Genomic DNA, 67536 nt, shown 5'->3' with positions numbered 1-67536 from the left:
ATCTGTGGCCCCCAGAAACAAGGACATTTGGTGCTTTAGTCAATGTTAATGGATGTTGATGGTGGTGTAAAAAGTATGGCTTACAATTCAACTCACTCTTCAAACCCAAATGTGCTTTCACAGATTCTAGACTGCACCCGCTAAAGAAATCTACATTTAAATGAATTACTCTTAATAAGCTTTTTAGTGGGGTGCACAGAATTAGCACAAGTGAAATTGATTCATTTTTACAGGTACATTTTAGACCATTAAAAAATCCAAAAGACATTTCTAAAGATCTCCTGTGTACAGTACAGTGCTGAAATATGCACATGCGCAAACATGCACAAAAATGTATAATTTTTCCCCTCTTTAAATGTATACTTTTTTGCCCTCTATGCCACTTGTCACATTCTGTTTACCCATAGTACATTTGCAGTCATTTTCAAACATATATTTTTGCTTTCAAAAATTCAATACAATAGTATTATTAGGAGTTTGTGCTCCAGTTGGTGCTAAGTATTCAATATGATTCAATTTATTTAAATACTGAGGCCCCTTGTGGAAGATAAGTTGCTTTTATTATTTTAGCCCTACTGTTAATGGGGATCTGTAAGGTCTGTCTTTTTAATTTATTTCATTTATTTTAAAAATCATTAAATCCACCTTCCACAGACTATCGATCATTAAATGCAAAAGAAATGGGAATGCCACATGGCAAGAAGCCAGAAATAAATAGTTTAATACCAAGAGCAATGCCACTCACACCTTACCCCCTACCCCAGTGTGGAAAGAACGCACATAAACGCCAACAGTCCCCCTGGACACCATATGCGACACATAAATGTAATATGGTTAATCGGTTAATACACATTATCAGTGGAATACAGTTATTAAAGTATTAATTTAACACAGAGGTAAACAAACATCAGCAAACTTTAAAGTACTTGCAACACTTACTGTACCATACTTTTATGTTTGCTCTGGCAACGACAGAAGCACCAACGTCAATTATATGCGCTCCTTTGATTTTGTTAATCTGCAGTGGCGAGGACGTGGAATTAGCACGCACTGGGCTGTGATTATGACATATGCGCACTAAATTGAGCCCTCGGCATTAAATTGCTTGCTTGTGTGGATCATGTGATCTTTTATACTATCATTGAATCCGGTTTCTTCTACTCTTGACAAGCAGGGTGTAACATTGGGTTTGCTTGCCCCTTAATATAAATGTGCAAAAATGAAATTGATTTTATGCATCCAATAACATATACCAAGATACAACCGTTTAGATCCAAAATAGGATACATACCTCAACTCAATGTATTTTATGCTTTTGCATTGTTTTACTTCATATCCCAACCTTACACAACAAGGTATTGTCTCATAGGGCTTTGCTTTGTCCATAGTCACATGTTCTACTTGGTGGAGGTATACTCAATATTTGTAGATATAACCAACAAGCTGGTAGATCTGAAGCCTGCACCTGTCTAGAAAACCAAACAAAGTAATCTAGAGCCAATGTAACTGATCCATCTCTTCTGATCTCAAAATGTCCTCATCCCACCAGCTGTATTGGTGGAAATGTTCTAGTATTCTTTGAGTAAATGTCTGACATAAAACAAACTCTTTTTAAGCCCCCAACATGCTTCCTTAATCAGGGGTCATCGGGAAATGTTATATCCTCAACTATGTTGCACTTAGAAAAACTCTTCAATGTCTATTCTAGGAGCTGTTGGGGTTGGTTCACTGAAGACCAAGCTCAACCAACAAATTAAAGTGCACCTTCATTTAAAAAAATAAACGCATGGCACCTAGTAAAGTAAAATATTTAAACCAATGCTGGGCAAGTAAGTGTGGGCTCAAGCCAGGCTCAAGTTCAAAGATTGACTCATCCTTGCTTGTGCTAACTCCCTTCCTCAACTTCAATCTACTGGTCAATCCAATAGTCCCTGGTTCTATTAATTATCTTACATTTATGCATTTCAGGAAAAAAATAAACCTCCTCCATACATTTCTGTGCTAATTCTGACATATGGCTTCTGAACCAAATCACTCTCATAGGATCCTAGCTGCGGAAATATGGCTGTACCAACTATATCTGATATGGAAAAACAGAGCTCATAACTACGGAACTAGATAGAACATATCATTTCATTACTCATGTCTAAGACAGGTGCAGTGTTCGAAAATAGGGGAAAATAGTGGAATTGAATAAAAGCAACATTACTAACGCTCTACTCAAAACCAGGATTGCTCGGGATCTATTTACAATACAAAAGTGGCAACTCTTATTGCTAAAAATATAATTGTTTAAAAATGTAATGTCCCGTTTTAACATTTTTTCTTTAGATTTATACAATGCAGAATAAAAATGAACATCAAATATAATTAAATATATGTATTTGACATAACTTAATTAGTGTATAACAATTTCTTACAGCTTGTGCTTTTTGTTTGTCCACCAGAGATATGAAGATATTAAATATAAAAATAAGGGGCAATTTTACCCCAGGAAGCTGAGATCTGTTGCCAGAGTGGCTGGGTTTTCTCCCCTAAAGTTCTCTTCTTTCTCCTTACACACCTTTACAAAGGAGCAGCAATTGAACAACAAGTCCAAGATAATATAGTGGGGAGGAATAATCATGTAGATTTAGAGAACAGGAAGTTAAAATGACTGCTCCTGTGGTATAACGGTATCAGGTGAATTTTAATCTGTATGCAATGCTTGGTTTAATTGCTAAGAAAGACGCATCACCTATGTTTACTTAATGTACAGAACTATTAACTATATACTATATCTAAAGGCATTTATAGAATCACTATTGCCAAAAGTGACTGAATATTACATAATAAATCACAAAATGTTTTAAGTTGTCCAGGTCCCAGACCAAATCAAAGAAAAAGTAGCCGAGCAGATGTGCAGCCCCCCAAGCTATGAGAAATGAAGAAAATACCTAATAACACCAATGCTTCCATTAAAAGCACAAAATGATTATAATCTATGATTAAGCCCCAATGGGCGAAACATGTAAGACGCTGATATATTGTATATACATAGCTTTAATGATTATTTTTTTTCACTTTTTTCAAAAGCAAAAAAAATATAAAATGTACAATTCCTGTTTGGTTCAATGTGAGGTAAAATTGTAAAACAAAATAATAGTTGGTATATGTTAACAGATTTCTTTACTATTTAGCTCCAGTTTTATTAGCCAAATACTTTGACTGACCATGAGCTTTCAACAAGCTACGTATTATGTTGGTATTTAGTGGGCAAGTTAGGAGACAAAGTCTCAGATACTATTAAATAAACCGTGTTTTGTTCTGAGCATGGTCTGGTCAAACAGGTCTCCGTTGTTTACACTGAACACTTCCTTTCCATTGTAAATAAGTTCCTTCAGGTCCTAAAATGAAGTATATTGTTGCAGCCAGGGAAAGGCAAACTCTGATACTCCATCTGCTTTGGGCTGTGACTTATGATGCCCAGACAATGGGAACTCACACTCAAAAGAAATGTGTGAGCCTTAGACAACCATATAGTCCTGCTGTACACCACTTATCTACCGCCTAATCTGTGAAGCAAATCTTCCTTCTATTACGTCTCAGCTTCCAACCCTCTAGTTTCAGGCTATGATTTGTTATGCAACTCCGGTGCAAGTAATAAATGCAGATCAGGCCTGGACTGGCCATCTGGCACAACGGGCAAATACCAGGTGGGCCACTTGCTGACATCACTCCATACTCACCCACTCCACCGGCTGCATGCTATGTGAAAATAAAAATGTGCAGCCTCTTATATCAGCTGTTGGCTACACTTATGTCATTTGGTGGCAGCCTTGTCATCCCCAGTTTGGCCCTGAAGTAGACCAATCAGTATGACAGCTTTGCTTTGGTATTTGCTTCTACCATTTTGCAGCAAACAATTGTCTTTATACATAATCCCTATAATCAAAAACACTGATGATACCTTACACATAATGGGGTGACCAATCAGTGTTGATCGAGTGATCAACCATTGTTAAAGTGACACTCCACAAGTTTAACCATACTCATCTCATAATGTAAGCACACGTTTGGAGCAAATTAATCTTCAAAAGGAGACATTTGAGCCTTTACTCTTGACTAGGTGGACTGGCAGGCACTCAACCACTACTGCAGTCCAGCTCAAGCCAACACCTCTTTGCGTAGATATACAGGATCTCACAAAAGTGAGTAACCCCTCACATTTTTGTAAATATTTTATTATATCTTTTCATGTGACAACACTGAAGAAATTACTCTGCTACAATATAAAGAAGTGAGTGTACAGCCTGTATAACAGTGTAAATTTGCTGTTCCCTTAAAAATAACTCAACACAGCCATTAATGTCTAAACCTTGGCAACAACAAAAGTGAGTACACTCCTAAGTGGAAATGTCCAAATCGGGCCCAAAGTGTCAATATTTTGTGTGGCCACCATTATTTTCCAGCACTGCCTTAAGCCTCTTGGGCATAGAGTTCACCAGAGCTTCACAGGCTGCCACTGGAGTCCTCTTTTACTCCTCCATGACGACATCACGGAGCTGGTGGATTTTAGAGACCTTGCACTCCCCCACCTTCTGTTTGAGGATGTCCCACAGATGCTCAATAGGGTTTAAGTATGGAGACATGCTTGGCCAGTCCATCACATTAACCATCAGCTTCTTTAGCAAGGCAGTGGTGGTCTTGGAGGTGTGTTTGGGGTCGTTATCATGTTGGAATACTGCCTTGCGGCCCAGTCTACGAAGGGTGGGAACCATGCCCTGCTTCAGTATGTCACAGTACATGTTGGCATTCATGGTTCCCCCAATGAACTGTAGCTCCCCAGTGCCGGCAGCACTCATGGAGGCCCACTTTATCTTGGTCTCATCGGACCACAGGACATGGTTCCAGTAATCCATGTCCTTAGTCTGCTTGTCTTAAGCAAACTGTTTGCAGGATTTCTTGAGCATCATCTTTAGAAGAGGTTTCCTTCTGGGACGATAGCCATGCAGACCAATTTGATGCAGTGTGCTGCGTATGGTCTGAGCACTGACAGGCTGCCCCCCCACCCCTTCAACCTCTGCAGCACTCCCTACGTCTATTTCCCATAGACAACCTCTGGATATGACACTGAGCATGTGCACTCAACTTCTTTGGTTGACCATGGCGATGCCTGTTCTGAGTGGAACCTGTCTGTGAAACCGCTCTATGGTCTTGCCCACTGTGCTGCAGCTCAGTTTCAGGGTCTTGGCAATCTTCTTATAGCCTAGGCCATCTTTATGTAGAGCAACAATTCTTTTATTTAGGTCCGCAGAGAGTTCTTTGCCATGAGGTGCCATGTTGAACTTCCAGTGACCAGTTTGGAAGAGTGTGAGGTTTAACACACCTGCTCCCCATTCACACCTGAGACCTTGTAACACTAATGAGTCACATGACACCGGGGAGGGGAAATGGCTAATTGGGCCCAATTCAGACATTTCTACTCAGGGGTGTACTCACTTTTGTTGCCATGGTTTAGACATTAATGGCTGTGCGTTGAGTTGTATTTGAAGGGACAGCAAATTTACACTGTTATACATTGTAGCAGAGTGTCATTTCTTCAGTGTTGTCACATGAAAAGATATAATAAAATATTTACAAAATGTGAGGGGTGTACTCACTTTTGTGAGATACTGTAGTAATACCTGCCTTCGTCTCTCTTCCATTATGGATTATATTGGCCTTTCAATTATCACAGTTTTACTTCCATTACCTTCATAGATAATACTCCTACTTCTTTATGATCTCTCTAGTTACTGTTAATCATACTTAAAGAAAATGGTGTCATATGTCCCTTTTTCTTATATTGGGTTCCAAGGGTAAGTTAGGCAATTGTAAGCTTCACAACTACAAGGTAATCATGTGTTTACCATTAATTAGTAGACTAGAGGTTGGCAGTTTCAGACATATTCTTCTATTATTTTTTTTTTATGGGTGCTGTCATACAGCATCGTACATTGGAATACAGGTAGCCAGAATATTTCACATGCAGATGTCTAAAATAAAATGTAGCCTGACTGGATTTGTTTAAGAACAGTAAACACTGAAAAGCAATAAAATAAAAGTCAGGATGCTAAGGGGTGTTTACATACGGCATAGTAAACATTACTTCCTAGTGGGGCATGAACAAAAATCTCCCATTATGCCCCAGTTGGGTACACAGACAAAATGAAATTGTTGTAGAATGGGGAACAAGAATGACATTCTAACCTAAAAGCTAAAAGCACTGCTAACAGTCTGTTACACGTTTTGAATACTATATATTTATGTGCTATATAAATAAGTAGCATGTTACAATGCCATGTGATCAATTGATCACTACTAAAAAATTCCTTTTTATAAAATATTGCTAAAATCAGCTAAATAAAATGAAAGAGTATTATCAAAAGCACTGCTTTATTTCACCCAGGCTTTGGTATCTTATAATGAACACTCTGTTGCTAGTTAGGTCATCATATTACACGAGCTATGCAATGGGTAAACAGGACATAGCAAGTAGTACATAATAGAACAATTTTGATTTATGGAAACAAAAGGTGAGGATCATCCTGTTCAAAGAGATTACAATCTAGAATCAAAATAAATGAAAATGTCTGTATATATATATATATATATATATATATATATATATATATAGTTATTGCACCTTCCCTTTTATTTTACTTAAAACTGTAAAATAAATATATTGGCTTTAACAAAATTGTGAGCTTTGGAGCAGGGCCCTCTTTACTTAAAGCATCAGTTTGTCTTAGTCTGTTTATTCTAGTCTGGCCATTCCCCTTGAATATATATATTGTAAGAAGCACTGCATAACATGCTGGTGCTATAAAAATCAAAGATAAGCTAATAATAATAATAATAATAAACTGTTGTCATCAGACACTGTGCTTAACTGGTTAATTTCCATTTAAAACCCCCTTTGAATATTAATACACTATGTGAGGTTTTTTACTTTTAAATGTTATTTTAACAGATCTAACTGCTGTTGTTACATTAATCTTTTGGAAGGCAATCCATATGTTTCTTTTTCACCTATAAATAGTGTAAATTCAGATACCGTGTTTACCCAGAAGAAATTACAGGGGAAAAACACAGATTAAATGAAAATATTCTTTCCATGGTACTTTTTAAATACATTTGTGAAATGTGGAATGAGTACAAAGTGTTCAAATAACTGAGTGCCATGGAAGCATATTCAGTCTTCCAATTCTGTCCAAAAAATGTTTCATTAGAACATTAAATGTTTGATTTGTAGAATATTTGGGTTTTAGTTTAAAAAAAATGGTTCACATAGTGTGTGTCATTAACCAGGCAATTAGAATTACTTTTTGAAAGCAAATAGATCATAGAAGCTGTAGACAAACACACCTTTGATTTATTACAGCAAACCATTCACAAGGAAGAAAATATTGCTTCCTAATTATAATTTAGCCGTTTCTGCTATTTTTTTTTCTATATCGTGTTTTGTATAATGTTGTTGCTGTTTTGCTCTTGTTTCCCTGGATCATAGAATAGTTTACATTTCATTTAGATACTCTTTATATTAGTTGCTACAAGAGATTCTCCAATTTAACCCAAAAGACACTACAATGGTTAGGGTACATTTCCCATTTTCAGTCCTTGCAATGGCCTATGGAGAGACCAAATCCTAAAATGCTCCTGTATATTGAGTATTATCTGCCTGTCAAGAAAGTGATTTGACTTTTTAAAGTCAACAGACCAGATTTTAAGAAGGCACCTACTTTATGTCATGTGAGTGAATGTCTCATTTGTACTGAAAAGATCTTTGTGTAAAATAGTATAAATTGGGGGTGGGGGGGTTGCTCAGAAAGTTCTTAAGCTATATTGTAAAATATTAAACCGCTAGGAGTGAAGTTAGTGACAAACCTGAATTTCCTAATTGGATGCCATTGTGAAAAATCAATACCATTAGGAAATTCGTTGAAGTCTGATTTATGAGTTGTGTGGCTAATAGAATGCATATTGTATATATTAGTGTCTGCCATTTAATAAAGGGAACCCTAAGTTAACAACATTTTGCTCAGTTCACTGTGGAAACAGAAATGGGTAAAAGCAGGACCCAGCTGGATCTATAAATGTAAAATATGCAAGGATCTGGCTATATAAATGTGAAATAAGCATAGATCCAACAGTCTGAATGTGATCCTGATATATATATATATATATATATATATATATATATATATATATATATATATGTAAAATATGCAAAGTTAGGGCTATACTGATTGGAACAATGTATGGATCCATCTATTTAGAAAAAAAAATTTATAGGTGTGTAAAATATGCAAAGATCCCGTATATTTATAAGAGAAAATGTTTGGATCAGATGGCAGATCTCCCTTTTACTCAGGAAGCCATTAAGTACAGAAATGACAATGCATAGAGCTCATGCTGCAATACAAGTATATGGCATTTAGCTGGTTAACGCATATTACAGGGTTCCTCTAATGACAATATAAGACTCAATTTAGCACCAACAATGTATAAATATATATATATACCGTATATATATTTATATATATATAATCAGTTTTATTAACCAAAAATAGGCAAATTATCTATGCACACTAGATAATGTACATGGGGTGTGGGGCAGGATTGGGATTCTGTATATACACAGCATCCAAAGCTTTCAAATAATGGGGTGACCTGTAAAACATGCCGATCATGTCTTACTCCAAACCTGCTATTGGATAATAATATTAGGTGCCACTGATGGGACCTTCTTGTGCAGTAAGTTCCCCTGGCTGGTTTTCTTGTATGGTGGTTTGGGCTGTTAGTCTATTGACTTGTTGAGCTCTTTGAACCCACGATTGAAGGTTAAAGTGCAGTGGTTTGTAGTGGAAGGAGGAAGCTCTTAGACAATAAAGGCTTGAGTATTTCTCTCTGATCAGGTCGCTGCCCTCTCCTTATCTCTCTTTACATGCAAATAGTGCTGGGGGGGAATCTCTCTCCCCCATCTGACGTCACCTACCATTGGTGTGCCATTACTAATAGAGGCTTGTAAACAATGGTTAATCATGTAAGTGCTGGCCAATGGAGACACATCTTTAGGAGTCAGGGAAATTTCTTTGATTAGCAAACAAGCTGGAAGAAGCACTGCACTGGAGGCTTCGCGAAGAAGAATCTGTGCTACAGGCAAGGGATGACTGTATTATGAAGCTAGCTGGCAACCATCTGCCATCATGTACGTGAGTTACCTTCTGGAAAAGGACGTTGGCATGTACCCGGGACATATGCGTAGCCATCATGGGCTACAAAACTACCCCGCTGGCCCTCAGTATACAGATTACGGGGGTTATCATGGACTGAGTTTAGAATCTGCTGCGCCTTCTTCAGGATCCTCTCCATGGATCAGTCCCTATGGAGCTCCAAGGGAAGACTGGAGTCATTCAGCCTATTCTTCGGGGCACACTCCCATAAATCCTTCTCCAGGAGGGAGTTTGGGGTACAGTCCTGTTCCTGACTACCCACCTGGGCAGGTGCAAGGACCTCCTTGTGTTGGGCTGCTGCCCGGTGGACATCAACCTCAGCTCTCTCCAGGGTCTTCAGAGGGCCACAGGAGACATCATTATGAGTGGATGAGAAAGCCAACACCTCAAGGGAGCTCTGGTAAGTTACCCGTAATATCAGGAGGGCTACCAGCCATTCTACATAGATCTGTGAATTGTATGGGTGATGTCACTGTTCACAATCAATATCACTTTAATTAAGTCGAATTAGAGAATGCAAACTATAAATGTTCTTTAAAAATCTACACCTCAGACAATATTAAGTATACCAAAAGTGGTGAATAGGAGTCACACTAGATGTATCAGAACACAACTTTTTCATTCGATCAGTGAAAGCGAAAAATACCTTTTTTAGATTACGTATTAACTTGAATTAAATCATAATCATAAAATACAACAATACTTAGCACAGGAAGCGCTGAGATTTAAATTAGCTTTATTTAATAAAATATAAAAGTAGAATTTTTAGTGGAAAATATTAAACAGGAGTGGCAGCAAAACTCAGCAGTCATGTTTCTGTACAAATATATTCATTATAATGCAGATTAATCTGAGAATGGTTTCCAAATAAAGTGTGTTTTAATGAGGTCATTACATATTTGACTGCAAGAGATATGATTCAAAACCAAACCCGAATTCTGATTTAGTAAGCAGGTCTAATGGTCAAAGTTTAAGAAAATGATTGATTGATGTTTTACCGAATATGTGCAGCAAGACCGATATATTTTATTTAAATATATTGAGAAATCGAGTTCAAAAATTAATTTAATTCAATATATTAGACAAACAAATTTTATTTTTAAAAATGTATAAGTTAAATGTTATTACATATCATTTAATATTTTATTTTTGGATCAGCCGTCTGGATTTTTGTTTCATTCATTATTCTTCTGCTGAAATCACCTGCCTCCCAGTTAACACTTGAGAAATGTCTTGTCACCAGTTACTGACACTTAAAGATTTTATAACCAATTACAATCATATAAATCCTCAACTGGGTCGTTTACATTAGTTTCTGACCCATTAAACAGATATCTCTCAACCAATAAAGTAGATTAGGTAAATACATTTACACAGCGCTGGGATTCAAATATGAGAATGCCCTTTACGCTTATATGGATTTGGTATCATAAATGCATATTGAATAATATCCTGCTATATGTGAAATATATATTAGAATATATATATATATCACGAGGGTTTGATTTATTGACTCTTATATCACATTATTATTTCATGCAACTATAGAGATCACATTGATTCTTATCTGGTGGGTCTAAAAGCCTAAATTCGCTTCACCATTTTTGTATCCAAGTTTATCTGAGCTAAATTATCGTTAGTTATTTAATTATTTATTATAAACTGTGATATATTTTTAAACAAAATACCCAGATAAGGAACGTAGTTTTTTTTATAATTTTTTAAATGTTTTTTAATGGTTTTTTATTTTAGGTAAATCAGAGTATTGGCAGATGAAATAGTTAAGGTGAATGTGGGTGTGGAGGCCACTTTTGTGTTGAGGAGAGAAAGTTGAGGAGTTTGTGTGATTTATAAGTAGGGTCTTCTGATGTCTTAAGAGTAAGGCGAGAAAGTTCGGCGCTTGGCCACTTGTCATGTTAATGTCCCCTTTGACCTGCAGACTGATCTTGTCTAATTCTGCCCTCACCAATCTGTCATCTGCCCCTTCTCTTTGATATACACCTTGTAAGTCATTGTTTCTCATGGTGACCGGAAAGAATAGGACACATAGCAGTAAATAAAGATTTTTAGCATTCTCTGAACAATCTGACCTCCTGTCACAACTTGTTTCCCAAGTGAAGTCTTTAAGCTCCTTTGCCACCCCCTGGCATTTTTGGGCATTAATGTAAAAAAAAGTGTATCAATATATTTCATCCTTTATATTCTCCCTCGTCTAGCAAGAGTTATATGCCAGATCACAAATAGTTGAAATATTGTATTTATTTTATTTGAAACATTAAAAAAATAAACAATAATCTGAAATGTTGATGGGTTGTATTTTTACTAGGAGTAACATAACATAAGGACCATATGATGACCTTCTTGGTGGGTCTACATATTTGAATTTGGGGGGGTCTGCATAAGAGGCTGTGTCTCCCACTGAAATTCTGCTGGTGTGATGGGTGTTTATGTTAATAGAAATCGCTTTGAGATGAAAGCATAGACCGACATTTGCTCAGTAGTAGCAATTCAAACAGAAGAACAAGTTACAAAGGCTTTTCTTTGATAAGATCTCTTGTAGCTCATTGTTTGAGGCTGTGTACTCCATTCATGTTGCTCAGCCCATCTCTGATCAGACTTGTATCTTTGCTGGGGGGGCTTTGTTGTCGATTGGAAGCTTTACCTGAACAAAGTGAGCTTGGCAGCCATTAAACACCTTGTAGATCAGATATGCCTCATACAAGCAGCCTTGCTGCATAACTATGTGACAATCACCACGAACCACTCACACAATTAAATAAGGCTATTGCAAAATATTACATATAAAATAACTGTACCATACACTCATATCCCATATATCTTGGCTATATGTACGTTAGTGAAAGCTAAAAGTTCCTTTTATATATATATATAAATATATATATATATATATATATATATATATATATATATATATATATATGGGTAGTACTTATGTAATTATATAGATAGAGAGAGAGAGAGAGAGAGAGAGAGAATGGTGAGTTAGTAGCTCGAGGGATAATTGGTTTCAGTGTGAGAAAAGGGTATATTGTTTGTAAAAACATGCTGTTTATGGAAAAGTTGTAGATACCCGATGCATGATCTCGGCAGATGCGGTAAAGGGGCTATAAATCGAGCAATAATTTCCTGGGGTTTGCAAAGTAATAATAATAAAATGAATAAAATGCATATGTTTATAGGTTGGCTTGTACCACCACGAACCCTACTTTCCATGAGTAATAGTTGAGTTGTAAGTGAATCAGACAAAATGAGCTGCCTGTAAATTAGAGGTTATGAGATGAATCGAGCGCTAATTGTCCCTTTTACTGCACCTATCATATTAAACATGATTAGTGGCAGTATGAGTGCTATTTAAATAACCTACTGAAAAGCAGACATTGCAGCAAATCAAAACAGAAATGGAGATTTACAATTTCAGCAGTATGCTTTAAATATGTAAGAACTATATGAAATTAAAAATGGCATATATATATATATATATATATATATATATATATACACACACACACATATATATATATATATATACACACACACACATATATATATATATATATATATATATATACACACACACACACACATATATATATACATATATATTACAAGTAGAGTGGACAAATCAAATTAAATTTATGACCACAAAGGCCGATGCTATATATTTTTTATTTTTTTTTACATTTGCTCAAATAAGAGACTATTGAAACCTCGAAAATGACACATATTAATAATTAGATAATTTAAAATATGTTTTTTGCATAATTATTTAATAGGTAGATTAAATGGACATATCGCAGTTTAATATTGCGCTAAAATACTGCTTATTTTAATAATATTCTGCAATTACAATTTTGTTACTTCGCTGCACCTTTCGCTCGTACAGAAAGCAGGCGATAAGTCGCTCTCGATTTTAGACAGATTTTAGTTGTTAATTATCCGTTTAATTTGTAAAATCTGTAGCTCACAACTTGGCACAGATTTCGGTTTTTAGGATTTAAGGAAAAATTATTCTAGTGTTAAATTTGTCCATTTATTATTACACCACTATAAGAAGTAAATAAGAAGAATTATATTTAATAAACATTTGAAGTCAAATTGCATAGATATTGATCACCTGTAACGTATGTTATATCGCCTGACCCAAAATATAACGAAATATACCGAATTTATATATTTAACGTTCTTATTTATTTTTTCAGCAACTAAAACCAGGACGAAAGATAAATATCGCGTCGTATACACCGACCACCAGCGGCTGGAGTTGGAGAAGGAGTTCCATTACAGTCGATATATCACGATAAGGCGTAAAGCAGAGCTGGCTCTGAGCCTGGGCCTCTCAGAGCGGCAGGTAGGACCGGGATGGAATGTGCGGCGTTCCCTCATGTATCGCTCGCGTTTCTCGGCACAGTTGCCCATGACCTTTTCATAAGGGCCACGAGCTGTCTGTAAAGGGGAATCAAAACGGCATCAATCAGGAGGCCCTTACAAGGGCAGATCGAAGGCAGAGCAAGATATTCTTTACCTAATTTAACCATTTCTGGACCTTCTTCGGCAATACTATATATACCGGTATATATGTAATATATTAAAAATTAAATGTTATATATATATATATATATATATATATATATATATATATATATATATATATATACATATAACGTTTAATATATATGGTATTTAATTTTAAATATTTATATATATATATATATATATATATAATTACTATATAATTAATTTGTAATACATCTATCTCATCTTGGAATAAAATGTAGATTCAAATACTTTGGGTTAAGGGTAATGGGTTACTGTATACTGTGTTATTATGATATTATTCTATGTAAGAAAAGCATTTCCAGCAGGTGTTTTTTATAGTATAATATAGGAAAATATTAACTGTACCACTAGATTTTATATGGATTTTGTTCAGCTCTTTTGGTAATTAGCAATGTTACTAAGACTAAAAGCTGGACACATAGATTTGGATGAAACTTTGCTCTTTCTTCTCTTAAATCTTTAAATTTATATTTTATGTAGCAGCAACAAGTATGGAAAGGTATAATAAAGCACAGCCATTATTCAGACATACTGAAGCTGGTGCAAAATAATAAAGTCCTTATGTGACTATAAACTAGTATTTAATGTGGTATTTGTCTTGTTCAAGATAGTATTTTAAGTCAGAGGTCAAAGGATAGCCCTGGCTATCTATCCCCAAGCATAGATAGTTAAGATCGCATGGCCTTGGCATGTACAAAAAAGACTTAAGCCTTCTGGAGGGCTAAAGCACCATTTTCCTCTGAAAATAAAATATATTTTTATTAAGAAAAAAGTGGATGAAGTCAGGCTTTAAAAAGTTCTATAAACCGTTTATAATGTTTGCTATTTGTGAAAGGAAATTTAAATTTTATGACGTCTCCTATATTATATATATTATTATATCCCTTTGCCATTATGATAACAATATGAGGCTGTCACTGACTTGTTCACTTACTATCTACAGGTGAAGATCTGGTTCCAAAATAGGAGAGCAAAGGAGAGGAAAATTAACAAGAAGAGGATTCAGCAGACTCAGCCTGGTCAACCTGGACCTGAGGGACTCAGCCCAGTGTCTTCTGTTAGTCATATGATACCCTTACCTGGCAGCAGTGTGGGTTCCTTGCCAAATACTGTCACACAATGATGTTACCACCAGTGATTATATAGTAGGGAATCATATTGACTGACAATGGAGGCCATTGGATTCCTTGACAAGGTGGAGATGGAAAAGTTGTGGAACAATCCATGTTTTTGGTGACTAAGTGACCAGAGAAGATACTCTGGACATTGTCTGCTGGAATACACCCCTGGAAGATGCTTGGGCTAGCACTTTATGCAAACCATGGAGACATCTTCAGACCTTGAAACAATAATATATTTGGAAAAAAAACATTTTTTTTCAAGAAATTACCCTGGAGACAGAGCTGGTCTGGGGCAAAAGCTTCAAACAAGATCATTTTAATATATTTGTAAATAGAATCGAAAGGGATATTTGATGTTGTATTCCTCAGGGATTTAATTACTTTAAAATAACTCAATTTAATGCAATAATGCAAATGTTTACTGTATTTGATAGGGGATGAGTATTTTTGTAGGGTGTGTCTGAACCTGAATGGAAGGAATGTCCAATGTAACCCTTAGATTACTGGCCCCAGTGAGGGCAGTGTACTTTTCAAAATTTCTGATACAATACCCTCCTTCTACATTGTTTTCTTTATTAGTATTTGGGAAATCCACAGTAATTGGTCCTGGCTATCAGCCTCAATGTAGTTTTTTAATTTAAATTATTTTTATGTATTTCAAGAAAAGTACAGAAATAAACCATTTTCTGATCATGCAATGTAGACAAAGTGGTATCTTATGTTGCTGTATTGGAGATTCTTACTGCATGAACTCAAGGTGCATGAAAATGATAACCTTGAGACCCAAGTGGTTAAATGGACATTTTATAATTCCTCTTATTAACAATTACTGCCTGATATCCAAAAAGTGGTTACTTATTTACAAACTATGTCTCATCCGGGTCTAATGATCATGTTTTTGCCTTCTGCAGCCCAAACAGTAACCAACAAATGTAACTCTATTACAGTCAGGATCTGTAGCATTATCTTAATATCCATTCTTCATCCACATTGCAGGGGGGAAATAGTACAATTATAAAGTTAAAAATATCCAAACGAATATGTCAGCATTCGAAATAGGTGATATAAATCTATTATAATACAAGATTTTCCCTGAGATTATTCAGTTCCACAAATATTTTAGTACAAAAATTATTTTTCTTTACTAAGTGGAATTAGCTGGGGGGAAAAAATCATAGTTAAGAAGTGGGAATTAAAGCAATACATCAATGGTAGTAGCAGATGTGGATATAAAAAGACTTGTTTCTGCACTCCACTTGGGCAAAATGCAAGTTTCATAACACCAAATTTTTTTTAAAAAATCTACATATCTAATTAATTTATTAATAGTGAACCAAACCTTCAGGTGGCAAGCTGGCATCTTTTAAATGGCAGTAACCAGAGTAAAAGGGTGGCTAGATGGTTAAATGCATCCAATGATGTTAAAGCTTTATAAGAAATGGCTGCAGTGTTTTAAATATTTTGTGAAATATAAGGTAAAAATCAATGCTGCTGAACAGAAATAGTCTAAATACCATTAATTACATTAAACCTACATTACCAAAACAGTGAGGTGAAGAAATGGTTTGTACCTTACACACTTAGATTCAAAAATATTTCCAAATAAAACACACATCTGGTTGGATCTGAATTTACTTTTTATTGTTTTCACAATTAATAAGTCCTGTAAAATATCTGCAGCTACAAATAAAAAATCCAGTCATGGATAATAATATTACCGTAATCAGGCTTTACATTAGCTATTATAACCAGTTTATTAATGAAAATATAATCTTATTTATAAAATGCATTAGGCTTCCAAATCAGGTTCAGTTCTCTGAGATAGTCTGTCCTGGTCTGGCTTTAATGTTTTGAACCTTATTCACAGAGCCCGCACAATCTGGCTACTAATTATATGAGTGATTACATTTAGAACAAATACATGAGCTTTATCACTAGATAGTCTATTATTTTACTATATTTAATAATAAACAACCGCTATTGCGTTCTCATGAATAATTCTATATGCAATTAAATAGCTTGTATAATACTTTTAACCCACACGATTTTCTTAATTTATATAAAGCAGCAGTCGGCTAGTTTAAAAGCGAATTGGAAATGTAATAAAAATGCTATTTTTTATTATAGAATATTTTATACCGAGTTGCTAATTTGAAAATTCCTGCTGTGGGGGTTAGATTTCCCCATTACTCTACACATGCTCGGACGAGCAATACACTCAAAGCACAGAAGTCACGTGCTAAGAAACACATAGGCGAGGTGAAGTAGAAATCAGGGACACTAAAATATTCGTTCAATATCTCACAGCATAAAATTAATCTGCCATCAGCTATTTTTGAAGTCAATTATTAATTCATATTTTGGTATCAAATTAGATTTTAATTGATTTATCCACATATTTTACTTTGAAAAGCAGAAGCTGAGTATTTTTCTGTCAATAACAAGCTTTCTAGGGGTAGTAACATTTGATCCTATGAATTAAAAATATTTGACAGTGTCTGGGTGTGTATGTACCAATGCAAACGCAAACAGTTTATTTAGAAAAAAAAAAGCTATAGAACATTATTTTTATAAAATAGGAGACAATGCTGTAAATGAACCCAAATCAAGGTGCATTAAGGTATTATTTGCATATTAAATTATATATATATATATATATATATATATATATATATATATATATACTAAATGTCAAGGAAGACAGACTTTGTTCGAAATGATATATACATTAGAGTGCTTTAAGGTAAGTAATGAATATGTCATCAAAGGCAATGAATTATCTAATTTTAAAACAAATTAATGAAATGTTATCCCTAACCAGTGTGGCAATTACTCGTCCCTGGAGCACAGTTAGTTGTTTGCTCTGTCTGTGTTTACTGGGATGGGGGTTTAGAGACAGATATCTGCCCTGTCTAGAAAACAGAAAGCAGACCTGGGGATATAGGTGACATAAATCTGATTGCATTTTATTTAGGAAAAGTCGTTTTTTTTAATTAGATTTGTATTATCATTATAAAAACATTATTTCAATGTATAAACCTAAAAAATTAAATTACATCACCTCTACCACTTCTGCTGAGAGGCTTTTCCACTTATCTACTAACCATGCTAAAACGCTAAATTGTTAGAAGCAAAATAACCTTATCGCTGAAACTAAACTGATGAAATGATACATTTTAATGGCTGCAGAGTGTAAATCAACCCCTGGGCAGCAATTCCAACCCATAACTGTTTCTATCAATAGCAACAATAATACAATGAATAGTAAAAAAAAAAAAATGTTTTAGAATATATATCTATTGATCACAATGCTATTTTAACACGTTGAGTCAATATAGGTTCCAAGGGAACAAGGCCATCTCATGAAAACTGTCGCTGAGCACTAGGGGGCAGTATTAGCTATGTGAGGGTAATAGGTGTTATGTCCTGACCCCTTTCTTGGATCTCCTTCTTGCTAGCTGTTGCTAGGCATGGCTCACTATCCAGTGACTGTCAATAAACCAGTTTCATGGCAGACTGGAGCAGAGGGTTTGTTTGCACAGTGGTTGGAGGTTCAAAAGTCAGCATTGTCCTGCAGCATGTCCAGCCACAAAAATGGAGAGCCTGTGACTTCATGTGATAAAATCACTATTTTCTGCTTCATGTGAGTTGGGGATTTCTGGGATGAAGTGGTTGTTACATGGCATTACCAGCCGGTATAATGAGCGAGACTGCTGGAGGAAAGTTGTCTATGGCACGGACCTCTTCTCATTGTGAAGTGACCTTAGCAGGGAGATTAGCGAGCTCCCCAACAGCCCTGCTCTATGCAGGCACCTGGCGGTGGCATCCCCTTCTGCTTGGTGCCCTAGACTTTTGCCTAGTTTGCCTAAATGGTGGGGCTGCTGGTGAGTATATGTGTGACCTGAAAAAAGTGCCCTTACACAAATCCCAACCTGTGTGAGTTAACCAAAACTATTGCTTAAGGGCTGTCTCAGATATCTTATAACAGCAAAGGAGGATGGGTGCTAACAGCTTGAGCTTTACAAGAACTAAGGCTAAAGGTTACCTGCTACTGGCCCTACCTAAGAATTTTGGTTAATAAATAGCACAAATCCCAGTAAGTGAAAATTATAAGTGAGCAAAAGAATCTTGGGAGGGATGTGGGTGAAATATTTATATTTTCCCGCATATATAGAATTAGGATTACAGATTAATCCACATAGTAGTAAATTGGCTTGGATTCCACAGGTTCCGTTAACTTGGCCAGAAGTGGATTAAACTACGGTAGTTAAATTTAAATAGTACAGTTTAAAGCGTTCTATGATGTATTTTCCCATTAAGACCAATGAGTCAGTAGCATTGGCGCAGAGTTATTTGGCCCTGGAGTCCTAGAGGGGCCGGCAGCTCTATAATTTGCACCCATCATCTTGATTATTAAACATAAAGGAGCAGTGAATTCTGTCAGAACCATCACAGAATATACCAGGAAGACCAGGGTTTAAGCACTACTCTCACCACTTCCCTCTACCAGTATAGAACCAGTAATAGAGGTAAAAGGTAAGCGTACAAAAAATCCCTGAGGATATTAAACCATTTATCAGTCTGCTTCTTGGTTTTGGTGCTGCATGGTGGCTCAACTTAATTGGAACATGACCAAAAGCTTTGCAGCTCAAGATGCCATTCTAGCTTCCCCGGACCCTTCAGTTCATCTCAAACTGAACATTACATTAGACCTTGTCTGCAAAGATACTTCATAAATGAGTGAGAATTACAGCGCTCTATCTCATGCTGTTTTATCTTCCGAAGTAAAGCAATAAAATTCCAGACGCCGCACCTCTGTGCACCTTGCATGGCAGAGTCAATGATTCATATGTATATACAACATTCACTATGTGAAGGTGAAGTGGAATGCTAAGTATTCCCTTTGTGAACTGTATTTTATTCTTTCTCAAGTCCTTCTGTGTGAAAATACATTTATGAGCTACGTGCATATTTTGACCTGTTGTTTCCCCTTAATCAGCAGGTTACATTGAAGTATAGACATGAAAAGTTGCTCGCTTTCCTTTTTTAGGGTCAAAGCTGTTCTTGCAATTTTTCCTTTTTCATGGTCACCCTTTCCACATGATTGTCACGTATTTAACATGATGCAGTTTAATTAGAAAAATACAGAACTTTGCCCTGCAAATGTACAAGGAATGGTTTCCAAAGTCTTGTGCAATTTTAGAAGTAGAAGCCAAAAATGATTGCATTAGAATCTGAAGGTTATATATATATTTATATGTATAATTTATCACTATATTTATCACTATATATATATATATATATATATATATATTTATTTATATATATACTGAATATTTACCATATACCTTAGTTGCCACCCTAGGCCTAACCTAAGTCGTCTCTGCCTCTATGGTCAGATCTCTTGTACACTATATGGCGCTTTTAAGAAATGGAGCGTTGGGATATGACACCGTTCCTTAAACTGGCCTAGCGCCTTTTAATGAAGTCTATGAAAGCTGTGCTGAGCCAACACAGCCTCCATAGCGAACCCCAATGTTGGTTGGGGAGATCAATGATCTCCTTTGTAACCAGCCTATTTTTTAGCAGGACGCTGAGGGGGGCTTCATTGCCCGAGAGCGAGATCTACCCCTCTATTTTATTACTAGAGAGACTGCCCAGTCAGCCTAGGCCGGGATACGTCACTGACTGGAGCAGTCATAGGAAGAGGATTTTCTTAAAATGAGTGTCCTGGTTAAATTCACATGAAGCAGAATATATAGTGATATTGCTTTATTGTATGATCCAAAGCCTTCGAAGCACAAGCCCCAGAACAGAGCAGCGTATCCGTCGTCATCTTCACCCTGGAGTAAGCATGTCTATACACTCCCTTCTTTTGACCAATTCCCACTCACTTTCCTTCCATGTCTCATCAAACCATGGCTATTTTATGCCTATTGCCTAGTATAGGGGTCACTATACTATAATGGGGACCCTGGAACGTAAACCCAATCCATTCTACTTGCTCCATTCTATATTACCCTAAAATAAAATAGAGTCTTTATTCCACAAATATGTTTCTAAGTTTCATGGGGAAGATTGGCAAAGTTTATATTTTATCATGAAACCATCTAAAAAGAATTGCAGCTATTGGCTTGGCTATTTCACAGACGGACGTCCTATGTCAACGAAGCCCACCATTCTTTCCAGGAACTTTATATGAAACCTCAATGATTGGAAACACACGGGTCCTAAACTGTTGTATCTGTAAGTGTATCTTTGTTATGTATATGTTAACCATCCCATATTTATATTTTACAGCACTGTTAACTGTTAGCAAGTAATAAATAATAATAATAACGATCTATGATAATATATTTTGATAAATATTATAAATGATTGCATAAGAATGTTTAAAATGTATATTTCCAGATTTTAGCGGTAGATGGCAGCATTTAGCCATGTCAGAAAACAGCATTTGGCCGCGTGTTCCTCCGGTAAACAACCATTTGGAATTTATTAGCCCTGCACTGAAAGTAACACAGCAATGTCATTTCCTAGTATAAGGTATCATTGATATGCTACTAAATTCAAAGGGAAGCTATGTGGGAAAAGCGCTGTTATGATATGGGCACTAAAAAGGACAAAGGTCCACAGGGAAACCTCCTGGGGATATCATCTGTTCTCTTTTCAAATCCGCTGGCTCCTTCAGACGCGTGAGTCTGGCATTTTGAGAATGATGGGAGTTTTAGTCCCAGCTGCTGCAGGTTGCCGCCCCAACAAATGCTTTTGGACGCCGCAGCCTATGAGCTATTATTAGCTTGTCTGTGGTACTGCGGTCTATGGACCTAATGCACGCTGCGCGCAGCGTCTTCTCCTTCGTGATTGGAGGTCAGCTCTCGCGTGGCAGCATGGGCGTGAGTTTCCCGGAGAGCGCGGTGACATCAATCTCACGTCAGCACTTACTCGGAGTGAGGGGGGGCAGCAGGTCACACTTCGCCCAAGGCAGCACAATGTCTTGGGCCAGCCCTGGCCGCACTCATGAGTATATATTAAGGAAGACTCTAGATTGTCGAGCAGGGCCCTCTTTACCTAATGTATCGATGTGTCTTAGTCTGTCACTTCTTGTTTTATCATACCCTTTAAATGTATTTACTATAAGACGAATAAAATATAATAATAATAAAGTGATAATATTATTTTTATTAGTTGAGCCAACATGAGGCGCCTCCTTTATCATTTGGCTAATTTGTACAGTTTTTGGAAATGTTTCTCTGATAACGTGGATCATTTGGATTTTTACAGTTTCTGGCAAGGTTTTAAACTCATTTATTATTGTATATATTAGAATTAGGGATTCTTGACTTGAGGAGGGTAGCAATATAACACATGCTTTAATATCAGTTACGCTTATTGAAATAGAAAACGTATTATTATAGATTATTGCAAGATGAGATTCAATGGAGGACTGAGGAAGCAATGCTCATAGGCGTCTCTGTTTTTTTATGATTTTTACCATGAACTTTTTTCTTTCTTGAGTATTTTATTTGCAATACGACATAGGGCCACCGGAGTATGTAGTGTAAAGGGGACAGAATGTGTAGACACTTTTACTCATGCTTCCTCCTGCGCATCAACATGTCAATGATCTCCCTCATCGATGCTGTACATTCCCTCTCTATATTCACATTCAACAGGAGGTCCAAGGCTCTGACACTTTCACTTGCCCAAAGGCTAGCTAGTCTGCAGAATGTGGACTAACATGACAAGCAGCTCAGCATTCTCCTGGACATACAGGGGTAAATCTGGGAGCCAGGATTTAGATGTTTATTCCAGGAGTGTACAGGTGAAGCTTACTACTAAATACTAACAGCACTTTAGAACGGTAAACATATTAAACAGGTGTACTGCACGTCTTCATTTAATTCAAGATCTAAAAGAAGCTACCTAAATCTCCATCACAAAACACTTTCCAGAAAACTGTTATTATCTTAAATGATCAAACCTGAGTATTCTGAGACATTAAATGAAATGGGCAGAAAAAGCATGGTCATAGTGACGTTAACCACTGATTTTGTAATAGTGACCTGCTTGGTTCGCGCTGGCAACCCAGTTGTTTCTTGGAATAAGTTGGCTATGGTTGCTGCTGGAACCCAGCTAGAAGTTCACATGATGTCTTCAGCATTCACCAGACCTTCATGTCCATGGGACTTTTTCAGCAAAAAAGCTGGTAACTGTTCCAGTATGCATGTGCCGTGTAGGTAATAGGTTGGAGGCAGGACCGGCCATTGTCCAACAGTTCCTTCAACTCACCTTCATCAGCTCAGGTGGCTTATGTACAGCATTTATACAGCAGGCAGGTGCACACATCCCTTATATATTAGCCTTTGGCCTTAAAGTACCAGGGAAAATTTCTCACTGCTTACCTGCTTCTGGTTGAATCAATAGTCATGTTTTACTATATATTCAGGACAAGGTGCAGCCATGTATACAACCAGAAACATTTCTTAAAGGGTCTAGCTTCGGATGGGGTAGCTTGGTGATGTCAGATGTTTAAAGGGTTTAATATCCTATTTCTGAAACTGACCAGACATGAAATGATCACTAGGTGTAAAACATGGTGCACTGTATGAGGTCTATGCACCAAGTTAATACAACATCAGAATTGTTGAGGGGTGGATAATACTATTTCCCATTAAATTACATTTATGTGCAGTTTAAAATGCTTTATTATGAACAATTTACAAGTGTTACAAATACATTTAAAATAATCATGATATATAATGTTATGATATGATTGTAATTATATATTCTTGTTATACAGTTAATACTTACAAAGATAACACAATATTTTGGCCTGTACTGGATTTTGAAACGTAGAAAATATTTCTTATAAGCAACAGTACAGGTGGGAGTTCCAATAAAACTAAGGAGCAATCTGGCCACTAGTGGGCAGTATAATCCCAAATTACCGTATTTTTCGCTCTATAAGACGCACCTGCTGATAAGACGCACCTAGATTTTAGAGGAGAAAAAAAAGGAAAAAATATTTTGAGCTAAAAAATGGGCTAAAATATTTATTACAATAACTGAATAAGCTATGAACACAGTAAGACACACACAGTAAGACACACACAGACACAGTAAGACACACACACACACAGTGAGACACACACACACACAGTGAGACACACACACACACAGTGAGACACACACACACACACACAGTAAGACACACACACACAGTAAGACACACACACACACAGTAAGACACACACACAGTAAGACACACACACACAAACACAGTAAGACACACACAGTAAGACCTCCCTCCCTAACCCCCCTTCTCAGTATCTCCCCTCTAACTCCCTAACCCCCCCTTCTCAGGATCTCCCCTCTAACTCCCTAACCCCCCCTTCTCAGGATCTCCCCCCCCCCGCCCCGGTCACTTACCTTAAACTCCTGTGTTGGAAGCGTGAGGCGTTTGTCTCGGGTGCCGGCGCTTCACTGCTGAGCGCCGGCGTCTGACGTCATATGCCGGCGCCCAGCGTAAAGCGCCGGCACCCGAGACAAACGCTTCCAACACAGGAGTTGAAGCGCTGAGGCAGGCGGCGGTGGCGGTGGCGGCGGCTGCCGCCAGCAAAGGATTCCTGTATATCTGTCAGGCAGAGGGGCCCGAGAGTTGCCGAGCGGTTGTCTTCAGCAACCGCTCGGCACCCCTTGGGCCCCCCTGACTGGCAGAAATCCAGGACTCCTCTGCTGGCGGCCGCCGCCGCCTGCCTCAGTTGCGACCCCGGATTTATCGGCGTATAACACGCAGGTAGGGTTTAAGCTACGGATTTTAGTTAAAAAAGTGCGTGTTATACGCCGATAAATACGGTATATCGTTGCCCCCCCTCCCTCCCTGCCTGCCTGCCTGCCTGCCTGCCTGCCTGCCTGCCTGCATGCATCTTCGCTCCATAAGACGCGGCTGATTTTTCATCCTACTTTGGGAGGAAAAAAACTGCGTCTTATGGAGCGAAAAATACGGTAATACATTGGGTTGCCTTATGATGAACTGAGTAGGTTAGTATAGAATAGGACAATTAAATATCGAAGCACATAAAAAGGTTTGGATAAGAGCAAAGCGAAGTACTATCTGTATAAATGTGTATTTTATGAATTTTAATTTATCGTTTAAGCGCACCTAATTAGGGAATTTGAATTAAATACAAAGTAGCTAAAATTAGCATGTTATAGATTAAGAAACACAAAAGACATAATCACAGGTTTGCTTTATTGTTCTTGAGATACACTATACTGATCTAACTTTATAGGGAGTATATTACACACATCTCACATCTTCTAATGGTGTCCCATAGACTTGGGGCATTAAGCAGCTGCTCAATCAGGTTTCGCCACCTAGAACCTCCAGGCACATGAATATTAGCGGTCAGTCCCTGGTCTTCTTTTGTGTATTCAAACAAAACTGAGGTACTCTACTACCAATGTTTCCCAATACTAAGATACTCTACCAGCAATGCTTCCCAATGCTGAGATACTCTACTGGCGACGATTACTAAAACTGAGATACTCTACCATCGTTTTCCGATACTGAGATTCTCTACCGCTAATGCTTCCCACTTCCAAGATACTCTACTGCCGACGTTTCATAATACTCGGATACTCTATTGTCAATGTTTCCCAATACTGTGATACACTATCGCTGATGTTTCCCAATACCGAAATACTCTACCGCCAATGCTTCCCAATACTGAGATACACTATCACTGATGTTTCCCATTACTGAGATACTCTACCGCCAATGCTTCCCAATTAATTTCGTAATACTGAGATACTCTATTGCTGATGTTTCACAATGCCAAGACACTCTATCACTGATGTTTTCCATTGCTGGGTTACCCTACCGCCAATGTTTCCCAATACTGCTTTACTCTGCCACCATTGTTCAATTCTCTTTTGCTTTCACAAATCTTTGGAAGGAGGTAGAGACATCCTGAGGCACAATCGTTGGTGGTTTGGCAGAAGGTAGAGTGTCAAACGACAAGACAAAAAAGGGAATTCACAGATTTCAAAAACAAAAATTAAATGCGGAAATAACTGTACCTCCTCTATAAAATAATGATTTGCTGTGCTCTGTGATGCTTGCTCCGAGTCCTTGACTTAATGCAACCTGCAACTTAACAAGTGGGGTTTTAAGCAGCACTCTGCCCTATCCTGGGAAAGACCTGAAAAGGGCATTTTGCACTATTAAAATAGCTTTTATTAATTCAGGACACCACACGCGAATGGTGGCGAAACACATTACATTTTCTCCTTTATTGTCATGCATTTCACATTGCACATGGATTAGTAAAAGCTACATGAATAGTGTATGACGGCCTATGTATGTAGAGATGGAGTAGCATTTACAACCCGTCTCAGGGGGAACAGGGTGGCAGATTCAAATAATCTTATTCATCTCCTGTAACTGTGTTATATCTGGGTCTGCAGGCCAGGACTGTCCTTCCAACTACCTTATTGCATAACCCAATATGACATCAGAAGATTTGCTGCCCCCTTTTAATGGTTAAATGCATTATTTTGCTGGTGTTTTTAATAGATTTTCACAAACTTGGTAGATACAAGAATACAAGGAATGTAGAACCCATACTATAATCAGAAATAATAAATATTAGAAAAGCAGTTTCTTCAACAATTAGGTATTCATCTTTATCCCATTTCTAGCAGAATTGTTTTTCAAAACATAATTACTACGGGGTTCTTCAAACCAAAAGAAAAATACATTTAAATTCCCACTGATCTCCAACTGTAGACAGTAGTGCAAGTTCAAAAAACAAATCTCATTCTATACAGCTGACAAACATCTAGTCGAGCAAACGCAAATCATTTTCAAGGATGCAACATTTAAATCCATGAATGATTTTTACCCTTAAAAAAGGTTTTCACATATATTTACATGTTAAAGATAATTTACATTCAAATATATCGGTAATTTAGGAGCTGAAATTTTTATTGTAGAAACATCACTGTTTAAAATGTCCTATTTTATTAGTAAATAGATTCTGAAGCAGTGTTCTATTGTGAAAAAAGTTTTCATTTTTTTTTTAAATATTTTAATACATTTTAATCAGAGCCCAAATTCTGTGATTTTATTTATTAAGTGACATGTTATTTCAACCTAGATTCAGTTTAGACTGATATAATTGTCTATATTTCTAATCCAAATCGCCAATTTCGTGGCTGATTTGTCAGCGCTACCTACGCAAATAGTTTTTTAATCACGTCCTACACAAGCTCGCATTCACCTTATCAACGTTTTAAAGATATGTTTTATTTAAATAAAAACAGAGAAAGAAAATACAAAAAGAAATGTACAATACTGGAGTGTATGAATGTCATAAATAAATTACCTTTTCAAGAATTACAAGCAATTGGGATACTATCATAATTTCTGGCATTTTCATGGCAACTAAAAAAAATGCATGAGACCGGTCAACGCGTGTTATGGAGATACGCGAGGAAGTAAAAAATGAATTAAAATCATATACCATCTGTGCATAATTACCTTATTTTCTATAATTAATGTGGATATTATCTAAAAATCTTTAGCAATGGAAAGGTAATTCTAAAAATACTAGACAGAAACATTATATCCCAGAATGACACGTTATCCATACAATAAAATACTATCAATACTTCAAAAATTGCAGTTTACATATTTAAAACATAATAATTTTTTTCTAGCTACTATACAAACCATTGATTATAATAAGACATCGTTGGCTGACACAGAGGGCTTTCTCAGTTTTTTCTTCTGTCCACTACAGCCAAGACAAGTTTATTGCTCTAATACTTCGTGATCATATTCATTATCATATTCTTGGCTACCTCTATCGTTTCTCTGCCTGCCTCAGGGATCCAGTAGAAGGGATAGAATTGGTCTGTGACGAAGAGGAGATTGACAAAGGAGGAGAGAGCATTAAGTCTCTTGCTGGTTGTGCATTTCCATGGCACGGAGATTCATCTTTTATAATATCTCCAGAGGACACCACAGAGTCTTGTTCAGGGTCACCTTTTCCTTTCTTCTTATCCTCTTCTTTCTTCCACTTCATTCTACGATTTTGGAACCAAATTTTTATGTGTCTCTCGGTCAGGTTCAGCATGACCGCCAGCTCAACCCTTCTTGGTCTGGAGATATACTTATTGAAAAGGAATTCCTTTTCGAGCTCTAGAAGTTGGGCTCTTGTGTATGCTGTCCTTGTTCTCTTGTTCTCCTCCTGTTCCATCATGTAAGAGTTTCCTGGAGAAAGTAGCAAATACGATTACTATACCCTTAAAAAAATCAGAACTTAACTTATTGGTAGAGATCTATCAGAATGAAAATAATGCAGGTTAGGTCATAATGTGTATGAACTTCACAGTCTAATTAAAGAACATGAAAGCCAAGAAAAGGACAATGCACTCCCATCCTAAATATAATTCTACTTGTATCAAAGTCCTTTAGTCGGTAATAATTGAACTCCTAGATGTACCGATGTAGATATATTTCCCAGAGGGTATAACAGGAGTGGCATAAATTTCAGAGATCACGGCATATCAAAAAAAGTTGTTATAAACCCGCTGAGAGTGATTGCAATGCAGTGATTAAAAAATCTGACTCATTACCAGGGAACTTTCTCTACTTATACCCTGATAAATACATTAAAGCATAAAGCATGAAGATCATTGTCCCTGATTTTTGAGTAATTAATCCTAGCCGGAATAATTTTGAGAATCATGCCAATTTTGACCCATTGAAGATAATTTGGCTTTCAGTCTTGGTTAGTGCGTCTATGTGAGATGTTTAAATCAGAAAGTGGAATGTATCTTAGTATAACACATATAAACAAATCCAATTTCTGAAAAATATGACATTTAAAAAAAAAACGTAAAATTTGACGACAAAACGAGAGCCGTTTTTATGCTTCTATGCACCATGTACCTTTCTATAGTCTGCAAGGTGTTTTTTAAGTAAAATACTCTAAATAGGGTTTGCATGATCTTATCTTTTGAAATAAATATTTCCAAAACAATTACATTGATGACCACCCCCCACCAATGATATGTACTTGTAAATTAAATCATTCATTTATTTATAGTAAAATATGTGATTGGGCAGTCTTCCTGTGATTATCATTATTTATTGATTTATAAAGAGCCATCATATTAAACAACTCTGTTCGATAGGATACATAAAACTGAGACTCCATATATATAATAATCTATTCATATATATCCATGTTAATGGATACCTGGGAACCTCTGAGCTCCGGCTATCTGGAGCCTGCCCTTGCAGGACGCAGCCAGGACCGCCCACTAACGTTAGTGGGCGGTCCAGCTGATGTCGGTGGGCGGTCCCGATGAAAACACCCCGATATAAAGGGCAAATGGGTGGGCAGTGGGGCCTGTCAAGTTAGCCAAGGTATGGCTATACATATGCCTCACACCTAAAACACCTGCAATCAAACCTGCTTCTGCATAAAATCTATTTGATTTTGGAAGGCAGTGGTGCAAAAGGGGTCAAGCAATAAAGAAGGTTTCTACTCAATTTGTAAGCCACAAAATAACTAATTCAATTGTAAATAAATCGTGAAAATGTCTAGGGGGCATCGAAGTGGTGAATACTTATGCAGCCAAGTGTAGAAATGTCTCACGACTACAAACAGGGCTGTAACTAATGTAGGGCAGATTGGGACACTGCCCTGGGCCCAGGTGTATCTTTGGAGCCCACAGCAGATGTCCCTTAGGAACTCTCTACAAACACCATAGCCTGGAGATAGGGGTCTGTGCAAGCAGCGGTCTTTGTGGCCTGAGCACCAACTGCTGTTGCAGAGTGTCAATACGTGAGGTCATATACCGGAGGTCAGTAGCAGAGTCAAAACTTCCATAGGGCAAGAGGGGTAACTGCCCAGGTGCCCAAGATCCCTAGTTACCAGCAGCAGGTGGCATGCAGAACACAAAGGAGGACACATTAGTGGGGAGGTCTGTGGTGGTCGCTCTAGTCATGCACAGACCCCTCAAACTCAGGTATGATTGGGCTAGAGTGTCTCACAGGGGCACGGAAAAGCCTACCAGGCCTCATTACCTGAATAAAAAAGCTGACAACCAAAATATCTTAAACTGTGCACGGAGTTAGTAAATAGGCTTAATCTGACCCTCTTACATTAATATAAACATTTTTAAGAGGTAGATCCTCTTTAAACGCAGTTTACTTTTGGATTTAAGGTGGACACTTATTATACATAAAAAATATAAATTAAAACATTGTCTATCTAGTGCATTTGGATATTAACAGAAATTACTGAATATAATTAATAGATATGTGACCTATACAATATGCTGGATAGCCTGCTTCCAGTGTATATATTATTATTATTATTATCTATATAGCACCAATAACTTATGCAGCGTTTTAGAGTACATTTATTCAAGGGTTATGACAAAATTAGAATTGACAGACTGAGAAAACAGAATGTATGTATTTATGGATTTTCATGCAATAAATTTTAATATAGTGGTCACCGTGAACGTGTACACAACAACCACCGACTTAACATGAAAAAAAGTTCTAACTTCACTTTGCACTTGTTTAACTTTAATAAATCAAAGAGATAATATAGGTAAGACATGTCCATTCTATCTAAGTTGTTGAATGGACCATAACCACTTTAAGAAACATTTAGATATTTAGAGCTGGAAGGTACTTTATCCAAAGATGGTACTCTGGTCGGTTCCCAGATTTATTTTCCCAACTGCTATCTTATGTTTGCGCATGAGGAACAGATAAGACCATCAATTGTAACTACCTCAGTTACCAATCGACAAGACTTATAATAAGCTACTGTTGTCACTGAAGTTATTGCTTGTTCTAGCACCTCCCGCATGCTATTGCTAGATCTTCCTAAATATTTGCCCTTTAATTATTAACCCGTGAAAGTGGAAAAGCTCTGGTTAAAAGTGAACTAAACATCGTATTCACTGATTCTACTGATTATTAACCTGTAAAATAGGCAACATTTTGGTTAAAAGTGAATGAAATGATTAAACCGGCAATAATGGTAATAACCAGTTCTGCCGTGTTTGAAATGTCAGCATTCTATAATAGCATGCAGTTCAGCCTTCTTTTTTCCAGGGTAACGAATAAAGTGGCCTCTCTTACCTTCTGCTCTAAGGATGCAAGCTTTGGATATTTGAGTAGTTGAATTATCAATGATTACTGAACTGATTATTCCATATTAGTAAGTAATTGGAAAAATGTCTGAAATCTTCTGAAAATGAATAAATACACAGGGTAATCTTCACCAGAGAAGTCACACCTATGTACATACCTCAATTTTTAGGCACTGTCCCGGGGAGTTGCCCCACTGTATTATTTTGTAGGCAACAGGGATTACGGGCCAATTGTGGAGATCCTCTTGTCTCCCTCAACTGGCCCAGAGGGCTGTAAGATCAATGTAGCTCTATTGTAGCTCCCAAGTGGCCACTGCACAACACTGCACTGCACAACACTGCACTGCAGAACACTACACAACACTGCACTGCACAACACAACACTACACAACACTGCACTGCACAACACTGCACTGCACAACACTACACAACACTGCACTGCACAACACTACACAACACTGCACTGCACAACACTGCCCTGCACAACACTACACTGCACAACACTACACTGCACAACACTGCACTGCACAACACTGCACTGCACAACACTGCACTGCACACCACTGCCCTGCACACCACTGCACTGCACAACACTGCACTGCACAATACTGCACAACACTGAACTGCACAATACTGCACAACACTGCACTGCACAACACTGCCCTGCACAACACTACACTGCACAACACTGCCCTGCACAACACTGCCCTGCACAACACGAACTGCCGAGCTCCATCCTTCCCCATCTCTTGCCTCCCCCCTCCAGCAAAGAGATGTTGTGTGTCCGATTTGTGTGTCCACTGCAGATAGAAGAGGTCACTACCATCCCCAGTATGATAATAATATACAGTATAGGTTGTTGGATATGTTGGAGTCGAGGCTTGTGCTTTAAGGTTGAAGAGGCGAAAGAAGCTTGGACTGTACCTCTGACATACCTTTACTGCTATCTATTAATGTAACAGTGTAGCGTACAGTATTCAGCAGGCAGCTGCATGTACGGCATTTATTGGCCGTCCCATGTTATATAATTCTATGTTATTTTATTTTTTTGCAACAATACAAATTACTACAATTTTATTACATTCTCACACTACGACATGGTCAGGCAGAGACACTGCCCTACCAGCGCTGCTACCCAGTCTCTCATTATGTAGAGAGACAGAACTTCTGCTGGTGGCCCAGAACAGGTAACCATGGCTCAGGGAAAAGAGAGTATATTAAACATTTCTGTCGGCTAAAATATGGTTTTCCTTTAAACAAGATAGCAATCCTGAATACCACTAAAAAAAAGTCTAGAAGTAATTCCTATAGGATATTCTAAACAGTTTTACCCATACATAGCATACAATAGTGTATATTCATGTTACAGTCACTATTTGGGGGTTCCAAATATTGTCCAGTATTGTCCCCTGGTATGTTAACGCATATATTTCGGATAAGGCTATAATAAAGAAAGTATCGGAAATGTACATACTTAATGGAGGTCCAAAATCTTCAAGCATATTCCTGAATCTTTTAGAAGTATGTTAAGATATCAAAAAGTCAATAGTAAGCCGTTCAAAGTTCTTGAATACTATATAACCTAGAAAGATTGTCTAATATCTTTCTAATAAGTTGGTGCATCGTAGCCACCTTGGAAAACATTTCTCCCAGATCAATACACGTACTAGGACTTTGGACCTTTTAGTTTAGTTCATTGTTAGTTCCCAGCAATAACTTGTTTATGCAGGTTGGTTAAAAAAAAACCTTGATCCAAACAAGGCATGATTCAGGAAACCTGAAATATGATTAAATCATTAAATAGAAAACAAATAGTCACCCATTTGAAACGTGCAGGATAAAGCTGTCACTTGGCTTGATGTTTGTTTACAATTTATTTTTTGTGGAAAAAGTTGCATCTTGGGTATTTAAGAAACAAAAATAGATAAGTAACAGCTAACAATACCAACAAACAATACCAGGGATTGGGACCCTTGGTACTCCAGTTGCAGTGCACTAAGTAACTAAGGTGTATCTACCCATCTTGTAGGTAACCAGGAATAATGGTGGTAGTGTTGCCATCACCAGGGTACAGCCAGTACAGCTGTATGGGTTTCAGCCCCTGAAGGGACCCTTTATTTATGAATAAATGCACTTTTTGAAGATAGGGACTGGACTGGGGGCATGGGGGGGGCTTCACTTCGGGGTGGTGATGGGAGGTCATGGACGAAGAGGTGGCATACTTTTTTTAAATACAGAGGGCACCCTGGAGTTTAACGTGAGGGGCCATGATGTAGTAGTAGTAGAGCCCAGAGTCCTAATTTGATCTCGGCCTTAAAATTGTGTTAAGGTCATATACTGCCGTCATATCAATGATAGAAAGAAGCCCTAATCAAATATTAATTTTTAAAAAATTCTATTTAAAAAATGCAAAAAAATCATCGTACACAATGTCAACTTTAGCTATGAGCCAACATATTTATTTGGTTTTGTTACACATAATCTTATTGAAAGCATGTTGTATGCAGGCCCGGACTGGCCATCGGGCAAACAGGGCGTTTGCCCGGTGGGCCAGGCCGGATTGACTGAGGGGCGGATGGAGCTGCAGCTCCAGGCCCCTACCTTAAAATAGGCCCAGTCAGGACCGAACTCTACTGCCGCATTAACGCAGGCCATAAGGGGCACCTGCCCCTTAAGCCCACCGCAACTGCGACCGGGTCCACCACTCTAAGGGGTCGGGAAGCCCCCACCAGGGCCGGCCTTACGGGTGTGCAGCCGCACAGGGTTTAAATTAAAACATCGGGGTTTTTTTTTTAACTTTATTTAACATCCTCCATGTTAAATAAAGTTATTGTTAACTTTATTTAACATGGAGGATGTGAAATAAAGTTAACCCCCCCCCCGATGTTTTAATGTAAGCCCTGTGCGGCCGCAGACCCCTAAGGCCGGCCCTGGTGGGGGCTTCCCAGCCCCTTAGAGTGGCGGACCCGGTCGCAGTTGCGGCGGGCTTAAGGGGCAGGTGCCCCTTATGGCCTGCGTTAATGCGGCCGTAGAGGCCGCATAGGCCCAGTCAGTCCGGTCCTGCCGCGGGCCCAGCCACAGTTGCTGCTTGCTCCGGCAACAAGGTAAGTAGGGTGAGGGAGGGGGGTGCAGTGAGAAGGGGCAGAGGGGGGTTAGATAATGAGAAATGGGGAGAGGGGATAGATAGTGAGAGGGGGTACATAGTGAAAAGGGGTACATAGTGAAAAGGGGGAACATAGTGAGAAGGGGCAGATAAGATGGGGAGAGGGGGTAGTGTGAATGCGTATGAGAATGAATGAATAAATGTGTGGATGAATTGTGTGAATGCGTATGACAATTAATGAATTCATGTGTGGATGAATTGCTTGAATGATTTGTGAGACTGCATTAATGAATGTGTTAATGAGTAAATGCAAAGATGGTACATGAAGGGTGGGCTTTAACAATAAATAAATAAATAAATATGGGCTGCTCGGGCTTAAATGCCCAGGCCTATTTTTTGTCCCAGTCCGGGCCTGGTTGTATGATATAATATATAATCGTGCAATCCAAAACCCACTGTACAGGTTAGTCCAAATTACTACACATAAAATACAGCACAGTATAACCCAATGATACTTGTAATAAATATAACAATCTTAGGATATATTAGAATTGTAAATGTCCATAAATTCAATATTTTGTCAATTAAATTTGTGGTTTAAAATGTAAAATGCAATTGGTGATGGATACTTTATTGGTAACAGACTAAATTGTGAATTAGGATATTTCGAAGGCTACTGCTGTATATTATTTTTATTACTATTGTTTGGTTAGTCTGCTTATTTTACCAACATTCTGCATACAAAAATAAGTCTTTAATTAAATGGTGTTTGTTCATAAATAAGGAACATGTTAAGCTTTTGTTTTACTTAAAACAATACATATCATCACCATATTTTAACTAAAGACACGTCTGAGAACATTACATTTACCATGAGATGGTGCCCCATTAAACAATAAATGCAAAATGAATATAGTAAAAACCCTATGTAGAGTACACATTTAGTTATTGTACATACAGTCATATGAATGATATAGTGAAAAATTTAAAAAAAGAAAATGTGGCTAGGTTTCTTGAGTGACTACAGACTCTACAGTACAGATATATGTTAATGGCTTACAGAGTTGTAGAATAATTGCTAGCAACCAAGGTCTTGCCATACTGCAAATAATGAGCATTCGTTTTTTGCCTAAAAATTTAATTCCCTTTTGAGAAAAGATAATATGATTTCATAAACAATGAAATCTGCTTGTGAGCCTCATGATTTTTATAGTATTCTACTGATTCAGTGTCCGAGGATGAAAGGTGCTTTTAAATGTTTTTTATACTGTGCTGATATAACTTGTCAATAATCAACATAAATTTCATGGCTGATGTTGGCAGTTAAAAAAAATACTCAAACAAGGTCAATTCTTAAAAATTCAACAACCTGCACACATTTTCAGTTATTTAGTTTGTTGAACTTCCCATGGACTATTGTATTTGTTATTGCAGTTAATGTACGCAGACATCTGAAAATTCCCTAAAACAACTAAAAAAATGGAAAACCGTTGTGGATATCGCTTAGAAGTATACTATACACCAGTTTTACCTAAACCTGAATTGAGCTAGGCCACACTAGAATTCCATATTAATTTCCTTGGTTGAATGTCCAAGATCATCATTTCGTTATTCTTATTTTTTCAGTGATATACTGTATGCATAAAAAAAAATATATCAAACATATAAAGGTGACGCATATTAAACCTACTACAATTGCCAAAAACTTTTAATAACAACTTCACCATTTGAATAATGATATTAATAAATTATTAGCAATTATTAGCAATTAGGACTAAGTAGAAGCGCATTGCAGGATAAGTACATACTGTAAACATTATTATTATATGTAGCTTTTAAAACAATCCAGTCTCCAGCATTTCAGTATCAGCCAGAGGTAGGCAAAGTGTGGCGTCTCAAGGCTTGTAGAAGTCATTGCTTCTTCACAAAGAATGTTTCTGAGACCAGTAACTGTTTGCCTTTTACTGAAGAATATCTTTATACTCTCAAAAATGATATCCGTAAATATAACCACAAACCAAAATTTCACTATTAAAATATATGTTGTGTTTTTAAGGCATGCAACAGCCAATAGAGCACTTTCGGATGTGTGTCTGTGTATCATTTATAGTGCTGTTATTATTACCAAACGCACACATATGTAATGGACCACTATGGTGACATCATCTAAAAAGTTGATTTCATGGAAACTCCATGAAATATATGCATGTCAATAACGTCTATTTAGCCGCAGTGGCGATTCAGAAAAGATGTGGTGGCGATTGTACCGCACTATAAAATCACGGTTTTCATTTGCTCACGCAAATGATGTCACGGCCATCAAGATTACAATGCATGGAAATATTTTCCCACTCTCACTGTGACTATTCTCTGTGCCTTTAGTAAATTATTCTCGTTTTTTTTGTATTTTCTACGCTGTCTCACCAAAAGTTCCATAAAGTGCTGAAAAGCAATAGCCCAATATTTCCTTAAAATAACTTTTATACTATTATTGTTTTTACATTATTACATTTTATTGGTAGACTACTATTTATGTATTATTTTATTTATAAAGTACGAATGCTAGAGTATTATTATTACAATGTTTACAACTAAAATTATTACGATGACATTTGTGAATGAAACTTGTTGTTTCATTAACCAATATTCCTTCACAGAAACTAACTTTACAGTCAGTGCTAATATTTGCTCTGGGTTTCTATTAGGTTTTCTGCTTGGAGATTCCAGGCTGCCTGTAATCTGTTAGGGGAAAAAAAAAAAAGAAAGATTGGCCTGTTTACTCTTATAAACGCCCGCTGACACCACTTATTAGTACCAGGAAAAAGTGCACACCTTGTTTCTCTCCTCATTTGATATAAAGTTGTTTGCCACATATTCACGCATTCTTTTTCTCACCGGAGGTTTGTTTAGAATCCCACTAAGCAGCGATAAATTAAAGAATTCTCTTTGTATGTTTTTCCTAGAAACTAATTTATTGTGGTAGGGAAAAAAAAAAGGATCCACTACATAGCAGAGCTCGGAGACTTGCCTTTCCAGATTGTGGCTCATCCAGGTTCGCGTAGAGGTGAAGGATGGGAGGTGAACCCCTATAAATGCGAGCTTAGAGATAGGAGATTTTTGAACTTTTCGCTAGGCCATAGGTTGCCCCATAAAGGGATTATTCGCGTTAGGAAAGAATTCGAAGACCCCGTTGGGAATTTGGAAAAATACGTTCAAACTCAGATTAGTTAAACCTGCCCTGGTGAGTTCAAGACATTTAAATTGTTAAATTTAAGCAAAATCACCGGCTCTGAAACCCCTTGTGCCTCCTGAGCAATAGTGAATTGACCCACAATGTAGACTCACAATGAGTGTGAGTGCAGCACTCTTACCTACTGTATTGGTCATTCGTAGCGACTCTACGGAATATCTTCCTTAAAGAGTTATGATGAAGCTATATTTATGGCCTTTCTAAATTTCTGAATTTTCTGGTTACAATATTTTGGCTCTATTTGGTTTGTTCAGCAGGACGGGAAACATCCCAAATATATACTTTTGGATGTGCTGCCAAATGTGTATGTATATGTATATATGTAAATATATATATATATATATTAGGAAGCAGAATTCAATTAAAAAGTAAAAAAGTAAAAAGTTATTGAGTATGCAGACTATACTTGAACCAAATAACAGTGCGAGTGAGTGTACTCACTAAATGAGAGGTTTGCGGGGGAGTTGAACATTTCCACCGACAGACACTCGGGTGAATTTCTAATGGAAGAAGGGTTGAGTTGGCCCTGCATAAAGTAGAACTCTGTTAGATCAATTCCAGGAAATTTCCCCGGGAAAATCATCGGGGTGAATTTTGAGAGTTGAAATGTTCTCATATCTTAATGAGTACACCTTAGTGATTTAAATAATTAACAAAATTACACATATATATATATATACATATATATATCTCCAAAGGTCATGAACTCGGCTTGTCGATAAGTAGAATCCCAGAGTGCCCGGGTGCTGTTAAAACCACATTATTTATTAGTCTACTAGAAACAAACATAAATAAAAATCAAAAATAAATCACATGTTTTTGCTGTGGAAATGTATACATATTTTTATAGGTAAAATAACTTATCCTCCAGTGGTGCTTTGGACAGGTAACAGTTAAAATAGCTGTGGTCTTTCAAAATGATGATGTGTTCATTTATTGAAACAAGCAAATATATATATATATACATATATATATATATATATATATATATATATATATATATATATATATAAGAATAGTATTCACCATATGACAAATGTCAACATTTTATATGTACCTATATACTGTGTGTGTATATATATATATACATTTAAATATATAATTTTACTATTTTACATATGTCCATCACCGCACTATTCCAAGAATTGCACTTTAAGTTGACTTTTTTATATTTGAGGCTGTAATTAGTGCCAACTTCAGGACATAAACCATGGGAAAATCAGTTTGTAAATGTGCAGCCCTCATTTATCCCTGTAAATATTTTAAAAACTATATGTGGTTTCTGATCTCTTCCTGTATAGTGTAGATTTTCCACTGTAAGAAAGTAACACGCTATTTACTTCCAAACACGCTAAAGGTCCATTATAATGCTATACTTTCACCATGTGCTGAGCTCCTAAATTTGCACTTTATAAACGAAAAGGAAAATTCTCCCTCTCTGTATAGAAACTGAACCTGTGCATATTTCTGTAATATTATTATCCATATATCCTATATGTGTCCCAGATATCATTTTTCGCATGACATGTATGCAAAAAAAAAATGCATTTAATTTAATACATGTACCAGGTTACATGTATAATAATTCAATTATATGAATTTTAATTAGGTAAAAAGCATACTATTTTTAGATGAAATGAGAACTTGCTCTTGAAAATGTTTTTTTAAGTCTGTGCCTAAATGAGCTAGGTATAAAACATTATAAAAAATTAAAAACAAAAGTAACGAGAAATATTAAGTTATCCACACATCTGTGAGACACAAGTGACAAAAAATATTTTGTGTACAACATAAATGTATCACCACAAAACCGTGCAACTCTACTAAGTAAAAGTGTGGTTCACACAATCATACGACACAATCAAAAAATATTTAAGAGCCACACGACTGTGTAGCACAATCGAAACAAATATTATGTGTCACATGCCTGTGAAAACTTTTACTATTATTATTTACTCCACACAGCTAAAGGACTAAAAAAATGCCTTATAGGAGGAATATTCTGTGATGAATAAACATAAAGCAGCAAAAAAATTCTCTTCTTCATAAAACTGTAACACAACAAGTATTTCCTGTTGTGTTACACTAATAGGTGCGTTGGAAGGAAATCTATCCTCTAGTCCCAGACCATGGAACACTGAAAAATCCTGGGTAAAATACGCACCCGGGAACAATTTGGGCGATAAGGTTGCAGGAAAACTTTGCATACAGTCTAATGTTATTGCGTTCATATGTGTTACACGCACGCTCTGTCTAAACGCCCAGGAATAACGAAAAACTGGAGAATTTTAACCAAGATTTTACAGTAAATATGTTCTCCCTGTCCGAGGGTGTGTGAGATAAATGAATGAAAAGGAGGTTGTATCCACCATACAGTGCGGTGATGCTATGATGGAATAAACTATATATATATATATATATATATATATATAATAAAAATATAATATAAAATGATTCTGCACCCCATACAACTGCGTGACCTCAAGCCTAAAATATGCGGTTCCCCGTACAAATCAGTAAAGCTTAAATAAAATCTTACACGGAAATATCGCATGTTCCAGTTTTACGGTGGCCAGCATCCGGTGTCACGCGGCAACCTTTACCTAAATGGGCCGGTAAATTTCCAGGTACTGTTGTGCTTTTCTTGTTGTCTGGACGAGGTTAAAGGGCAGGGAATATCTAAAACATTTTCTAAGATTATTACTAGAATATACATTTTTACCAGTCTGTTTGAGCAAAGTGATTAATAAAATATTTACTTTGCAGGCGTGACAAATAAAAGGTGCATAATGGGCCCATAGATAACATTGTACAGCAAGATACAGAAATATTGTTCTGTAACTGAACTTTCTGTACAGATTGTGTTTTTTTCTAAAAACTGCCAATCACTGCGACAATGTCTGCATAACGCTTATCATTTCCTGAAAGTATCATACATAGTATCTAGGGATACCTACATGCAGGTTCATAGTTTTATGTATGTAATTTTTATTTATTAATAACCATCTATTTAATCCGAATTTTGCTTATTAATAGTAATAACACATGAAAAATATATATATTAATAATGTATTCAAATTAGTAATAATAAATTAATTTTTAAAACATAAATATATATTTATACATAATATAAATATATATTTACGCTACAATTCAAACATATTATGTACGTGCTAGTAAAAATTTAGTGTCTAAAAACACAATTGATTCATTGCTCAAGAATGCAATATTACTATATTTTTAAAATTAATAATTTAAGATGATTTTTATTTTTTTTTAAGATGGAAAGATTAACTAATACATTAACTTCCTTCATGGTAAGATAAGAATTTCATTAAAACAAAAAAAGAAAAAAATATTGTAATTATATATTTACTAAACATAATCTACAAAAAATATTATAAAAACGACAAAAAAGTATTTGAATAGATACACACATTTTAGGGCATAATGGAATTTCTTTTTCATATATAATTATTAACAAAATAATGATTAATCTGCAAAACAACAATATAACAAAACAGCAAGTTTAGATAAACAGATTTATTTTCAATATAATAATACTAATAACAACAATAATAATGATAATAATAATAATACAAGCAAGTTACATTTAGTATTAAAGCTGCAGGAAAGCTTTACATATAAACCCCTGCTGATTGCCTGTAGCTAAACCGAAAGTGTAACGGGGACTTCCCAGTAGAATGCAGGAGAATGTGTAGCTCACCTGTCCACTGGCCTTTCCACGCGTGGGACTTGGTAGATTTCATCCACGGGAAAGGTAACAAGGTTCGGTTCCTCTCATCCAGCATTCCAGGCTCGGGGTCTTCAGGGAAGGGCATGGATTGCTGGTGTGGGTGAGAGATACCTGGATGATGATGGTGGTGGTGATGATGGTGGTGGTGAAGGTGGGGTAGCACCGGTTCCTCTGATATAGGAGGCACTTCGTAAGGAGAAATATCTGGAGGGCTTCCTGGATCCAGACCGACCAGGGGGTTGGGGTAGGGGACCGGCTGCTGCCTTCCCATGTAGAGACATGCTGGGGGGCTGGAGTTATAGTCCTGTCCTTGGGTTCTCTGGAATGCACAGGACTCCTTGTAGATCTGAGCTGGGGAATAATATTGCTCCTCAGTGTTCATGGCGGATTGTGGCTCAGGGACACATCAGGTTCTCAGTGCGTCCCTCTCCAAGAAGTCTTCTCACCTGGTTGACAGGTAGGCTTTACTTGCAGGGACTAGCCTGCTTCTACAGGCAGATTGGTGGATCCGGGGCTCATGTGATTCGGCAATGGGCATCGAATGGGAGGGGCTATGTCAAAAAAGATAAGGCTGGCTGCTTATTTCTGTTTCTCCATTTCCCTACTCTTTGTACCTTTAAATGCAGCCGGCAAATTGCTCTGTATTACACCTTCTAGGAAGCAGGTGCCTTCTGTTGACCACAACTCCCATCAGGCTCAGCCGAAGGCTTGTTGCATCTGACCAGAAACGATGAACTTTCAAGAGAGGATTCCTATCCTTGTCAACGAGAGAAGTTCTACCTTCTTACTGCCATGATCAGAGATACAGCTGCTGGTGAAAGGGATCTTATTGTCCTTGAAAAATATTACAGATACAGCAGGAAAAATAAAATCATACAATTTCTGCCATTCGGTCTCTTTTTGGAACTCAGTCACGCTATCCCCTTGTTAAAACTGTCAGCTATTAAATTTCTCTTTTATTTTTGAATTTACCTGATTTGAAAAAAATATTATTAGTAGTAGCAGTAGTATTATCAATATTATTAATATTATTATTATATTGATTAATATAATGCATATTCTACAGCTCAGTTCACTGGGATTATTATTATTATTATTATTATTATTATTATTATTATTTTACAAGCTTGAGAAAAAGACCATCTGTAGCCATGAGAGGTCCCTGACAAAGCAATAAGCAGTAAAACTGACCTTCCTACCAAATACTGACCTACAATTTGGGCCGTGAATAGGCGCATTGTTAGATATGACATGGATGGGATCACAATGCTATCATTAAAGAAGACGATAGGAAGCCTATTGATTATTGAATAGGTATTTTCTGGAGGCTTGGCTGAAATGTGTTGACCCTTCTAGATTATCTACTACTGGTTGACTTGGTGACAAGAAAATGAGGAGGCGGAGAGCTCCAAACAGGACAAAGATCACTGCGGGGCCTGACTCCACTCAGCCGTTCTCACCCGGCGCACCCGCACTCCTATTTACTCTGCTCTCCTGTACTAATTGCACATTTTTGTAAATCGGGATCCATTTTAATGCTTCATTTAACCATAGTTAACACTTCTGTTGTACGCCGCATGCAAAAGTGCATCTTGATATGACTTCCCACCCAGGGCTATTTTGGGTATTGATGATGTTAACAATACTGATGACACATATCATTGAATATATATGTACATACAGTATAATGTGTATGTGTGTGTATATATATATATATATATATACATATAAAACTATTTAGTTCAACTCTTTTAGTAACAGAACAATCCTCCTTTATCTATAAGAAATCTCAATTCCAACAAATGTAAATTACAGTAGAAAGCCAGAACGTAACATCACACTTAGCGCTAATGTTTTACAGAAATAAATATTAAGGAAAACAAATCAATAACGTTTTCCCCACTTTTCTTTTATCCTATACCAGGTCCAGGTGAAGTATTAAACACTTTGGGATCTATTCACTATCGTGATGTCCCTTCGTTATTCATTATGAAGGGTAAACGCTGACAGGTTTCTCCAGGGTGAAGGGCTGAGCTGGCCCTGTATAATGGATATTTTAGTGTGTAAGGAGACTATACAGGCCACCCTCATAAGCTTACCGAGGTTGGCCTTTAAAAGCGCCTCAATTTATATTGGTCACCTCGGTAAATATGAGGAAACATTCTTCGAAAAATTAGCTTTGTAATTTAACCTTTTGTTTTTTTCTTAAATATGTCCAGATGAAACCAAAATAAAGCATTTTCGCAATAAACACCGGAGGTGGGTTTGGCGCACACAGAGAGGCAGCCATATGGAAAAGTACCCCATGCCCACGGTCAAAAATGGCGGTGGCTCTTTAATGCCAAAAGGACCTGGACATTTTGTTAGGATGCCATACATGGCATCATGGACTCCATCAAATATCAACAGATATTAAATGAACACCTGACTGTCTCTGCCAGAAAGCTTACAATGGGCCGTGGCTGGATCTTCCAGCAGGACAATGATCCAAAATATATATTTCATAATTAACACAAAAATCGCTTACTGACCACAAAATCAAGGTCCTACAATGGCCACCCCAGTCCCCTGACTTGAACCCCATAGAAAACCTGCGGGCTGAACCGCAGAGGAGCGTCCACACCACTGACCTTGAAATTTGAAGGATCTGGAAAGATTCTGTATGGAGGAATGGTCTCAGAGATGTTATCTTGGCAAGGCGAGGTACCACAAAGTATTCACTAAAAGGGTGCCAGTAATTGTGCCACACATATATTCCTCAATTTCTATTATTATTTTTTGATAAACCTGTCTTGAGTTTCCAATTGTTTGACGTCCAGAGTATTTTTTGAAGAAAAGATCAAAGGATTAAAAAATAAAGACAATTTTTCACAACATCATTTATCAATGGTGACAATATTCGTGGAGGGCACTGTATATATATATTTGGCATATACAGAAAAATAAGGTGAAGGAGCTGGTGAAGAATAAAAGAACATTAAATGTTATTATTTACCAAATATAATTTGAACTTTGGATGTATTGTGTTCCTTGGGATGGTTATACACACACACACACATTGCCGCATATGTAAACGTGTATAAACTCATTGAAGGGGTTTCTGCAGATTTATATGAGATCCCTGCTGGGGTTAGTTAATTAATTGCCGTCTGTGACATTATGTAGCCGGCATACTGTGGGGTAGATATGTGCACTTCAGCTGGTGTAGGGGCTGATCAGTTACGATGACCAAATTTCCTTTGAAACCGGGAGCTCCCCAGAGCAGTCTCTCTTCGGAGAGGGTCTCACCTTGAGACTTTGGGTCAAACCCAGGTAAATTCATTCTATTTAAATTATTATTAAATTATTACTCACAAATGATAATTGGTTCCGGCAGCCTTTGTAACAGTTGCGGCAGAAATTAGACTGAACATTGATCGCACCTTGAACAGTTTAAACACTTACTTTTAAGCCAAATATCATTAAAATGATTTCGAAAAAAGCACAAGACAAATGTAGGTTTAATAATTTAATTTAGTAATTCTAAAAAGCATGAAAGTGTCAGTTTCACTTTAAAGTGGTACCAAGGATACAAACCATCTACATGAATCCAGGCGCTATTTAAATACATTCTGTATTTCCATCATCAAACCGAGGTCTATAACCTTTTCATATATGTATTATTTCTTAAATCTGTTGTTTCTAGGGCCATAAACTCTCTAAATCCATTAGCTCTAAAGCATGTTTCCGCTATGGTTCTTTTTTTTTTTCCTTAAAAAGGATATGGTGCATTTGCCTCAATATTGAACCATTAAGCAATTGCTCTCCCAAGCCATTTAACAGCAGCTCTTATGGATAAATCAACAAAAAAAGGCTGTAAACCAATTACTGGGTGGACAGTGAAAAGGTATTTTATTAACGGGAATTACTGATTGTGTTCACTGATATGTCAGCCCCAAAGCCCTTAACCCTTGGCTGCAACTAATAGAGAAATGTCAACAATTCTGTTACTTACGCATTAATAAGGTTAAGGTAATCATGGAAAAGGTGAATAAATTGTTGCTTTCTTTCTATGAGTTATATAAAGATATTTTTAGTACATAGAGTACAAGCAGGGCCAGACTGGGGAGGACGAGGCGGCCCTGGCACTTTAAGGCTGGTGGCCGCCAATGACGTAAGTATGGCGGGCAGCATGCTATGTACATCCAGGCTTTGGCTGCATACTGTAGCACTCAATCTGCCCTTGGCACAGCATATTGGGGGGGGTGGACTGTCGAGTGATGTCGGCCAGCATTCCACCGGGCATTTGCCTGGTGTGCCAGATGTATTTAATTGGAATCACTAAACTGAAATTTAATACAGCACAAGTCATAATGAAAAATTTAAAGACTGAAGTAAGATCAGTCATTTTGTGTATAAATCCTTGTATAATGTATAAATGTAGATTCAATCTCGAGTAATAGTGAGCTAGTTTCCAAAGAACTGATGAGCAAGTTACTGGTGAACTAGCTGCTTATGATCAACATTGTACATGTCCATGCATAGCGTCGTGATCTATGCAAACCGTACTGTTGGCCACTATTGGGGGCACAGCCTAGGCCTGCATTGCCAATTAACCCCAGGTAAGATTCTTCTGAAAACAGTGTACATAGACCACGCCAGAAGCGGACTGACATCATCCAGGGCTCCTGCATGGGCAAATTTATCCTGTGATATCCCACTAGGCTCTGACACTATATATTGAGTCGTAGCCGCGCAGGGGTCTGTTTATGTCCAAGCAGCTTAAGCCCCCTCCAGTGACCATCCTGTCTGTGACTGAGGGGCCAACCACTCGATCCTCCTCTCTACCTCGCAAATAAATTAAGTGGTCTGAGTAGAGTTTTGTGCAAAAAACACAACTCTAGTCTTGTCCCAGCTGGGATAAAATAATAAGATCTCCTGGTCTCATAGCTAAAATACATCCCAACATTTGAAATGGCCAAAAAGGGCCATGTGGCTTGGTCAAGGCTTTACTAACTTTTAAGGTTGCATTGTGAGATATTTGAGTAAATAAGGTATTTAGAGGAACAGCTGTGTATTTTTTACGCAATTTATTTTACAAGATAATAAACACTGTGAATGGGATGATAATGTTTACAGATCAAAAATCATAAACTATTTTACTTCAGTGTATGAAGCAACCCTGAGTGTCAACAGTTTTCACCTTTTCAACTTTTTGGCTGTAGCTCTAGAAAAACTGATGTACAATTGTCCCAAACTAAATATGGGTCGGGACAAATATATTCCAACCTTTCTTAAAGTCTGACCCTGAATTTAAAAGCAATGGAAATGGAAGGTGACCAGGTGACCAGATTTTTAAAATGAAATCCGGGGACATTTTTTTTTTAAATTGGCAAACTATATATGCAGTGTATTTTGGTATGTGTTTATGAAGCGATTGTATGAAATAAACATTATTTCACACATTTTGTCTATGTGTATCAAAAAAAATACTTCTTCTGTGCGAGCAACTTCTCTTGTACAGCCCAGGGGAAGCGGAAACGGAGCAGGGTCATGTGACGTGACGTAAATTGACTTGACTCAGTGGGTTCCTGCTTCCTTTGGGTGGTACAATAGACTTTCCTCGCACACACTGAGCACACTGTGCTCATTTATCTAGTCCTTCATCCGGGGACATAATTTGTCTGAGGACAGTGTCCTCAATCCAGAAACCGGGGAAATCTGGTCACCCTACTCTAGACCTGTCTCTAGGATGCACTAAGGGTATGCAAATTTTGCACAAGCTTGTAGACTCAATGCCAGGCAGATGGTTGTGATATCTAATATGAAGAATTTTTTATTTTTCATATGTACTAACAAACTTATTTTTTTTTTACTTTTATTAGTGAAAATTATGTATATTTGTTTGATAACTACTATAGATTTTTCCAAAGAAATGCATTTTATTTTTTTATTATTTTATAAATCGTTGACCCTATATATAAATATATGTGATTGTATGCCAGGGGTTGGGGGGTCGGTCAAGCAAATGTTTGCCCAGAGTCCAATCAGTATTAAAGGCTGGCCCTGCCCCGATACCAATAGACGGCAACCACTCCATGGCCTGTCGTCATCCAAGACGCCAAGGAACACCTTATACATAACGAACATGCATATACACGCATGACCACTCGATCTCTATGTTTCCATATGGTTCTCATTTGATTTATACACACAATGCAGGATTTGTTTGTTTATGAGGCAGTCCTGCTTTATGACATGCCAAAGATAGCAGATTTTGACCTATAAATGTTTTTGGACTACTGCAATACAGCTTAGAAAAAATATTTTGAACATTAAAGAGTTATTAGGACTGTTATAAAATTAATTATTGGTTAACAAATGTTTTGCATGTGTTTACATCAAAAGAACGATTTTCATTTTAGACATATGCAAATGGAACAAAAACAATTTATACAAATTTTTCAGTTGAAGTTAGGGCAAAGTGACAGCGCTTTTGGTGACGTCCTCTCCCCGATTGGGGATTGGGAACAGGACGTCACGAAAGCACTGACATATTGCCCTCCGTTCAAGTGAGACGTGCTCTCCCCGGTTGGAGGTATAAGGAAGCAATGCCATTTTCGCTGAAGTTCCCGCCGGGTTATGTCCACTGAGAGGATTGCAGATACAGAAGAGGTCGCCGGAGAAGGTAGGGAACATTTAGAGACTGTGAGAGAGAAAGTGAACTATATGATAGTTTGAGGGGGTAAATGTGGGCCCACAAATTTCAGACACGTACAGGGTTTTTGGCTTCTATTTTTGTCTGGCCTCATTTACGAGGCTTCATACAATTTGTCAAAATGTACCAAAATTCTGTATGAATCCGAATGCACAAGTCTTTTGCATTTTGCAGAATTTTTAACACATGTTTACCTCTAGAGCTACAGTTTATTTACCTGTCTATCATCTACTGTGAAAATGATTTCTGTATTTTAGGACTTTTTTCAGTAATTTATTTATTATATTATTACATTTAAGTACACTTAGTCTTTTACATGGGTAATGGCATAGTTAAAATATAGCATTGTTTGAATTATACTGGTGCTCTCTCAGATGGTCTCACATGGGCCACGGGGATATTAATAAGAACTGTGTTTTCATTAGACTTGGGCACCAGGGGGCTCTTCGTGTTCGTCTTCGTGCTCGTCTTCGGGGGGAAAAAAATCTTCGTATTCCGCGAATATTCGCCCGTTCCTGTCTTCTCTTCGGGCGAATATTTGTGGACATTCTTCGTGTTCGGTTTTTCTTCGTTTTCCCGGTTAAGGGGTTAATACGGGGTTAACGCAGCTCTGGCGCCAGGGGTTTAAATGTACGTATGAGTAACTCTATTGGTCGTCAGCAGGGGGCTGGCGACCAATAGGGTCGCTCGTACAGACTGTTAAATTCCTGGTGCCGTAACTTACCCGGCACATCCCACTGGCCTCCCTGTTCAATTAGTTAAATGTCCGTACGAGCGACCAATAAAGTCGCTTGTACGGACATTTAACTAATTGAACAGGGAGGGAGACCAGTGGCATCTGCAGAGTAAGTTGCAGCATTGGGGTTTTAAAAGTCTGCACGAGCGACTCTGTTGGTCGCTCGTACAGACTTTTAAAACCCCAATGCGGCAACTTACCTGCAGATCCCACTGGCCTCCCTATTCTATCAGTTAAATGTCCGTACGAGCGACCAATAAAGTTTTTTTTTTTAAAGGGTTAAGGGGCCGTGCGAGTGAGCCTATTGGTTGCTTGCACGGCCCTTTAACCTACGGATTTCCGCTCCCGTTATCTAATGCAGCATCGAAGGGGTTAACGGGAGCGGAAATCCATAGGTTCGCTGTCAGGGGTTACAAAGACCGTGCGAGTGAGCCTATTGGTCACCTGCAGGGTCTTCCTCTGGGATCAACCAATTGGTTGATGCCAGAGGAGGTCCCTGTAGGCGACCAATAGGCTCATTCGCACTGCCCTGTAACCCGTGACGGCGAACCTGCGGATTTCCACTTCCGGGAACTGCCGCGATGCCAAGGTAAGTTAGAAGGGGAAGGGACCGGGGAGAGTGGTAGACGAAGACGAAGGCGATCACGAAGATCTTCGTGGTGTGTGTCTTCGTCTTCGCCTAAGTTTTACCACCGCTGTCTTCTCTTCGGCGTGAATTCGGAACGAACACGAAAACGCACTCTTTGTGTTCGTTTTCATGTTCGCCCGAAGACGAATGCACAAGTCTAGTTTTCATATTCATCTTTTTTATAACCAATTTGTTTATCAGTTGGTATGTTATATGGTTTTAATTATCAGAAGCTCAAGTCTGTGCAGTCCTCAGAAAATCCCTATTAAACTATTTCCCAAGTTTTATCACACATACATATTTCTAACAACTGAGATTTGAATACACAAAAGGACACCTGTAATGTGACATTTACCATGCAGCATAATATTCCTAAAGGATTGCATCACGGCCCTGGGCTGTGTCTGTGTGTTCATTTTGCAACAGTTGTAATCTGTATAGATTCTTTTATTTTCCAATGATTCAATATCGGGTTCAGTTTATCTCATCCTGTCAAAGCTTGTCAACCCTGCAAAGGTTACAGTGGGTGGATTCATTCGGAAAGGACAAGCGTGTGTGTGTGTGTGTGTGTGTGTGCATTTTGTAAGGTAAAACAGCAGTGTAAAAATAGAGCATTAAGAAAGAGAAAATAATATTGCTTCAAATGTCTGTGTATTGCCCCCTCATTCCTTCTCCAAAACCCTATGTTTAATTAATTGAACATGCACATTTTAGGGTATATATGTATTTTGTATTTCATTTTACTGATAATCTAAAAAGGTAAGTGTAAAAGAAGCAAGGTTATCAGGAAAAAAGGTTAATTCCTCTAAAAAAAATTGACCCAACATTTCTACCCATTCTTCTTATGTTTTCCATGGGGTAACTAACAGTGTGTGTGTGTGTGTTCTCTCTTGAATTGGCCCTTCGGCATACTAAGACATTTAGGACAATGCAATGCTTCTAACTTTTTGGGAACAATTTGGGAAAGGCCCTTTTCTATTCCACAAATGCTCTACTGGATGAATGGGCAAAAATTCCCACAGAAACTCTCCAACATCTCTCCAACAGAGTGAAAGCCGTTATAGCTGCCAAAAGGAGACCAACTACATATTAATGTCTATGTATTTAGAATGCAATGTCATCAAAGTCCCTGTTGATGTAATGGTCAGGTGTCTCATATAGTGTATATATATTACCATAGAGAGAGAGAGACCACTGCTTTGTGGGCCAATGAAAAAGGGGAGACCTCTCCTTTTTGCAAGTGGTCCCGAGCTGTCATGGCCCCGGTGTTAGCATGCCCCTAGGTTTACCTTTATTGCTACTTTTGATTTAAGGCATCTGATGACTGTTTATATTGTAGGCCTCTGTTCACACCCAGAAAAGAACATATAGAATCAATTACATATGTCTGAGTGTATGTTTATTTGTATATTATATACACACATACAACCTTTGGGCGCTAGAGGACCTCCATTACCTACCCTGGCGTACAGTGATTACGTGGCTTTGCTTTTATAGATTCTTCCTTGCAAGTTCCTCAGACAGATCCTATCACCAAAAGGTAACAACATAACCGGGAGAACTCAGTAATAGAATGCCTGCCAGGTAATGTTTCATGGAAATCTGTGACAAAATATTCTGAAAGTTAAAAAAAAGTTTTGTAGTTCCTCTGGCTTAAACAAATGAAAATATATGATTATTTACATTTTTTAGTTCATTTAGTTTCGTAAATGTAATCCTCACCAGGCTGGTAGGGTAAATGCAAAGAAAACTGGCAACTGTTTAAAATGTTAGAACAAGTGGTCATGAGAAGTGAAAGAGTTTAACCATGTGTGGGATAGGCATGAAGCTCTCCTCAATGACAAAACTAAGAACAGAGTATGGTTTATGTCTTTACATCAGGGGAAATGAGCAGGCTAAATGGACCAAATGGTTCCTATCTGCCATCAAATTCTACGTTTCTGTTTTCACTTACTATTTACAGTGACTGTTTACTCTTTTACATTTTGAAAGCAGAAGTGCCGGGTAGATTAGAAACAAAATGTATGCTGGTTTATTACCATTTTATTTTGTCCAATTCCAGTACTTGATGGATACTAACATAACATGTTTGAGGATGGTGATTATGCCCAGTAATGTTTTTTTTTTCCTATTACATCCCAGTTAGATGAACCTTAAAACAATGGACATATTGCAGTCATTGAGCCCCAAGTTGAACACCACTGTTCAATGTTGCAGCAGATTTTTAAATCAGTCCTCGGCTACCCCCAAGCAGTGTAGATCTGTCAGAATATGCTCACATGAGTATATATGGCTTCTTTATTAACACTGTTGAGTATCCTGTATATGAGACACTATTTCGCCTGTTTGATGGGAAAAGAGGCTAAAAAGTTCACCGCTGTGAATATATGATGCCTACTGAATACCTGCTCCACTATTTTATGACGGAGTATTTTATGAGTAAATAGCAGCAATAGTTAATACAATAATTAACCACCTCCAATATAATGAGAAGTTATCATTTCAAGGAAGCCCTGCAATGTACATTTTCAGATCCATCCCTAGAGAATACTTTTTTGAACCCCTATACCAATAAAATTGATCCCAAATTGAATTAATCCCAAACCTAAATACATTTCATATGTTTTACCCCTAATAACTAATCTGACAGAACATTCATCACTTAATTTGGATTATCTACAAAATCAAGATATGCAGGTAGTTAATTGAGCCAAAAGTTGTCCAAGTTACATTTTATTTGTGCACCTCAGACAAGAAGCCCCCATGTCGCCCCCCCCCCACCACACTCCATGCCTTTTTATACTCTTAGAATGCCAATGTAGGCATAGATCTCTTGTGCTCATCCACTATGCACCCAAGTCAGGCATCAGACCAACTTCTACACATTAGAGGCGATTTCTGTGGTTACTGCTGGTGATTCCCTAGTTCAGATACCCAAAACCAGCTGCCTGATCAGCCTGGAACCGAGACCTTACACATTATATAGAATACATGCACTGGCATAATAACATGTACTCATTCTATTATAGTCATATCAAACTTCTCATGTCAAAGCCTGTCCTGTTACATATAGAATTTTTAAGTTTCCAGATAATTAACTATAGGGTAAGAGTGCTAAATAAATATACAGCAAAAGGCTCTCTTTTTATAATAGACCTTTGTGACTTTTCAGACAGGGTCTTGAATAATAGTTACATTTTGTAGAATCAGCACTTTTGTGTGCATTTAAAATTAACATTTATAATTAAATAATAATAATAATAAAATAATTATATATATAGATAAGCGCTGCGTAAACTGTTGGCGCTATATAAATAAAGGATAATAATAATATAGATATATATATATGTGTATTTATTATATATGATATATACACAATAATACTTTCTTATATAAGTCCCTTTTATCCATTATATCCATCAGCAGTGGCGGATCTACCGGGGTCGCAGGGGTCGCGACTGCGACCGGGCCCCGGCGGCAGGGGGGCCCAAGCCAAGGGGCCGCCCGAAATCTTTTTTACGTTTTTTGTTTTTAAATAAGGCAGGGGCATCCAACATGCGGCCCGCGGGCCAAATGCGGCCCGCGAGACCTCGAGGTGCGGCCCGCGTAAGATCGGCAGCGAGGGCAACCGATCTTACACGAGCTGCACCTCAAGCCCTGCTACTTACTTGTGGGAGGGTCTTCTGGACAGCACAGAGGAAGCGGAGTTCACGTGACTTCCTACTTCCTCTGTGCTTTAGCAGAGAAGGCAGAGGGAGGCCGCGCCCCCTGCTGAAGTCTGTGAGCGGCATCGAGGGAGCTGCAGTACAGGTAAGGGGGTGGGGAGGGTGTTTGAATGAGTGTGTGTGATTGAGGGAATGAATCTGTGAATTAATGATTATATGAATAAATGAGTGTGTGTGTGTGATAGCATGGATGTGTAAGTGCTGGAACCTAGGCATGATGGGACTGTGATTGCTGTTAGCAATCACACTCCTATCATGCCAAGTCAGCCAGTACATGCTGAAACCTGGCCAGCTGCCCCCCTTGTGTAGTGATAATGCCAGCAGTATGGGGTCTGCACTTACAGCCACCCTGTACCAGCATGTACTGGCTGACTTGGCATGATAGGAGTGTGATTGCTAACAGCAATCAGAGTCCCATCATGCCTAGGTTCCAGCATTTACTGGATGGATGTGTAAGTGCTGGAACCTAGGCATGATGGGACTGTGACTACTGTTAGCAATCACACTCCTATCATGCCAAGTCAGCCAGTACATGCTGAAACCTAGCTAGCTGCCCCCTTGTGTAGTGATGCTGCCAGCAGTATGGGGTCTGCACATCACTTACAGCCACCCTGTACCAGCATGTACTGGCTGACTTGGCATGATAGGAGTGTGATTGCTAACAGCAATCACAGCGAGCACAGTCCCATCATGCCTAGGTACCAGCATTTACTGGTTGCCTAGGCTAACAGCAATCACACTCCTATCATGCCAAGTCATATTGCTAATTTTGTCCAATTGCGTGTTACCTACTTTTATTAAACATGTGAGTTTTTATTAGTATTTTTAAAGGTGGGGGTCATTTTCGGTTTTGGCTAAGTGAACCCTGAATGTTTTGGTCCAGAATTTTCATTTTAGTTCATCCCTAGAATAAATCTAGGGAATCCTGAATTTGTAGTCGCGAAACTTTCAAGGCCCAGAAATCAGTGAGAGGAAGAGTAAAGGTTTTGTGTCATTTTACTTTATTTTAATCTGCATATTTTATTAAAGGCCATATTTTTTGTCACAGTGAAAAATGAGTGCGGCCCTCGCACGTATACAATTCTGATGAAGTGGCCCACTGCAGAAAAAACTTGGACACCCCTGGATTATGCCCTTTGTACATGCGCCCCTTTTTCTTTGATTATGATTCAATATGTAAATTGAATTTGTTGAATTAGTTGAAAAAAAATTGTTGGGTAAAAATCATGTTTTTTTGGGGGGGGTGAGGGGGCCCTTAACAGATTCTCGCACCCGGGCCCTGAGGCGTCTAGTTACGCCCCTGTCCATCAGATTGATGTTCTGTGCCACGCATTGAGTGAATGAGGCTGCTGGGTAACAATGCCTGTCCCTAGTCCCACGGTTAACACTCACATCTTGGCCCGGCTAATAGTTTCTTATCACCTGCTCATCGGTCCAGAAACCTGGTGAATTGCATTTGTCCGATTCTATAAAATCCACTTTCCTGCGTGTAAAATGTTTGTTTAATTCCAGACACCTGCGGTCCTGCAGAGTCCTATGGGGGATCTATGGAGATGAATGCATTCCCTTTTGTTTATTACCTCTCTTTATTGGTTTATAGTTTGCTTTACTTGCTATGTACCTGGTTGTAAATCCGAATTTAAGTTACAAGTACACAAACGAGATTCTCTTTTTTAACATCGGAGCACGAACCCCCCACCCCCCCCAATTTTTTTTTATTTTTTTTTATTTTTTTTTATTTTTAAATAAACAGAAAAATAGAAAATGAAGCAGCTACACATTAGGGTTATATTGCTGATTATTTGGTACACAGCGATCGATAATATGTATGTGGTTTTAATTCTCAGGCAATAATGTCATTTATTTCCCCTCCTTCAAATAGAACTAAAACTAACGTATATTCGTTAAATGAAGTGTATGATATACCTGCCATAAACTTTAGTGAGATTATGGGCTAAATAACGTATTAACCCCTTTAAAACGGGGGGGGGGGGGTAAACCTTAAATGATTTCCTTTTTTCTTTGCAGCAATGCCAGTAAGAAGGTTTAGTTTAGTTAACTCTTTAGTTTACATATATGTACTGAAAATAAATTTAGATACAACTTAACATTGAGTTTGTTGACTCATTAAGGATATGTGTCAATCTCTGTGTGGGCTGGCAAATTATATATATATATATATTAAAACATACATTAGAGTATTCCAGCGTGTGTGTATATTTTGTTATAATTATTATAATTATTATTATTTATATATACTTTTAATATATTATAATATATATCTACTATATATATATTTGATGCATATACACATATCTATATTAAAAACAGTATTTATTTGGGATATTTTAATGACAATATCACAATATGTTAAAACGGTGGGTAAAAGCAGGGAACTATATTTTGCTTTCACTTTGTAGATAATCAATATTTTTATTTACTTGGCTTATGTCTAGAGGCCGTTGTAGCTGCTTAATACATGTTGCTATTTTTATATTATTGATACAAATTATTGTAATGAACAACTGTTTAAGAAAAGTCAACTTCAACCTTTAAGGCGAGTTCCACTATCTGTGGTTTGTCAAAGGTTTATTAAAGAGCTTTCATGGTTAATTCCTCCGAATGTCTATGCGATGTATTAGTCACAGCGCTTTAGCAGCGCTTTTGCCTGGATTTCGTATATTATTATTAAAAATAATTACAATTTAAATTTAAGGGTATATAAGAAAATATGTTAAAATTATGTTGAGCATATACACAGAGGAATAACTTTTAATAGATGTAAATTAAGATGTGAAATTATGGAATTATATTTTGGAATTATATTATTCAAGGAAATTATAATATATAAATCCATATATAATATTTACTATGTTTAAAATATATTTGTTAATTTTGCTACCGATTTTTTAAAAAAAACGATTGGAAAGGGAAAATAGGTGAATAAACCACAAAGTGTTAGTTTCCTAAATATATTCCTCACCAAGGCGGTCGTTAATGAACAAAGGCAGAAAACTAGAGGGACAGAGGTAAGGTAATGAAGATCTTGTTTACCGAAATGGTGGTAGATACATAGAACTGCCTTACAACAGAAGTGGTAGAAGCTAATACAGTAAGGGACATGGCTCTGATACTGATTAAGGTTTGAGTTTTTACAGCAGGAAAAATGTGAAGACATTATGGACCAAATGGTTCTTACCTGCCCACGAATTCTGTGTCTGTAATCAAGCCAGGCAGGTGCAGCAGGGAGGTGGTTAATACAAGAGGCATTCTAGGGATAGATCGTTTGTTAGGCTTCAGATCACTCGTATTAGGTATTTTTGCAAAATAATCTGGCAATCAGATGGTTAACAGCATGACAGATATAGTCTGGTGAAAACCAGTAGTGATATTATTATAGGAGAAATAACCTGCAGAGGACCTCTTTCATTTTGGGGTGTTAGGGACATAAAAATACCAATTTACATGATAGTATTTTATTAATGGGTCAGTTCTGTACCCCCAGAGCATTTCACATCTAACATTATATGGTACATTTATTACATTTTGAGATGATAAAGAAATTAGATCAAATATAAATAAATCTAGTAGAATTGTTTTACTAAAATATACTACTTATATATATACATATTTATATATAAACCCTGGTTATTTTTAACATATTTTTGTAAGCCGTGATAAACCTTCATCAGAGAATTATAAATCGTTATAAATGATGTAGATGTTTTATATGGAAGTAAAGCAATTATTTTCACATTGCTGGGTATGTCTATGTATTTTATTATAATGACGTTACTTTTTATAATTTTGGAATTATGGACTGATCAAAGGAAATTGTATTTCTACTATCCATTTTTCTGTTTAATTTTTATCTTTCGTATAAATATTAACGCTTATATGTTTTATTAAGGTAAATAAATAAACAAAAAGCAAATGTAATATATTAAAAATGTATCTGTGCTTAACTTTCTTTTCTCATATATCAAAGCCTGGGCTTTAAATATAACATTATGAAATGCTTCAAGACCTCAAGACATATCAAAGTAAAATTTGGTAAAGTTAATGTAACATCGCTCAGTGGGTATAGAGTGAAAGCTTCAAAGAATTGTATTTGTATAAAAATATATTTGCGAAAAGAAAATCTCAAAATTACATTTGAATATTCTATGTTTGAATTATGGAACTGACAATGTAATGGCTTACCGATATATCTTTAACCTGTGAACAAAATTTTGAAAAGTAAATAAAATAAAATAAAAAAAAAATTTTGGCTTCCTGTATTTCTTGATTTGCTGTATCGGTGCATTTGTTTATTATAAGTCGCCATCCTATTTTATTGTGATGTACACTTATTATTTTGTCGGATTTACTAATATGTATATATGTTATCATATAATTATATTATATTTCTATTATGGATTTACACTTTCCAGTATATTTGCAAAACACAATAAGTAATAATTTGCTACAAAATGTCCATTCTCATATATATACATTGTATATATGCGTGTGAATTCTAAGGTATATAAAATGGGTTCTATACTACTGTCCTACTTTTTTCAATCTGTATGTTTCTGTGTATCGGAAAGCTACATTAAGAGATTCGAAAATACCCCCCCCCCCCAAAAAAAAAAAAACACAGCCTAACAACCAACCTGCTAAACAATAAACAGTTCGAAAAATGGACCCTCTTAAAAACTGATTATTTCACATATTGATTTTTATAGACAGGTTAAGTTTACAAGCCAGTGCTGCCTATATTAATAAGTAACCAAGAGAGAGCTGCTACATCCCCACTTTATAAATGAAATTCCCAATCACAAGATACTAAAATGCTTACTTACACAAAGGGGACATTGTGTGTGCTGATAGGGTGCACCAATAATGAATTCTATCTCTCCCATAAGGTTCTATCATAGTTGGAAGCACTGCACAAAGTGTAGCTCCTACAGCACAATCGATGTGCATAGTTTTGGAAGAAGATCAGTTATCTCTGGTTCGATGTGAAAAGGCTGAGTATTGAGAACAGATCTCTCCTTCAGCTAAAACAAACCTGGCTCTTATCAGCCCTTCGTCTGTTTGGCTACAACCTAATTCTTGACATCGATTTGTAGCAAAACTAACAGTAGGTGTTTGTCCTTCACATGGGCCCATGATGGGAGGCAGACCAGTTATCTCTCTATGGCCACTTTGCCCCTGACTGGTGAGTAACTCAGTAACAATGCAGGGTGAGATTCAGGAGTCCCCCTATCAGTTCTGGATTGACCCCTGTGTCCCTGCAAAGCCTATAAATGCCACAATATACAAGCTATAATAACAATATCACCTTTTTTTTACATATTATAATCCAAGATTAACCATTAGCTAATCTAGAATGGCTGAAGCAATGTGTGGCAATTAAGGGGTTCATTCCAGTATTGTATGTGTATATACCAGCATATTGACAATTATTTTTTCTTTTAAATAGATAATAATTCATTTTCACTAATACATATTTATATTTCAGACCAATTGTAGTTATTTCCCGTTTTATCAATTTTTGTTGTTCCATGTGTTCTGTTGAATTTAAGTAGACCAGAGATATCAGCATAATAATTGGTGTCTTTGTTAAAGTCTTCCCAGAAACACTTTCTCTTATTTTGCATCTTCTGTAGTTTCTCATGGCTGTAGGTGATAAAACAAAATGTAGTGCAAGGTAGTAATACAAAGGAATAATACAACTTCTTTAATGTTTGTATTTGCAAATTGTATCATGATATATTTGTTAAGGTCACTCAATTAAAGTGGAATAACTATTTAAAGCATTTATCAATTGCCTACCTAAGTATCTAACTGGCATGCACAGAATATATATATATATATATATATATATATATATATATAAGGCTCATTTGGAGTGATTTTAAAGGTGTTGTTCCTCTTAGACAAAGCAAGAATTGCACTCAACTGTGTGATAATAGGAGATATGTCATTGTATTTTATTCTGAAGGTTAAATCACATTTTTCAGTGACAAAATATCAATATGGCACATGACAAGTATACCTTGCACAAAAAAGTGAATGATGCAAAATTTTCATTGTTTAAAGATGTATTTATTGGCAGCACTTCAAACACTAATGGGAATGATGTTGGAAATGTTACAATCCAGAAGTTTGAAATTGTGTAGACTAGGGGGAACAACAACTAAAATGCTTGTAAGCGGTATGTAGGTGCCTATAGGTGCTTTAGACACCCACATATAGGCAGACAGGTCAGAGCACATGCACAGGTGATTGAAACACCTTTGAAGCCACATTCACTCCACAGTAGCTCTTTAGTTTTCTCTTTCATGTGGATTATTGCATCACTTTTCCTATATCATACATTTATAATAAAAACAGAAATGTGACATTATTTATGGAAGGTGAGATGTTTAAAGGTTACATTACATTTATTTATTCATATAGAGCCAGCAAATACCATAGCGCTGTAGTCCATGATGTAGCACATAATACCTAGAATACACTGGCTAATTATATGATATGACCTTCTTTAGGAGGAAAGGCACAAACCTATGAATAATGTTTTCTGTATTTTAAAATTTATTTCAGTTTACAACATATATGTAAAGTTTTGGAAGGTAATAATTGAATTCATAATTTTGATACTTTAACTTTTAATATATTTAATAAATCTACTGGGGAGGGCTGGTAAATTTCAAGCTGCAGGTGAGACCTCTTCAATGCCCACTATCCAGGACTGTTAAGGGCACACAAATACAATGTAGGAATTTAACTTTAGCAAGAGGGTGGTAGATAATGGGACAGCCTCCCATCAGAAGTGGTAGAGGATAATACAGTGAGCAAATTTAAACATGCATGGGATAGACAAAAAGCAATCCTGAAGACCAAGGACTAATTAAGGTCTGAGTCTCTGTATCAGGAGAAAATGAGCAGATTAGATGGGCTGAATGGTTCTTATCTGCTGTCAAATTATATGTTTCTCTGTAGGAAAATTATGGTTTCTGTAAAACTATTTCTTTGCAATGAAAACGTGCTCTGGACCTGAAGAATGCAGACTCTTACGTCACCTTATTAAATAAACGATGAGCCGGTGCTGTGGTTCCTGTAGAATAGGCTCACCAAGATTGTCCCTTCCTACTTGAAATTGCAGCTGTCTGCAAACTCCCACTTTAATAAATTTTTGCAGAGGGGATTAATTAATGAATGAATTAGTTACGCAAGATCAGCGGCTAAAATATAATTGCCTAAAAAATATAGCGTTTCACAAATTGCTGAAAAAACACGATAATTTGGTGTAAAGTTATCTGAGCATAATGGCTTGCATTTGTATGATATGTGACAATGTATAGGACTAGTGACAACTTCTATTATAGGGCATTATATGAGTCTTATATAGCCAATGAAGAAGGTGAACATATATTAATATGTCCTTTTCTAATGTGGGTGAAAAGGAAAACTGTAAGGCTGGGCTTTAACTTTCATGGGGCCGGAGGGGCTGCTGTCCCCGGCATCACAACGTGAGGGTCATTCTTGAACTAACTGGGACAATTCCGCTGCATTTCCTTGTGCTTCCCTTTGCTTCCAAAAAGTCTATGTGACATCAGCACGAGGCATGACCTCTGACCTTGACATTTATTTGTACAGCACCTGTAGCTTTCCATCAGGGGTAGGCACCATCATGGTGGACATTTACTGGGTTATGTGGTGGACAATTTAATGATGTTCTATTGACCTTCACAAGCCTTGCCACGGACACTTTGTCTATCCCTGATTTCCATAGCGATGTTACAAATTATTAAAAATTGTAATCACGACAATGTTTGTAGTTTACAGTAGTTTAGGTTGAGAAAAGACTTGCGTCCATCAAGCTCAACCCCTTCCCTAGTCCTTGTTTATCGCAGTTGATCCAAAAGAAGGCAAAAAACCCTTATGTCAGCAATTTCCAATTGTGCTTTCAATGGGGAAAAATTCCTTCTCAAATCCATATGGCAGATTTCTCCTTGGATATACTAAATAAATATTAATTCCTATACTTTGTACAATGGTAAAATTATACAATTGTACTAGACAATGTAAAATTGGCTGTAACCTTAACACAAATTAAAACATATTGATACAGAAAGAAAAGAGGCCCCTGGGCTGGCAGTCTTACAATCTATTTGACTGTATGGTTCAATTATTTTTTACTTATGTTTAAGAAAGTGTCCCTGGACCCTAGCATAAATTATTCTGCCACTCATCCCATCACACATAGCCAAGGATCCCAACATCCCATTGGCAGCAGTGATAAAAGCACAGCAAGCCTACAGTACAACTTTTTCTATAAGAAAATCAATAATATTATATATACAATATTTGTATTACTATTTATGTATTACCATGTTGTTATGTATGTACTAGAATAAAATTCTAAGGTTCTTATCTCTATGACCCTGTGTCTTCTTTAGTCTAAGCGCTCACACTAACACACTAACACCGCAGTTAGTGCAACATGCAGATCACTGGTAGAACTGTCAATGCAAACAATGGAACTATCTTTTGGGATCTTGAGCAGAATACGTATTCAAAGGGGAAGTGTCACTTTCACAGCTTTTGGCTGTAAGTAAGTCTATTAATTAAAACTAGCTATAGTTTGTTATTTTAATTTTACATTTTTTGGAAATATTTGGTTTAAATGTATATTTCACTTATGGATCTTAAGTGGCAGAAAGTGGCAGAACTGGCATATCAGGAACTTTGACAAGTCTACCTTGCCTGTTAATTTGCTTCTCAAAAAGAGAATAAGATAAGTTAAATCTTTCTTTGGGGACTTTAAGTATAAATGAATGGGGAAGAATAATAATGAAGATTCTAATAAGAGGGAGTTAAGATGATTCCTCCTTGTGATACATAATACATAACATTTTACCACAATAGTTTGTTTGTTTGTTTCATTTATTTATTTGCTATTCTATTTTTATTTTTGTTAGTATTGCTTCTGATATTGTCTGTATTTTTGTATATTTTATATATTGGCGATATACATTTTTTTATTGACATTATTTATTAAACTTGTATATTCTGTCTCATATTAAGCTCTGTCTCTTGAGGCTTTTTTTTATATATCAAGCGCTGTATCTTTTTATATTTTTGTGTCTCTAATATACATGGCTTTTTTTTATCGTTGTTCATCTTTAAACCATTAAGTAGGTTTATTTAATATACCGAGCATTATTTTAAATGTTGTATGTTGTTGCTATGTTGTTTGGCTCTGTCTATATCTTCCACATTATATACTGTCATTGATTTAGAGATGTAGGGAGACCCCCAGTGGAGGGCATAAAATGTAAGCATCAAAGCAATTCATACATTTTAAACTGAGATTACATATTACAGCTCAAATTAATGTAAAAATAATCACATTTTCCAAATATTTCTTACAGAAGAAATTTTTTTTGTATATCAGCATAATCCTGGCTGTTTATTTGGTTTAAACCTAAACTTCCAAGACACCCAATGATACCTGTAAACTCGCAGGGTTTGACCCAAAGTCTCAACGAGAGTTTTTCCAAAATCTCAGGGTCTCAGGGTGAAGGGACAGCTTCTCAAGGTCACAAAGGCCGACTCCTTTCTATTCTACAGTAATGTGATCATATGTAAGACTCCCACTTGGTGTTGTTCCTATGTAATGGTTCATATCCCTGCTTAAATGCAGGTGGCTCAATTAAGTGTATCTTAATAAAATGTCAAGTGAAAGTTTTCATAACTACCAATATTAGAGCCATTTGGGTAACACATTTGGTGGGTCATAACACAGAGTCTTTAGGGTGGGCTATTAAAGGGTTAATATTACAAGAGTCTAATGGTGAGCTCATTAAGAAAGTTCCCAGGTATGCTGGTAGGCTATGCCATGTTGTAGACCCAATGTTACACCCCTTCCCCCTCCAATGATATCGTTTTTTTTATTTTAGATAGATTTTAGATTAGATACTGGCATAGTTATTGTGTTTTTATACGATGTCATTAATAAACGGTAAATAAATAAGCTTTTAGAAATGAGGGACTTTGGGGGGATTTCAGCCCCAATAGGGTGATCAGCCTCAAGTAATGAAGCCCAAGGGCTGCCACCGGTTTGAATGTGTTACCCTATATAAAAAAAAAATAACCCCCCAATGCCCCAGGCAACTACCTGCAATACCTGGTGCTAGGACCCTACTGGAAAGAAATGTTCATTACTTATTGCCACATTTGGCTCTGCATAATGGGAATTGTATTCCACAGTGGTGGCAGAGGTTGCCAGTGAGTGTATCAAAGGTGAGTTAGGGTCTTAGTTCAGGATGGTAAAAAAACCAACAATTAACACATAAGATATTACTAACACCGATGATTTATTATTATTGATATCATTATTTTTGCATATATAAAACTGACAAAGCCGTAGCTGATAAATGCTGATATATGTCAGATTTAGTAGGTTTAAGATAAAGGGGACTTGCCGACGGCGACAGCTGGCTGCCACAGCAAACACGTCATGTATCTGACTGTCTACCTTCACTCCACAGGAATGTTAATTATAATTTGATGTAATAAAGAGTTCTGAGCTTTTTTAAACGGAAAAAAGACAGAACACGAAAAAAAATATATATAATTGAACTACTAGGATATTGTTAGCGGTGCATTTTATAAGATAATCCATGAAGGCTGAAGCTCAGAAGTCTATTTACTAAAATACAGTCTATAGTATAGAGCTAGCAGAGGTAGCCTGCTAGGCTAGTGCTTTAACCCTTTGAGTGCCGGGGGTCGGGGCACATTTATTCCAACTTTTGGAGTTTTGCTATAGTATATAGGTGACAATCCTTACACAGCTTACACTTTTTCCTATATGTTGTTGTTGTTTTTAGGCGAAGTTATGCTATTCTCGTGTAGCCTGTACATCCTATCATATATCAGGAGGAATCCAGAAAAAGAGAACACCAAAAAACATTTGCCCAAATACCGTATTTCGCAATAACTTCAAAGCAATTAGTAGATGTAACTTAAACGGAATCATTTTCTTTAAAGAAAAACTCCCACCCCCTTAGTAAATGTATCCAGTAGTAGTACACAGCATAGTGCAAGGTAGCCATGTATAGGAAGATGTTAGAGGTTGTAACTGTTTTAAAAACACAAGCCCTAGGTAGAAAATACATATGTCCGCCAATATGCGCCAATCTTTTTCCATATCTGACTCATCAGCTTTTTAGAATTACAACTTCAACTGGAGGATATAAGATTGCTGCTGGGTGGCTCAGGAGTAGATCTTAGGGGGTCCTAGTCCGATAAATGATTTATCATTCCACCCCCTTAATAAATGCACCACCACCATTATGCCCCCACCTCCTTGCATGGTTATCACTCTAGCTGTAGGCATCTTAATGAAAACAAAAAAAAACAAAAAAAAAAAAAAACCCAGAAAAGTAGTGTGTGCGTATGTATTCACCCCCTTTGCTACGAAGCCCCTAAATAAGATCTGGTCCAACTAATTACCTTCCAAAATTCACATATAGTGGTACAGAAACCCATGTGCCGAGAGATCTGGCGCTCCAGAGCTCTGTTAAGTCGGCCAGTTTGGGAGATCTTGGATCTCCCTTGTGTAACTGACACCTTCACACTACAGAGGTTCGTAGCTAGCCAGCACAGCCTCTGTAATGTCTGTTATTCTGTGCCGCACAAGCTTTTGAGTGAAGCACTAGGACATGGCTTCAGCACCGAGTATGCTTCAGGTAAGGCGTGGGGTTCAACATAAAAATGCCTCTGCTCCTCCCAACACCAGGGGCAGTTCTTCTGCCAGCCAATCACAATACTACTCTGTATGTATCCTGTCTAACATTAATAACTTACTTCACAGTATAGTAGTGGTTAAAATTGTCACAGACAAGGACAGCATTCTGGGTCATTGTTCTAACACTAATTTGTTTTGACCTCTAAACTACATTTTATTTCCAGGTGTATACAATATCACTTTATCTATCTTTCTTCCGGCTCCAACATGCTTTATCACAAGGTAGTTCAGTAATCCTTTGACCTCTGAGGTCAACATCTCTTCTTCTGAGTCATATTTGCTTTGTGTAACTTAAAATATCTAGATTTGAATGCTCATCTAGAACATAATATCTACAACTTTATGAGCCTTTGCATTCTGTATGTCAAGAATTTTCAATTTTTCTCAGTTCATTCCAAAAAAAAAAACATGGCACAGCCCTGGCACGTTAAGGCCAATGGGTGGATATGCCCAGATGCACACTAGGTTTTTTATGCTCATGTGTGGGGCACATCCAGCAGCTGGCCACACACTGTAGCACCCAATCTACCACTGGAGTATGTGGCGCCAATGGCCAGCATTTGCCCGTGTGCCAGGTTGCCAGTCCAGGCCTAGCCCTAGGGGTCTGTCTCGAAACTAAAAGGTCCCAGTGAGGATGTATGTAAATATGTACATATGTGTATTTTAATGATATTTTTTAAGGCATAACTTAGTTTCTCTCACTTCCCACCCTGATTGTCTTGCTGTGTTTTGCAGCCCTTCTTTTATGATCGCACATAGTGTGGACAGCTACATAAGTATCATTAAAACCTGCAGGGAATTTGTCATTTTAAGAAATCCCTCCTGTGGGTTTGAACACTCAAATCCCTTAATTGTAACGGTGATCAGCTGTTATGTTGATCCTGTCAGTATGGAACACAATTTATTATTATGATTATTATTATGATTATTATTATGATTATTATTATTATTAAAGTTGCACCTATTCTGTAGAACAAATCCTAGGCAAAATGATAAACCCAAACTGTCATATTCATTACAAGTGGGTGATGGAAACGGCTGTATGGCTAGCGGTAGTATCAGCCATGTGAAATAGGAATTTTTTTTAAGAAATAAGCACATTTGCATATATGCACATTTTTCTTTAAGCATATGCCATTTTTGATTTGGAATGTAATGTATAACCTGTACCTAAATGATAATTAGATCATTTGTTACTATACCAGTATCTATAACAGTATCCAGTGGAAATCCAGTGGAAATCAATAAAAGACTCTGAAGCCATGCAAATGGAAGATCTTGCTGAATCATATATGGTAACACAATGTTGCAATATTTACTATTATTTTGTGTTGATTAATAGAACTAACATGTCTGACCACGTGTAAAAACGTATAGAAGCTAAAGGATGAGTCAGATTCTTTAGAATGACTGGAAATAGGTTATAATGGAAGAACCCTTGTATAAAGAATTATTATTATTATTTAGTTATTCATTTTAAATATAAAATATTATTTTCACAAAGGCTTTCTGTCCACATACAGATTTATTTTACTATTTTGGCCCAAAGATATAAGTGACATATTTTGAGTCACACATATCAATATACAAAACCTACTTGTGAGGACTCCAGAATTTTATGTTTTATGTCACCTATTCCAAACTAATGGAAACTGGTTATGTCTAAACTCCTGGCACCTGTTTTTTTTATTCCATTTACTTTTCTAGATAATGATGGCTCTATTGACTATAGTCCACCTGTTTTTAATGGTGTAGAGCATCTCATGCTTGTTTGAATTCTCTCGCTGCTGTTCCACTTATCTAGCACCCTCCTTAAGCAGGCAATGTAAAGCATCAGAAAAAGTAAGCAGGGTGCCCTGCTGTATATCTAGATGTATTTGTGACAGAGGGAGGTGATTCTGCCACCCCTCTTGGAAAGAGTTCAGAGGAGAGCTACTAAAATGGAAATTGTTTCCAGGATAAAAATTTCCAGATATGAATAATAGATCTCAATATGTGTAGCTAGGAAGAAAGAAGGGAGAAAGGGAGATGTGATAGAAACATTTAAATGATTTAACACAGTACATGTTTATTTCAGAAAAATTATAGAATGGTCATGATCTAGAACTGGAGGATCAGGGTTCAGATGTAATGTAAGGAAGCTTTACTTTACTAAGAGGATGGCAAATAAGCGGAACAGCCTCCCACCAGAAGTGGTAGAGGCTATTACAGTGAAAGAATCTAAACATCCATGTGGTAGGCCTTTAAGCCCTCTAAGGTCTAACATTTATCCTCCTTTGAAATAAACTTCCCTTTTGTACTTGATTGAAACCCCTTGAAATTTGTATATCGCAACTCCACTCTCTTCTCCAAGCCATACATATTGAGATTTCCCAGTCTTTCCTGATCATTTTTATCCTGCAAACTATTCAACCATGAGAAAGGAGTCCAAACTGAAATGGATGAGCTTTCAAACCAAGTATCTGTGATAGGAAAGAAGGTACAGTTTATATGCCTTTATATACCTGTAAAGCTTACAAAATGTTTTCTTAGCTTAATGGAAATGTATTTCATGCTAGAACTCATCTCTCATGGGGTGCTTTGACATGACAGGTAGCTTATGTGCTTTGGCCCAAGTGCAGTACTGAAGACTGAATATTTATTGAATGCACAGATTTGTTTGGATAATGCATCCCTCTTCTTAAAAAGTG

At 37.1% G+C, this 67536-nt stretch overlaps 2 protein-coding genes across 2 annotated transcripts; one reads left to right on the top strand and one right to left on the bottom strand.

The window, feature by feature from the left end:
• The first annotated feature begins 9230 nt into the window (after positions 1-9230).
• On the top strand, positions 9231-14958 carry LOC149288978 (homeobox protein CDX-2-like). The gene is made up of 3 exons (XM_089491280.1): positions 9231-9657; positions 13478-13626; positions 14779-14958. The coding sequence occupies exons 1-3, from the start codon at positions 9231-9233 to the stop codon at positions 14956-14958; spliced, it is 756 nt and encodes a 251-aa protein (XP_089347406.1).
• A 12870-nt stretch (positions 14959-27828) lies between these two features.
• On the bottom strand, positions 27829-41639 carry LOC149288977 (pancreas/duodenum homeobox protein 1-like). Its single transcript, XM_089491276.1, has 2 exons — positions 41228-41639; positions 27829-28238 (listed from the first exon to the last, which is right to left on the bottom strand). The coding sequence occupies exons 1-2, from the start codon at positions 41637-41639 to the stop codon at positions 27829-27831; spliced, it is 822 nt and encodes a 273-aa protein (XP_089347402.1).
• Positions 41640-67536: the final 25897 nt, after the last annotated feature.

Source organism: Sceloporus occidentalis, unplaced genomic scaffold (genome assembly GCF_023333645.1).
Source record: "Sceloporus occidentalis isolate IW3139 unplaced genomic scaffold, rSceOcc1.0.p SCAF_49, whole genome shotgun sequence".
NCBI classification, from domain to species: domain Eukaryota; kingdom Metazoa; phylum Chordata; class Lepidosauria; order Squamata; family Phrynosomatidae; genus Sceloporus; species Sceloporus occidentalis.
The sequence above is the reverse complement of the archived record's forward strand: the minus strand, read 5'-3'. Positions and strand labels throughout refer to the sequence as shown.

Bases quoted from the DNA above. Each gene is read 5' to 3' on its own strand.
- LOC149288978 (XM_089491280.1), top strand. From the start codon at position 9,231: ATGTACGTGAGTTACCTTCTGGAAAAGGACGTTGGCATGTACCCGGGA. The intron at 9,658-13,477 runs GTAAGTTACCCG...TTATTTTTTCAG, and splicing joins AACACCTCAAGGGAGCTCTG to CAACTAAAACCAGGACGAAA. The intron at 13,627-14,778 runs GTAGGACCGGGA...TACTATCTACAG, and splicing joins TGGGCCTCTCAGAGCGGCAG to GTGAAGATCTGGTTCCAAAA.
- LOC149288977 (XM_089491276.1), bottom strand. From the start codon at position 41,639: ATGAACACTGAGGAGCAATATTATTCCCCAGCTCAGATCTACAAGGAG. The intron at 28,239-41,227 runs GTGAGCTACACA...TACTTTCTCCAG, and splicing joins GTGGAAAGGCCAGTGGACAG to GAAACTCTTACATGATGGAA.